The sequence below is a fragment of the Ursus maritimus genome, unplaced genomic scaffold (genome assembly GCF_017311325.1).
Source record: "Ursus maritimus isolate PB19 unplaced genomic scaffold, ASM1731132v1 scaffold_2, whole genome shotgun sequence".
In the NCBI taxonomy this organism is placed as follows: Eukaryota; Metazoa; Chordata; class Mammalia; order Carnivora; family Ursidae; genus Ursus; species Ursus maritimus.
In genome coordinates, this window is record NW_024424452.1 from 55,622,386 (window position 1) to 55,694,474 (window position 72,089).

The following is a 72,089-nucleotide window of genomic DNA, read 5'->3' on the forward strand; positions in this document are numbered from 1 at the left end:
ACCCCCTCCTTTTTTTTTCCTTTTCACCACATGTTCCTATTGTCAGAGGTTGGATTGTCTAAATTTTCTTTTCTAAAGTTCATCTGTTGGTCTTTTTTTTTACTATTTTCAGAGTACATTAACTGACTTTATATTTTCTAAAGTTCATCTGTTGGTCTTTTTTACTATTTTCAGAGTAAATTAACTGACTTTCCATTTCTTTTATGGTTTTGCCATTATTTTTTCTTTAACATATTTAAATTCTAAAAGCTAAGTCTTGTTACTATAATGTATCTTTATATATCATACTGTTCTGGCTTCACAAATATAATATTGCCTCATAATTTGCAGTGATTTCAATGACTATTTGGAAGCTTCTGATGCTTCATCTCTTTTGTTAAATCTCTTTTCTGTTTATGTTGACATAGCCGTTGTTTTATTGTTGATGTTTTTATCTGTCTCTTTCATTTGGGAGGCTTTTTTAGGTTCCATGATTTATTGAGTCTCCACTCCCAGTTAAAATGGAGTCTTTAAAAGCGAATTTAAAACTGAGTTCATAGGTCTCTTATATTGAGGGTCAGCTAATATAAAATTAAGACAAGAGTTGACATACATTTACAGAGAATGACTAGAGAGTTAAATGTCTTTTTTGTTGGGAAATCCCAAATATCATGAACTGTAACTTCTCAGAGTCCAATTTCTCAATCTAAAGGTCTCTAACATATTGGCTGGAGTGTTTGTGGGGTGAGGTGTGGGGAGGAGAGAGCTATGCTTCACTGCCCACATTCTAGTGCTATCACACATACTTTCAACCAGTCCTCCTGCTTTTGACCGCATGGTTCCCCACTATCTACATGGTATCTGCCATTTTTGTGTCTCTCTAGGATTTTGTAGCAGTGAAATTGCTGACTCCTTATTATTTTTCTCTGTAGGGATTAGGCTGGGACTTCTTTTGTTGGTTGAAGTCAGTTGCCATTTCCCCATCTGTTTACTCTTTCTCAAAATATTGTCAACATAATTCACCTCCTATTATCAACTCTTACATTCTTGTTTTGTGGATTTAAACAATTGTTTAATCTATCATTTTACTTACAATTGTTTGGAAAAATTTTGGTGATTTCTCATTTTTATAAAGCCAAGTTTGATAATTTATATTTTCTTCAATTATTTTCAATTATATCATGACTTTAATATGCACTGCCACAGAATGGAACATAGCTTGCACTGAATTTCAGTTTCTTTTGTATTTGTGTTCATGTCCCCTTTTTATTCATAAGTTTGTTTTTCTTTTAATATTTTTATTCAATTCGATAAGGTCTGTTTCAATTTGATTCTTTCTTAACACAATATGCATTTCTAATACTGAGTCTATCAGTGATTGTAATTTTGACTAACGTGTAAGTTATATGTGTTTAATACTGAGTGCACAAGAGACTACTGAGAACATAATGTTCTTTTCTTCTAAAATGTCATAACAGAGGTTCTTTTTTTTCCTTTTCTTTTCTAATGGGTTTGTGTGGTTATTATTGTCCAGCTTATTTTTTTGTTTTTGATATTTCATTTGTAATTCTTTTAGTTCACCTATAATTCAACTTGGAAACATTGTAAAAACAAGTAAAAGTTAATTTAGATTCCATGTTGTACCCCTCATAGTTATTACTTATTTAGCCAAATACAGTAACTATATTATTTAGAGCAATTATATATTCATTCATTTCTTCCCAACTTGATTTGTCAAAGGCTGAGTCATTTTTATAATTTTCTATTCATGTATTTTAATTTCAGAATTTCTTCTAGTTGTAACTTGTTGTTACTCATGCAGAAAGGTACATGATTATTATATTGTAATCATGGATTTAATTTTACAAAAATGTAAATTATATATGTTGCCCTATTTAATGTTTCTTGACTTAGAACATAATGACTTAGCTAATGACTTAATAAATGCCAGTTGTTACTACTATTACAATATTGCAAGTTTTACATTTTATAATATGAGATAATAATGATGCTGACATTATTCATTACATCTGAGAACTGTTGCATGTAAGGTGTTTTAAAAATGCCTGACAAATATTAAGAACTCAAAAATTTTAGCTTTCTTCTTCCTCTGCCAGCTTCTCACCTCCCATCCTCCTGTCTTTTAAATTTTCTTTTCATCTCTTTTATACTCATACAATTATATTTTACTCTTTGAACCAAGTTTAAAGCTTTGCTCTTAATAGAACACAGGAGCTTAGCTGTAAATCAAACTTTATGTTCATGATACCAAGCTCTCTTCTGTCTTCCACTTTTACTCAATAAACCGTATTTCTATTAGTTTTTTCTTTAGTAATTTTCAACAATGCATTTAATTTTTATATTTCAATAGTTGCTATGTTTAAGGAAAATGTTTCTCTAATTATCAAATCAAGATTGAAGCATCTTTTATCCCCATATAACATAAGAAAATCAACTTTTTATTTCTACACATTACTCTTTCATTATCCTGGTTATGTTTAAATGACTAAATTGCAATGTGTTTTTATTATGTGTATTTTATTATCAAGATACTTTTAACCTTAAAGTTTGTTTTGGAATCTATACATGGCACTTACGAAAATAAATTAATTGATGTAAATGTACTTGCGCTTTTCCCTAATCCTGCATTCTATTTTGATTTGTTTCTGGTTGGCTGTGATACAAGCAAATTCTGGTAACTGTTTTCAGAAAGCTATATATTCTGAGTACTTACATACCTTTTATGTCTTAAACATAAGACACCTGGCAACAGCTGATGGCTTGTTTTTTTTTTTTTCCTATCAAAATGCTAAACTTTGTTTCATTTAGTTTTTTTAATTTTTATTTTTTAGGGAGAGTAGAGAGAGGGACAGAGGGAGAGAGAGAATTCCAAGGAGGCTCGCCACCCGGTGCAGAGACCCACACCAACGCAGGGCCAAATGCAGGGCTCAATCTCACGATCCTGGGATCATGATGTGAATCAAAATCAAGTCAGATGCTTAACCAACTGAGCCACGCACGCCCCCGTTTCATTTAGCTTTTGCAGTAAACATACCTGAGAACAGCTTTTTTAAAAATAAAAAATCTTTCCCTATTTTTAATGTGTGTTCCTTTTATTTAGCTATTGTTTTTTTCTTCTCTGGGTATCTGTATCATTATTTCTAAATTCCAAAATTTTTAATTTTCTAATCTGCAGAAACTTGTCATATGAGGACACTTTTCACTTCAATCAAGTTTTGGGACATGGTTTTTATTAACTTGTCCCTGTGTTTTGTTTTATTTTATTTTAAAAGATTTTTTACTTATTCATTTGAGACCGAGAGAGAAAGGGAGAGAGAGCATGAATAGGGGAGAGAGGCCGGGAGAAAGGGAGAAGCAGACTTTCCACTGAGCAAGAAGCCTGAAGACCAAAGGGCTGGATCCCACGACCCGGAGATCATGACCTGAGCTGAAGGCACGTGCTTAACCATTTGAGCACCCAGGCACCCCCTTCCCCGGTGTTTTACTATAGACCTACATCATCGATATAATAGTTCCTTTTTATTTATTATCATAACTCTTATTTTTCACATTATTTTAACTTTTTAAATTTTCTTTCTTTTGAATCATTTTGGAATCCACCTTAGCTTTATTTTTCAAAAAATATTTTATATTTTTCTATAATATTAATTCAACATGGTAATGTGATTTTTAGTCTTATTTTTTAAATTAATGATCACATAATGGTCTTGAGATATCCATAATACATAAATGATTAAAAACAACCCAACTACAATACATCTTTAAGCTCTTAGTTTCTACAGATACATTTTAAGTATACTGTATGTTTTTTGGCATTTTGATGAAGGGGCCTTGTCTTTAGTTTACATCCTTCTAAATTTAATGTCAATTGTACCCATCCAAAGCAACCAAGATATTGGACAGTTTTATTTCTACTTGATCTCACAATCATAGAAATGCATATTTCTTTTATTGTAGTATGCTGTTTTTAATGCTTAAAGATGAAAAAATTACACTTTTTTGATTAATGAGTAATTCTTACTAAATATGAAGAGTGAGAGTAGTAGGTTCTAGGTAACTGTTCCTAGAAAACCTGTATTCAGATTGATTTTGGTAGGCTATAATAATGAACCAAAAGCAATATGATAACTTTCACATGTTTAAATATAAAGATATGCATTAAGATTTTTAAAATTGCTTGAAACTATTTTCTTTCAAAATAATGGTTGTTTCCCCTCACTAGAGGGTCATTATGAGACAAAATGAATTTTTTGACAAAATATGACTGAGTATACTTTTAGTTTTTCTCTGATAAAGATAATAACACTACCACTGTACACTGTATTGATCACACAAAACCTGGAACATTATGTTTATATTAGTCACCATACTAAAGTAGTTCTTTAGAAACAAGAAAATCCAAAAATCAATCTATATGTAAGAATTCTGAAGATCTTGCTGTAGAAAATAATTTAATGAAATGAGTAAGTGACCCAAAATGTTTGAAGGAACGTTAAATGAGAGAAAGGATTTGTCTTGTTTTGTTTCTCCAGAAAGCTAAAACCTGAAGATCCATGTCAGTTCGACATAAAGAATCATCTCAAAATTAGCTTTGTAACAAAAGGTCAAACTTTCCCTAATGCAATGAATTATCTTCCTAGAAAGATTTGCATAAATACAGGGTTGTGGAAGGGGTTTTCCAGTTTCTTTCTCTTCCAACATCAAATCTATACTTGGACTCTAAAATAGGATTTGATTTCAATGATCAAGATATTTTGATAAAATCTGACAAGTTTTTAGTAACCAACATATAAAAATGTCAATGGACTGCATAAAGCTTGCTAAGATATATATTATTTCAAAGACCGATTCATTCATTCATTTAAAAATATCTATCAGATATATATAGCCTGTTCAAAGTGCAGTAATCAGCACTGAGAACACAACAATGAAGGAAGGCAGATATGGGCTTGACTTGTTTGGATCTGTGGTAGGTGGAATGATATCCCCCTCCCCAAGATATCTATGTCTTAATTCCAAGAACTTTGTGAATATATTACTTCACATGACAAAGGGGCATTTGCAGATGTGACTTAGTTAAGGATCTTGAGTTTGAGAGATTGTCTTGGACCCTTCAAGTGGGCCCAATATGATTAAAAAAAAAAAAGTCCACATAAGAGGGATGCAGGGAGGGTCAGAGTCAGAGGATGATGAGATGTTGGAAGCACAGGGAGAAAAGATGATGTGACAATGAAATGAGAGTTGAGAGTGGTGCGGGGCCATGAGTCAAGAAATATGATGAAAAAGATCACTGCTAATTGCAACCAATATATATATAACTTTCTTTCTCTGACACTACATTTGGTTTTATCAATACAGTGGTTTTTTATTTTTTACAAAATTTTCTTTGTATATAATCTATAAATACAAATTAAAGAAGCTAATCTTCCAGAAGTAATTTATAACAGATAATTAATCCATTTGAGATGGCAAAAATCTTCTAAACTTTGTCTTCATGTATAGCATTCTTAACGTATGGTAAATTTTTAAAGTAAGATAAAAATAAAAATAAGACTATTGATCACTTATTACTGCAAGGTAATACATTTTATATACCATGTTATAGTCAGTCAGTTCATGGGCTTAACCTTGTTATTTGGCTTTACCTCTGAAAGACCTGAATGCCCCCAATATCCATTCCTCATAACTAGAAAACTAGAATTTAATTTGTTTCATGTTTTCACCTCCTCCCTGGCCATTTGGATTGTGTCTGTAAGTGACTTTGATTGTATCCATCCACTGCTTCAAGATTCCATGGACTAAACTGGCTTCTAGCTCTTAACTAACTCTTCCTTTGTTCCGTGCACCTTCTGTAATCCAGGTCACATACTCAATTTGTTTTATGAAACCACCAACCTAACTCCCAACTAAAATTCCACAATTTTAGATCAGTTTATTTTCAGATATTGCCTTTTCAGGTTTTGACCTAAAAAGTTAGATGTCAAGCACTCAATTATTTCTTCATATCCACTAAAATCTTTCTGCTATTGTTGAATTCTTCTCTGAAGAACTTTTTTTTTCTTGATACACAACAGTCTTTTACAAGTTTATTTCAGATTATATAATATTTAAAAATAGTATAGATATATAAGAACAAGGAATTTGGCCCTTTACAGTATAATTAATTAACTGATTTACAAAGATATTTCAAAGTAACATATCTATCATTGATCCAACAATAATATAAAATGTATTTTTTTTATTATTAAATGTTATACTGAGAAGTTAAAATAATCTTTGAGAGGTGGTATAATTAACAATTTCTTATTTTCTCTTTGAACTTTTCAAATTTTTCAAATAATTCATTATTTATAAAAACGCATGATAAAAAGTCTCTGAAACAGCTCCAGAAATTAGGCCTAAATAAAGCATTTGGATCAAGGTTTTTTAAAAAGCAGAAGTTGCCAGTAAATTAAAATTAAGTTGCCATGGAATGTCAAAGGCTTCCATCCGTTAAAGATCCTACTTTTTAAATTTTACATATTACCCTAAGTGTGTACATATTTAGATTAATTTTAAGAAAGAAGTAAAGTTTATCACTTTATATAACATCTGCAAATCTATTAACAGCATTTCTGCATTCATATAATTAAGAATTTTTAAATTTCACTATTGTTCCTCAAATTGTGCTTGTAATGTACTTCAAATCACACTTCCTTAATAAAAGCCCATATGATAGCTGCTGATTTGTTTGGATTTTATCAACATTAGATTAAGTTCAAAGAAAGCTCTATACTTCTGTTCTTAGCTTGAACTTGACTTATTCTAAGATTAATGTAATTAATGTTTTTATATGAATAAAAGGATGAGTACTTGTTGCATTTAGCCAGAAGTATCATAATACTTTTTTTTTTAAGATTTTATTTATTTATTTGACAGAGACAGCCAGCGAGAGAAGGAACACAAGCAGGGGGAGTGGGAGAGGAAGAAGCAGGCTCCCAGCAGAGGAGCCCGATGTGGGACTTGATCCCAGAATGCCGGGATCACGCCCTGAGCCGAAGGCAGACGCTTTAACGACTGCACCACCCAGGCGCCCCTCATAATACTTTTTGATTATTTGTGTGTATTACTGATTCTTCGAAATAAACATATTCCTTATTAATAAGCTGTTGGGACTGTTGTTTTATCTGATTTAATCTGGAACAGGATTGCCAAAAGATCTATTTCATAGTAATTGGTTATTGTACTTTAAACACAAATCTTTTATGTAATTATATATTCATATCTGTGGGACCTCAAAACAAAGAATGCATGATTACCAAGATTTTTCCTTCTTTCACTATTGCATCATGGCTTGAAATGAGAAATTTTGGAATTGTTTCCCCATTGAGATGGCTGTGTTAGTGATGACAAAGAATCTTGAAGTCTAGGACGCTTTTTGTTTTCCAGCTTTATTAAAATATAATGGATAATATTGTGTAAGTTTAATGTGTATCATGATGATTTTATATACATAAGGATTGTAAAATGATTACTACAATCAGTTAACACATGATCACCTCACATAGTTACTACTGTGTGTGTGTGTGTGCATGTGTGTGTTTGTGGAGGCGGGAGTGTGGGGAGGTATGGTAGGGTAAGAACAAGATCTACTCTCCTAGCAAATTTCAAGTGTACAATATAGTATTGTTACCTATAGTACCATACTGCACATTACATCCCCAAAACTTTTTCATCTTGTAATAAAAAATATGTCCCTTTGACCAACATCCTCTCATTTGCCCACCCATTGGGCCTTGGAAACCACCAAACTACTCTCTGTTTATGAGTTCAACTTTTTTAGATTTCTAGGATGCTTTGACAAGACAATCTTTTTAATATCCCTCTGAATATCAATACCAACATGGTATTGACCTAGAATAATAAACTTTAATCATTTGTTGACAATTACATACAGTTAGATAAACTAACTTGTTATCTGACAAAGTTTGTATACCAAGACTAGCACTGATGAGGACTCATTTTCTCAAAGAAGTGAGATACCCTAAAGGGAAAATCATTTCTGATGTTTCATGAGTTAGAGCCATATGTACAATTTACCCCTCTAAGGGTTAGATGTGGAAGGTAAAGAACATGTTTTCATGTCTTTATAATTCTTCACTTGATCTAGATAAGAGTTTAGTGCTCAGGGGAAACAAAATATAAACAAAAAAACAAAATAATTAAAAATTGAAAATCAAAACAAATGTTTTTGTAGCTTACCCTAGATTAGTTAAAAGACCATGAGGGCACACAGAATTCAAAGAGAAACTGATTGATAAAGAAGGCTACAATATGATGTCTAGGATTTGCTTCAAAAAATCCAGGAGCAGGAGAGTGAATGATAGGCAAGAAATTACACAAGACTAGCTAGAAGCAGATTATTTTTAATGTCAGATGGTGAATTCATGTGGTGGGGGTTTGGGGGAGAGTGGGGAGCACAAAGGGTAGTGGGGTGGGCAGAAAGGTGGGTCATTATATTATTTGGTCTATTTTTGTATATGTTTGAAAAAAAGAGTTTTAAAAACGAATAAAAAAATATATGCAGTCAAAAAAAAAAAAAGGCTATTATATCATAATAAAGGGGTCTATCCAAAAAGAAGATCCCACAATTGTAAATATTTATGCCCCTAACTTGGGAGCAGTCAAACATATAAATACATTAATAATGAACTTAAAGAATCTCATTGATAATAATACAAAAATAATAGGGGACTTTAACACCCTACTCAAAGCAGTGGACAGATCATCTAAGCAGGAGATCAACAAGGAAACAGGGCTTTGAATGATACTGGACCAAGTGGACTTACAGATAGATCCAGAGCATTTCATCCTAAAGCAGCAGAATACACATTCTTTTCAAGTGCAAACTGAAATTCTCCAGACTAGGTCACATACTGGGTCACAATCAGGCCTCAACCAGTACAAAAAGCCTGAAATCATACCATGCACATTTTCAGCACTATGAAACTTAAAGTCAACCACAAGAAAAATTTGGAAAAAAACACAAATACAGGGAGGTTAAAGAATATCTTACTAAAGAATGAATGGGTTAATCAGGAAATTGAAGAATTAAAATGATACATGGAAGCAAACAAAAATGAAAACATGACAGTCCAAAACCTTTGGAATGCAGCAAAGGCAGTCAAAATAGGGAAGTATATAGCAATACAGGCCTTCCTGAAGAAGCAAGAAAAATCTCAAATACATAACCTAACCTTACAAACTGGAAAAAGAATAGCAAAGAAAGCCTAAATCCAGCAACAGAAGGGAAATAAAGATTAGAGCAGAAATCAATGATATAGAAATAAAAAAAAAAAAAAAACCAAAACAGTAGAACAGATCAATGAAACTAGGAGCTCATTCCTTGAAAAATTAACAAAACTGATAAACCCCTAGCCAGACTTAATAAAAAGAGAAGAGAAAGGACACAAATTAATAAAATCATGAATGCAACAGGGTAGATCACAACCAAAATCCTAGAAATACCAACCGTTATAACAGAATATTAGGAGCAATTATATGCCAAAAAATTAGGCAATCTGGAAGAAATAGATAAATTCTTGAAACATACAAACTACCAAAACTGAATCAGGAAGAAATAGAAAATCTGAACAGACCCATAACCAGCAAAGAAATTGAATCAGTAATCAAAAATGTCCCACCAGACAAGAGTCCAGGGCTGGATGGCTTCCCAGGGGAATTCTACCAAACATTTAAAGAAGAATTAATACCTATTTTTCTGAAACCATTCCCAAAAATAGAAATAGAAGGAAATTTTCAAATTCACTCTATGAGGCCAGCATTACCTTGATTCCAAAACCAGACAAATACCCCACTAAAAAGGGGAATTACAGACCAATATCCCTGATGGACATGGATGCAAAAATTCTCAACAAGGTACTAGCTAATTAAATCCAACAGCACATAAAAAGAATCATTCACCACAACCAGGTGGGATTTATTCCTGGGCTTCAAGTGTGGTTCAATAGCTGCAAATCAATCAACATGATACACCACATTAATACAAGAAAGGATAAGAACCATATGATCCTCTCAATAGATGCAGAAAAAAGCATTTGACAAAATACAGCATCCTTTCTTTAATAAAAAGCCCTCAAGAAAGTAGGGATAAAAGAAACATACTTCAACATCATGAAGTCTACATACAAAAGACCCACAGCTAATATCATCCTCAATGGGGAAAACTGAGAGCTTTTCCCCTCACATCAGGAACATGACAAGGATGTCCACTCTCACCACTCTTGTTCAACATAGTACTGAAAGTCCTAGGTTCAGCAATCAGACAACAAGAATAAATTAAAGTCATCCAAATTGGCAAGGAGGAAGTCAAACTTTCATTCTTCGCAGATGGAATGATACTCTATGTGGAAAATGCAGAAGACTCCACCAAAAAACTGCTAGAACTGATACAGGAATTCAGCAAAGTCGTGGGCTATAAAATCAGTGCAAAGAGTTCTGATGCATTTGTATACACAATAATGAAGCAGCAGAAAGAGAAATCAAGGAATCGATCCCATCTATAATTGCACCCAAAACCATAAGATACCTAGGAATAAACCTAACCAAAGACATAAAAGATCTGTATTCTGAAAACTATAGAACACCTATGAAAGAAACTGAAGAAAACACAAAGAAATGGGGAAAAAAATCCATCCTCATGGATTGGAAGAACAAATATCTTTAAAATATCTATACTACCCAAAGCAATCTACACATTTAAGGCAATCCTTATCAAAATAGCCTTTTTCACCGAGCTAGAATAAACAATCCTCAAATTTGTATAGAACTACAAAAGATCCAGAGTAGCCAAAGCAGTGTTGAAAAAGAAAAGCAAAGCTGAAGACATCACAATTCCAGATTTCAACCTGTATTACAAGGCTGTAATCATCAAGACAGTGTGGTACTGTCATAAAAACAGACACAGATCAATGGAACAAAACAGAGAACCCAGATATAGACCCACAACTATATGGCCAACTAATCATCAACAAAGCAGAAAAGAATATCCAATGGAAAAAGGACAGTTTCTTCAACAAATGGTGTTGGGAAGATTGGACAGAACATGCAGAAGAATAAACTGGACCACTTTCTTACATCATGCACAAAAATAAATTCAAAATGGATGAAAGACTTAAATGTGAAAATTTAGGAATCTATCAAAATCCTAGAGGAGAACAAAATTTAGGAATCTATCAAAATCCTAGAGGTAGCAACCTCTTTGACCTCGGCCATTAGCAACTTCATACTTGACACGTTTCCAGAGGCAAGGAAAACAAAAACAAAAATGAAGTATTGGGACTTCATCAAGATAAAAAGCTTCTGCACAGCAAAGGAAACAAAAACTAAAAGGCAAACAACAGAATGGGAGAAGATATTTGTAAATGACATTTGGATAAAGGGCTAATAACCAAAATCTATAAAGAACTTATCAAACTCAACACCCAAAAAATAAAAAAGCCAGTTAAAAAATGGACAGAAGACATGAACAAACATTTCCCCAAAGAAGACATACAAATGACTAGCAGACACATGAAAAAGTGCTCAACATCACTCATCATCAGGGAAATACAAATTGAAACCACAAGGAGATACCACCTCACACTGGTCAAAATGGCTAAAATTAACAATCCAGGAAACAAGAGATGTTGGTGAGGATTCAAAAAAGGGGAATCCTCTTACATTGTTGGTGGGAATGCCAACTGGTGCAGCCACTTTGGGAAACAGTATGGAGGTTCCTGAAACAGTTAAAAATAGAACCACACTACAACCAAGCAATTGCATTACTAGGTATTTATCCAAATGATACAAAAATACTGATTCGAAGGGGCACATGCACCCGAAGTTTACAGCAACATTATCAACAATAGCCAATTTATGGAAAGAGCCCAAAGGTTCATTGATTGATGAATGGGTAAAGAAGATATATATATATATCTATCACACACACATACACACACAAATACACACACATAATGGAATATCACACATCCACCAAAAAAAAGAAAATTTGCCATTTGCAATAGCACAGTTGGAACTAGAGTGTATTATGCTAAGCGAAATAAGTCAGTCAGAGAAAGACAAATCCATATGATTTCACTCATACATGGAATTTAAGAAACAAAACAAATAAACATAGGGGAAGCAAAGAAAAAATAAAATTAGGTAAAAACTGAGAGGGAGACAAACCATAAGAGACTCTTAACTGTAAGGAACAAACTTAAGGTTGCTGGAAGAGAGGTGGGTGGGGGATGCGGTAAGTGTGTGATGGGCATTAAGGAGGGCACTTGTAATGAGCACTAGGTATTATATGCGAGTGATGAATCATTAAATTTTACCCCTCAAACTAATACCACACTATATGTTAACTAACTTGAATTTAAATAAAGTGTTGAAAACAAAGGAGAAACTGATTTATTCAGAAGCAAAATATTAGATTTCTAGTACACAGAATGATAATGATAGAGATATTGCCAGGTGGCATTGCAATTCACTCAGGATATAAATAACTAAATTATTTAAAATATGTACATTTTTTAAAAATAAGAAAACAATATATTTAGTAATTATTCTTTTCCTCCAAACTCAACTCTAAGTAATGTTTCTTTTTTCAGTTTGTACAATTTTCAAGACTAGAAGGAAAGTTGTTTAAGTTTTAGTGAGTCGATTTGGGAGGAAATTAACACTAATTATAGGGTTTTAAGTAAAACCAAATAAGTATATTTCTTATTAAAAAAAAGAAAGCTAGTCTGAGCTATAGATCACTGGATTTTTGTCCATAATATCAATATTATCGATATTTTTTTAAAACTCATGCTGATTTTTTTATAAATAATTTTTACAATTACTACTAAAACTTTAGAGATAGCGTTTTTACAAATCTGCATTCATAGCATAGAAGTCATTGGACTGCACAAATCACAGTTATTGCTTTTGTTGAGATAAATATGATTTTTCATTCCTAAGATGGTCTCAAGAAAATTACAGATGTATTGTACTTACAGAAGATACAAAATGAGTAGAAAACATCAATTATAAGCATTAGTGCAGTAAATTAGCTTATACACTTAGCTAGTTTTAAACAAAGAAGTTTTTCTCTTTGTATTTCTCATAAAAAGTGAAGGGTAAAATGTAGTGTGTCCCCTTCTCTATTATTCCATAGGTAAGCAATGTCTCCTAGAAGAGTAAAAAAAAAAAGTTTCTAGTTTGATTGGCATGCATTTACTGTTTAACATATTATTATATTTTTAAGATTTCAACAATATAGATCTTTTTACATGGAGGTTTTATTATTCTGTTAATAATTTTTGATATTGTATTTATGAGTTTTTCTGAATTATGTATTTTGGTAGGTGACAATTGCATTGACAAAATAACTTTTGTATAATTTTATGTGTGATAGGGTCAATAGTTTATCTGTGTAACTATTTGGATGGTTTCCAGTTATTAATCAACCATACATGTTTCTTCAAAAACCTTATTTATAACTAATAGACTTTCTCATAATGCAATGAACTTGCCAATATTTCAATGCAAATTGGTGTGACGCTATTAATCTCTATATTCAGGCACCACTAAATTACTCTTGACTCATAATTAAACACTTGTTCTAAGCATGTAAATTCCTTGTCCTCAAAAGAACAACTAACTTGCTGCACATATTTGAACACTGGGAACTGACTTCATAAGTTGAGTCTCCAGGCAAGATATTCCCAGGCTTATCAGAGAACACCTGCACAAAATTCATTGTGATCACTACCCTCTTGAGCCACTTGACCAATATTCTGATTATGAAATGTATTCATACTAAGATATTTGAAAAAACTTTTAGTTATTTGTCATTATGACTGACTCTAGACTAAACTAGTCTAAACTGCATCATATGAAAGAAAGATGGAAGACATTCCCAGCTCAGTCTATGTAACACACTATGCTCTCATTATCACTCATAAGTTCTTAATTAAGAGAAGTAAATCATATAAAAAGTAAAATGTCATATATATATGCAGTCAACAAGCAGTAGAGCTAGAATTAACACCCAGAGATGCCTATACCAGGTGACGAACCCAGCTACAAGTTGCTGCACCCACAGGAAGAGCAGGACACAGATAAATAGAATGTGTAATGGAGGGCTGCAAAGCTGCATATGGGAGTTTAGAAATACTGCTGTGGGCAGTTAGATGCCATTGAAATGTCCAGATAAATAGGACTTGGTTATTCTATTGCTCTGTGGGTTTTTTCTTTTCTTTTTTCTTTCTTTTCTTCTCTTTTCTTCTCTCTATTCTCTTTTTTTCTTCTTTTCTTTCCTTCCCTCATTTTTTTCTTTTCTTTTCTTTTTTTTTTTTAAGGAGTTCAGCTTTTTATTGAAAGTGTTACAAAAGGTTTAGTAAACAACAACAACAACAAAGCCTATGTCATCACTGGATGCCTCCCCTTTCTTCTCCTTGGCCGGGGCCACAGAAGTGGAATTGGCTGGAGCGCCCGCTGGTGCAGCGCCAGCCCCAGCGCTGCAGATGAGGTTCCCAATGTTGACATTGGCCAGGGTCTTTGCAAACTAGCCTGGCCAGAAAAACTCAACATTTATACTGGCTGTTTTAGTGAGAGCATTGATCTTATTCTCTGTGATGGTCACAGCATCATCGTGCTGATGAGGGCAGCAGGTGCCGGGAGCTCAGGGACAGAGGTCACGGTGCCGGAGGCAGCTACAGGTCTGGCGCTAGTCACCTGCTGAACTGAGGGCATTACTCCAGTGCCACGTTAGTTCCTTGAAAGGACTGAGGACCTTAGTGGCAGCTAAGGAAAACTGTTTCTTGGGTTATAATTGCATTAGCCAGCCATGCGTAGATGTATCATTTATCAGTGATTACGTAAATGGTAAAATACAATTTTTGTTAGTCCAGATCATAGGAGAGGTGAGGAATGAATTCAATACCCAATCCTATTCTGAATCTTGTACTGACAGAAAAAGAGGGGGAAAAATGTGTTGCAAAAGACTAGAGTGGGTTGATTGACAAAACTGCAATTAGGGTGGTAGATTAGATAAAAATATTCCTTTAATAAATTTGCTAAACTTCACAGGTATATTATAGTAAAATAAGAGAATCTCCTTATTCTTAGGAAGAATGTCCTGAAATATTAAAGGATGAGGTCTGGGATGTATGCCATTCACTTTGACATGGTTCAGGAAAAATTACAAGTAATAAATCAATCAATGATAAAGCCAATGAGGTTAAATGTTAACTATAGGTAATTCTGTATAAAGCATAACCATTTTTTGTCCTACTCCTAGTCTCACAACTTTTCTTCAAATTTTTAGTTATTTCCAAATAAAATGTTTCCAAAAGAAGAAGAGAGATTTTAATCTTGCTGAAGAGAAATTACCTTTTCAAATGAGAGGATAGTATAAAGCTATAGAAATAAAACAAAGTTCCAAATTATTTTTACAAATAAGGACTGTAGCAGAAGGGGACAACTGGGGATCAAAATGAGGATGAGGAGAGCCAAATCAGGACTTTATCCCACCAGCCTTCCATCACTTGTCTGAGTCACTAATTTCTACCACTTTAATGAATTATGAAAACATAAAAATTTGTTTCAGTATTGCCCTTCTTTTTAAGATCTTGGTCTAAGACAGGAATCAGCAAACTACAGCACTCTGGTCAAATTGCAGCAAAGCCTGTGAGCTAAGAATGGTTTTTACAATTTTTTTCTTTCTTTTTTCCCCCCCTTTTTAAAAGGTTGTAAAGGGTGAGGGGAGCAAAAGAAGGAGGAGGAGAAGGAATGTGACAGAATCCTTATGTGGCTTACAAAGCATAAAATATTTACTATCTGACCCTTTACATACAAAGTTTGTAAAAGTTTGTCTATAAATTTCTTAAGGACCAAAACTGTGTGCTCCAATAAGAGTTACTTATTGAATAAGGAAGAGATCATTCAGATCTAAAAGTACTGAAGACAATTTCACATAGAACATGAGATTTATACTCAACACTCAGAAATATGCATTGGTTATATAAGTAAAAAAACAAAACAAAACAAAAAAAACCCCAAGATGCTGTGGCATTTCTGGGAAGAAGAATAATGCAAAGTCACTAAGGTGCAGAACACACAGCACTTAGAGCGTTTAGAAGGAAGTCCCAGTCATATTTCTGAAAGCTTAGAGACCCATTTTGTAATTGGCATTATATTTTTATGAAATATTTATGTGGTTTTATTTATTTCTTGTCTTCACAAGTAAGGCTCTTTCCTTAGTTAACCCAAAGCTTCCATCTCCCTATGGCAGAAATAGGGGCAAGTATTTTACAATTAATCTAGAAAGAATGAAAATACAAACTGTAAATTAAAATTTAGATTCTGTGAGTAAAAGTATAATTTTGCAGCAAGATAATAGTCTTAAAATAGAAACTACTGAGAAAAAAGTGTATGTTGGATTCCTTTAGTATTATTTAAAATTTTATTGCATTGGGCAAGTAAATAAAAGTCTGCTCTTTTAAGACTGAGGTTTTTTTTTTTTTGTGGGATTTTTTTTGGTGTTTTTTGTTTGTTTGTTTGTTTTGGTAAATCAGGGAAACAGAAAGAGGAAGATGGACAGAGAGGGGGGAATAAAGGCTTAAGAGTGCATTTCCCTGCCCTCTGGTCCCTTAGGTCCTATGCAGGGAGTAGTGATAATAATGCCTACCTAATAAGACTACTGGGAAGATTAAATAAGATGGTCCATGTTGAAGGGCTCTTTGTTATGTCTGACTTATGGAAAGTCCTAAATAAGGGTTAGCTTTCATTCCCTCTTGATAATTAAGCTTTACCTATTGTATCTTCCACACTCATTATTTGATCTACTTCAGGAACAATAGATTATAGAAAAAAATGTACAAATCATGGTTTTCAATCAAAGTCTACTGTTAACTGGATTTGTCAAGTCACTCTTTTCTCAGGCTTTCAGTTTAATTTCTGGCAAAATGGAGTAAGACTAACAACTAATTTTGTCTCCACCAGCACTATAATTTTATGATTTTTTTATTAAGTGCATAAATCTTCACATGATAGTTACCCAAAATGTTGGACATTATAAATCTTAAACATGATTGAAATAAAGCAGTGATTTTTTTCATAGAAAAAAGTTCCCTTTGTTACTTTGATAGCCTCATGATTTCCAGTTTTATTTTTGCTAAAGATACATAAATTTTGTTATTTTCCAAGAAAAAAATCTTTTATGGTTTAAGTACATGAGACATTATGGTTTTTAACATAAAGAAGTAGGTAAATCTATTACATCATATAAGTAAGGGGCAGATTCTGAGACAAAATTAAAATCAGTGTATTCTTTTTTTTTTAGATTTATTTTAGAAAGAGAGAAAGTGCATGCATGTGAGTAGGGGGAGGGACAGAGGGAGAGAATCTTAAGCAGACTCCCCACTGAGCCTGGAGCTCCAGGTGGGTTCAATTTCAAGACCCATGAAACCATGACCTGAACGAAAATCATGAGTAGAAGGCTTAACCAACTAAGCCACCCAGGTGTCCCTAAAATCAGTGTGTATTATTATTTCATCCTCGTATTACAGACACAAAATGTCTTACAAAATCTGTATCTACTGTTATTACTAATATTCTCAATTCCTCTATTACTCACTGAAGATATAGTAAACTACTTATGATAAAAAATGTAATCAGTAAATATATAAACTCAAATTATTTCCTTTCTGATAAAAATTTCCAGTGAATTTCTAACTCTTAGTGTATTTGCTTCTCATGAAATAATTCCTTAAAGTTCTAATGAAGTTATTCAATATTCATTATATACAGAAAAATGAATATATACATATATTTTTTTATTTAAAAATATGATTCCTTTATTCTAAGAGGTTAAGAATACCAACTCCTCCCATATAACTCAGCCATAATGGGTTACATAAAGCGTTCTATTAACTGGACTATAATTTTGTAGAAAAATAAATATATTAATAGAAATATACTGTATATTGAAATAGGCAGTCAGAAAATATGAATTTTGACTATCGAAGTGATTTTCAATACATGTTGCTTACAAACTTCTTTGGAATTAAGAACTGAAATAAGAAATAATTTCTAATATCTTTATTATATCCATTTTCAAAAAACTGTGGGGCCATTTTTTTCTGGTTAGTCCTGTGTTGGAAGGAAGGGCAAAAAATAGGGAAGCTAGTCATCATTGATCAGTTCTGATCTTTCTGTGCCATTTGCTGTAGATGCTGTGGTTTGGTTTCCCAGAGTTGGTTGCTGTAGAGATTGTAAATCAGAGCTCTATTATGCTATACAGCCTGGCCACTGTCCTTTGTATATTCAGTCTCTCAATAAGCTGAAGTAAATCACCTTTACTCAGTGTTTTAATGGGATCTAGCATTTTTGGAAGTTGCATTCATTCTTTAACATATTCAATATTTGTTCAAGAATGACTGACTGCACATGCTTAAATCCTCTAAATCATCGCTTGGAAATATGCAGTGCATTCAGAAAATCTCGTTTACTTAGAAATTACGTGGATTAAAGAACAATCTTACCAAAATATCTACTCTTTTTAAAACTAATACTCCCTATTATGAAAAGCCATGTGAGAATTCATTCAATATATTCAATGTTGAATATATTGAAATATTACGAATAATATTTCATTAGAACTTCATATCTTTGATATTAAAATGAATGAGGTTAATAAGTAGCAGAAAATAATTATTTCAAAACCTTGGACTTCCTAGTTATGTTAACAGAAACATGCTTTAATCCAATGAGTTGTCACTAACAGCCTGCATGTAGGTTTCTTGTTCTATAAATAAAGTTTTATTGTAACACAGCTAACCCATTCCTTTAAGTATTGTCTATGATTGCTTTCTATACAACAGCAAAGTTGAGCAATTGTAGCAGAGACCATGTGGTCCAGAGCCTAAAATATTTGCTCACCTACCCTTTGCAGTAAAAGTTTGCTAACGCCAAGAGGATACGTCAAAATATGTGAAAATATAATATCTGTGTTCATACCAATAAATTGAGGTTGAAGAATAAACCCTCAAGACAGATATAATTTATTAAGCATTACTGAGCAAATTAGGACATTATAAGAAAAGTAAAGTTCTTTATTTTCCCTGTTGCAAACACAGAATTCCATTAGCTCTGCAGAGGAAAGATTCCCTTAGAGTTGGTTTTGTCTTCTACTTATAGGATGCATCTGGATCAATTAAACCTTTGTCATGCATGAATAATTTCAACCCCTTAGGTAATTAGAACATTCATTCTGCCTCACAGTTAACTCTGAGATTAAAAAGGTAACTTGATTTTTTTTAAGCTCACGAATCAAGCTTCAAAGTGTTCACATTTTCATACTGATGAAAAGCTGACTGAATAAGAATGGAAATCATTTATTAAATATATCAATTGGCTAATAAGGTACTTTTCTAAATGTTTGTATGCCTGGTAAAGTACCTTAGAGCCTGAATTTTTATATTTTAGTTTCTCACACATAAACCATTTTTTAAAAAGACAACTAATTGTATGAAACTTAGTTTAAGTTTTCTTTCAATTTATAAGCATTTACTAATGGCTATTCTATATCTACATATTGAGAAAAGATGATTGAGTGTTTTCACACATGTGAGCACACACACTCCTACACACCTTTGCATTTGTTGCACACCACATAAGTAGTTTTACTAGGTAAATGAGTCCTTACTTTGTAAGCTCCCACACTACGTGCTATAAATAAATAATAAAATATGAATAAATTTTTAAAATAAATCAGGTAGATAAAAATCATTCTAGAAAATATTAGGAGGAAGAAAATAAAAATAATTTCTTATTTTCACATGTATTTTAATAACATTTTAAGGGGTTTTCATTATAGTACATACTTCAATGTCCCCATAAAATAAAATTTTGATTTTTGCCCTTCTCATTTTGCTGAGTCATCAAAACCTAACATGATTTATTGTATTGCCTTGTGAATTAGTAATATTTAGGGGGCAAAAAATATATGACTGTGTGGCTTTAAACAAATAGTTCTAAATTGCTGTAACTTTTGGTTCTTTTTATTTATTAGTATTTCTGCTTTTTCTTGCTGGAGATTATCCATTTTTATTGGCAAATATGTTCAATTCCATATTGACCTTGCTTGCTACTTTTGTCTAATTTCAAAACATACAAACATTTTTAAGTCCCTCTGCACCCAAAAGTGGAGTAGCTTCTAGTGATAAAAAAAAAAAATAAAATCACATTTCCTGCTCTCAAAGAAACCAATCTGTTTGAAGTGAAGGGTATATATACAAACGCATTCCTCTGATAAACATTATAATACATTAATGAAAACACAGGGGAGAGAGAGTAATTCTTCCAAAGCATATTAGAAATGTATCATAAAAGAGGTATGCAAAATCATCAAAGTAAATATATATATGTATATATGTATATATTTATGTATATATATATGTATATATATACACTCATATATATATATGCTCATGGATTGGAAGAACAAATATTGTTAAAATGTGTATACTACCTGAAGCAACCTACTCATTTATGCAATCCTTATGTATGTGTGTATATATATACATATATATATATATAATTTGCTATTTTTCAATTGATTTCTTTAAAAAAATAAGTGTCATCATCTGTACTTCCATAAAATAATATATTTTATAAAATAAGTAAAATTAGTATGTCTTAGTGGATCTCTTTGATATTTTATTTTCCCAGAGATAAACCTTCATTACATTCCTGAATTAGATATAAATACTAATACAAATAATAGAAATTATGTACTTATTTAATATCTATCTATATCTATCTATCTATCATCTATCTATCTATCTATCTATCTATCTATCTATCTATCTATGTAGATATACATTATACCCTCATATACAATTTAGAACAGAAGTAACCTTTTCGTTTTTGTTCATAAACATAAAGAGAAATAGCTATATCTACTTTACACCATTAATAACTCCTTCTCCCCCAGAGATCAATCTTCTTACTTTTTACTGTAGATTCTGTTGCTATACTCATGAATTGTATGAATAGAAAGGTGTATTCTACACTGTGACTTATCATCACATTAAGCAATGCCAGCATTGTGTTACTGTTTTATAGAAATACACATGAAAATGTGTAATGTATTTCAATGGTTGAAGAGTAACCAAAAAAAAAAAAAATACAATTGAAGATGACACAAAGAAATGGGAAAACATTTCATGCTCATGGATTGGAAGAACAAATATTGTTAAAATGTCTATACTACCTGAAGCAACCTACTCATTTATGCAATCCTTATCAAAATACCACCAGCCTTTTTCACAGAGCTAGAATAAATAATCCTCAAATTTGTATGGAACCACAAAAGACCCAGAATAGCTTAAGTAATGTTGAAAAAGAAGAGCAGAGCTGGAGACATCACCATTCCAGACTTCTAGCTGTATTACAAAGCTATAATCATCAAGACAGTATGGTACTGGCACAAAAACAGACACAGATCAGTGGGACAGAATAAAGAACCCAGATATAAATCCACAACTCTATGGTCAACTAATCTTTGACAAAGCAGGGAAGAATATCCAATGGAAAAAAGTCAGTTGCTTCAACAAATGGTGCTGAGAAAACTGGACAGCAGTGTGCAAAGGAATGAAACTGGACCCCTTTCTTACACCATACACAAAAATAAATTCAAAATGGATGAAAGACCTAAATGTGAGGCAGGAAATCATCAAAATCTTAGCTGAGAAGACAGGCAGGATAGCACATTCTTACTAGATCTGTCTTCAGAGGCATGGAAAACAAAAGCAAAACAAACAAACAAAAACAACAAAAACAAATCAAACAAACAAAAAACAACCAACCAAACAAAAAACCCTATTAGGACTTTGTCAAGATAAAAAGCTTCTGCACAATGAAGGAAAAAATCAACAGAACTAAAAGGCAACCAAACGAATGGGAGAAGATATTTGCAAATGACATATCTGATAAAGGGTCAGTATACAAAATCTATGAAGTATTTATCAAACTCAACACCCAAAAAACCAAATAATCCAGTTAAGAAATGTGCAGAGGACACGAATAGACATTTTTCCAAAGGAAACAGTCAGTTGGCTAACAGACACGTGAAAAGATGCTCAACATCACTCATCATCAGGGAAATACAAATCAGAACTACTATGAGATATCACCTCATACCTGTGAGAACGGCTAAATTTAACAACACAGGAAACAACAGATGTTGGAGAGGGTGCGGAGACAGGGGAATCCTCTTACACTGTTGGTGGAAATGCAAGCTGGTACAACCACTCTGGAAAAAATTGTGGAGGCTCCTTAAAAAGTTAAAAATAGAACAACCCTACGATCCAGCACTCGCCCTACTAGGTATTTACCCAAAGGATACGAAAATACTGATTTGAAGGGGCACCCCAATGTTTATAGCAATCTTATCAACAATAGCCAAATTATGGGAAAAGCCCAAATGTCCATCGACTTGATGAATGTATAAAGAAGAGGGTTGCATATGTGTGTGTGAGTGTGTGTGTGTGTGTGTGTGTGTACAAAATGGAATATTACTCAGCCATAAAAAGAGAATGAAATCTTGCCATTTACAACAACATGGATGGAGCTAGAGTGTATTACATGAAGCGAAATCAGTCAGAAAAAGACAAACACCATATCATTTCATTCATATATGGAACTTAAGAAACAAAACAGATAAATGTAGGGGGGAAAAAGAGAGGCAAACCATAAAACAGGCTCTCAACTGTAGGGAACAAGCTGAGGGTTGCTAGAGGGAAGATGGGTGGGGGAAGGAGTTAAATGGGTGACAGGGATTAAGGAGGGCACTTGTTGTGATGACCACTGTGTGTTATATTTAAGTGATGAATCACTAAATTCTATTCCTGAAGTTAATATTACACTATAAGTTAACTAACTGTAATTTAAATAAGAACTTGAAACAAACAAGCAAAAATACAATCATTTATTTGGAATTTTATTCCCGTGACCATCAAGAAATTGCAAAATGACTAACAATTCAGTTTGCATAATTACTGTAATAACCTCTACTTGCATAGTGTTATTTATAGTTCTTCAAGGAATTTTTATTTATAATCAGCATCTTTGTCCCTGAAACAACCTTTGAGATATACCAGACTGGTGATTATTATCATTTTTTAAAGAAGAGGAAGCAGAAGTTCAGAGTTTAAATGATGTTCCCATGGACACAGAATGCTCTTAAAAAGAAGGGCCACAGTAGATGTATATTTTTTTATAGAGAGGATTCAAGGGCAGCAATATGTTTAGAATTTAATCTGATCTATAAACTGAATGTTAGTATTTTGTTCTAATGTGTGTTTATGTGAAAAAACTCGAGAGTAAAAATAAGAAAGTGTGTGTATTGTTCTCTTGAAAATGAATATTATGTAAAATAATTAATCAAAACTACAGTACTATTTTCTTAATTTACTCAATGTTTCTCACTTGTGATCATTTTAAAGGTCTTTCAGTTTATAGTCTATTTGTCAAATATCTTACTTTGTGTTAGAAATTATGATAGGTATAATATTAGACTTAACACATAGATGAATGTGTACTTATATATTAGTTTTCTTTAAAAATACACATATATAAATCTTTCAACAATAAAAGTGAATTCTGTAGCTGATCCCAAAGATACAAAATTAAAAATAGGAAAAAAAAAAGGAAATAAAAGTAAAGTTATATTTAGTATACTAGTAAATTTCTTAAGGTACTTTTTAAAAGTAATGATGTCATATTAAAGATAAACATTCAATTCTTAAATGTGTTAGCTAACATTTTAGAATCCTTTTGATCACCTTATATGTGATCATGTAAACACATTTTATAGGGAGCCATTTAAACAGATATAATTCCCACATTCAAGATGTTTTAAAATATTCTGACATATCTAGAAGTATTACAGAAATCCTAATAACTAAATAAATTAGTGAAGAAAGATGATAAATTTGATACAGATATAGCCAACTTTTTATTATCTTGGGAGAAAATAGAAAATGAAATCTATAGTTAATCCTCAAATCTGATTTCTGCAGTTACATTCGATCTGCTGCCTTGCTAAAACCTTCAGCAGGGCTGTCATGCAGTCAGTCACATCAGCTGAAGAGAGTAACCTTGTTTCCCCTTTCCTTTAGACTAGCTTAAGAAGGAGGGCAAATGGAGGTAGGATGACAGCAAAGAAAGCAAGGTGTCTCTCTGCATCATTCACAAGACATATTTAAACCTGCCATTCTGAATGACTACCTCTTATGTTGTTAGGCACATATGGGTAGTTCAAGCCACCAAGTTCACTTTGAGATTCTAAACTTAAAACAAGATTTGGATGGCCCCTGAAGTGTTGCTACAATTTACACTTGACTGTGTTTCATAGTTGGAGAAGCAGTCAAATGTGTGGAACAAGTCAGACAGAATTCTGTTTGCGTTCTAGCTTTGCCATTTGTAGCCATAACTTAGGGACAAGTACCTTAACTCCTGTAAACCTCAGTTTCCTCAGTACTTAAAATGAGTTTCTAAAGTCTACGTCAGTAAGTTTGTTGTTTGGATTAGAGCCTGTGTACCTTTCCTGACATGGTGACTCAGACACAGAAGCGGAGCAATGAAAGTGTCAAATAGCGTAAGAGTGATCAAGTGAAGATGAATTTAGTCTGGGGCACCTCGATGGCGCAGTCCTTTAAGCCACCGACTCTTGTTTTCTGCTCAGGTTGTGACCTCAGGGTTGAGAGCAAGCCCCCGCGGGGCTCCTTGCTCAGCGCAGGGTCTGCTTCGGATTCTCTTTCCCTCTCCCTCTGCACCCCCGCACCAAATAAATAAATAAATCTTTTTAAAAAAAAGATGAACTGGGATGCCTGGGTGGCTCAGTAGGTTGAGCGTCTGCCTTTACCTCAGGTCATGATCCCAGGGTCCTGGGATCAAGTCCTGCATTGGGCTCCCTGCTCAGCTGGCAACCTGCTTCTCCTTCTCCCTGCAGCTTCCCCTGCTCGTGCTCTCTCTTGCAAAAAAATAAATGAAATCTTAAAAAAAAAAAAAAGATGAACTTGGTCTTCCTTTAACAATAAGAGGCTATTTCCTTAATTATAAAAGAGGGGAGGAAAGTATTTCCCAGTTCTAAAACATGTGCACTAATGACTTCTTTCCAAAATCCTGTTAAAAATGTATTTGTAAGCCTTTTTAAAAAGATGTATTTATTTATTTGAGAGAGAGAGAAAGCATACACACAAGTGGAGGGATGGGCAGAGGGAGAGAATCTCAAGCAGACTCCCTGCTGAGCCTGGAGCTTGATGCCTGCCTCTCACAACCCTGAGATCATGACCTGAGCTGAAACCAAGAGTCAGACGCTTAACCAACTGAGCCACCCAGGCGCTCCTATTTGTAAGCCTTTCTGTGATCTGTGCTTTCTTTTTTCTTTTTTTTTTTTTAATGATTTTTTATTATATTGTGTTAGTCACCATACAGTACATCCCCGGTTTCCGATGTAAGGCTTGATGATTCATTAGTTGTGTATAACACCCAGTGTGATCTGTGCTTTCTTACTGGAAATAGTTAACACATCTGTGTGCTTCAATAGATGTAGCACTACAAAACAAATCTGTTGGATGAAAAGGAATTTAGGCTGAGATTATGTTCTAAGTGCAAGAGTCCAGGACTATTCTATTTAGTTAAGTGATGCTTGTAGGACTTAAACCTTCGTCCTGTGAAGGATGGGGCAGTATCTGGAGCAAGAATGCCAATGCCCTATCATGAATTATCTGAAGACCTTGACTTATAACTCACTCCTCCCTTATAGGTAAATGTAAGACTAACAGAATGATCAACGGCCAAGATCGTCTTCTTTTAGAGAAAGCATTTGTGGAATTGAGAAGGAGGGCAAGAGAAGGAAAAACAAAGGCATGTGAGAGAAAAGAGGCAGAAAAAGAGGAAGGAGTAAGAGAAGGAAAAGCATGAACTGAGGGAGCAAGTGAGCATAAAGAGAACCATGATTTGACCAACTCATTTAATATCTTAAGTCTCTGCTCTACAAATGCAATTTGTTTGTTGCTTTGATTTTACTAGGATTCTGATTTTATGGTCCTTCCAGCAAAAGTAACTTCAAGGGAGTGGATCATAGTACTGATTTTAATAGACTACAATAAGGAAACAAAAACACAAACAAAACTGATCTTCTCTTTTGCCCTACCAAAATTTTACTTAAAATAAGTTTCAGTGCCAATTCAAAATAGGGAAAGGGGAGAAGGTGCAGTGCATGCAGGGGGTAAATTTCTAATTGCCAGTGATGCCCTGCTCTCTCAGCACTTCCAATACATACAGAAGGAGTGAGAGGCTGATTTCCCCCAAAAGCATCCCGGTTACCAGAGCACCGGATATGAGTTGAAAGTTATGAGATACTGTACCCTTTAAGCACAAAATCAATCTCTCCAATAACTCACCATCCCCATGGGCCCAGCACCAGGCCTACCATTCCTGTTTCAGAAACTCCTTTGAGTTATGACGTGACCTTCAGAAAAATCTTTGTTAAATCAAAGTATATGACTTGGGAGGTTGAACAACCCAGTGTCTTATCAGTTTGAATTAGATAATTAGCTGTCATAAAGAGCCCCTTGAGAGAGAAACAGGTTAAGTACATTTAATTGAGCAGAAGAATGAATAGACATGGAAGGATTTTCACATATCGCAGCCACGCTGCCATCTGTAATAGTAGCATGCAGAAAGCAGGGACCTCAGAAGGATTTAGAGTATTTACTGAAGAGAAACCTGCAGAAAGAAAAGATAACAGCAAAGGCCAGTGTCATCCCAGAGTAAAAACAAAAACATGATTGTCAACTCTCTGATTTTGCTTGGGCTGCCCCAGGCCTGAATGTGACCTGTTCATTTTTACCTGGTTCTAATGGGAAAATATGAAAAGTGGCATGTTGGAGAGAGCACCGAGTCACGTGTCACAGCAGTGATGCAACTTCTGGAGCAACCTCCTGTGTTGTTCTGAAGATAATTAGATAGCAGACTCTCTGCAGGCAGAAAAGCAAGCAAAAACTGTACAGTGGAGTTCTCAGTTTTCTTGATAATTTTCTTCTCATTTGTCCTTGCAGATTTACAGAGAAAAGAACAGATGTATTTCTTCGACAGTGTCATTCCAATTTCTAGATGTGTTTTCCTCTCCCTCTAGCTAATTACAATGAAACCTTATAAACAGCATACATAACACAAATGTGAAAGGTCTGCGGGAGATGGAGAGAAGAAGGCACAGTGGCAAGGAACCTCAACACCCGAGGACTGATACGGTGTGAAGTTCCCTAGGTTCTCTTTTCTCCTCATCTGTCCAGGTGAAGAATTAAAGCTGGAGACCCAGAAATGCTAACAGGTGCAGACAAAAAAAAAAAAAAGACCCACAAAAGCCTGACCTCTCTGGCCAAAAATCCAGCAAAGAAAGAGCTTAGCAACACAGAAAACTTTGAGACAATAACCACTCTACTCCAAACAAATGCACAAAACAAACAAACACAAAGAAACAAAATCTGTAACCCTCTCTCAGCCCTGCCAGCAAAGACTGGGTGGAGAGTCTAGATGTCCACCCTTCCAGTTTGTTGAAGTGCCCCAACACTCCTGTCAGAGAAGGTAGAGTGGCAGCTACTACCTCTAGGGGCTGAGCTAGAGCTCATGGCAATGGAGCCAAGACAGTCACCACCTCCAGACAGGAACAAGTGATGTCCCTATCTCTTGCTCCAATGCTCTACCACTGTCACTGGAGACCACAGAGGAGCCTACGTCCATGCCCACCTGGCAGTAACCAGCTGGCATCCATCTTCACCCAGAAGAGTAATAAGAAGTAATAGAAGTAATAAAAAGTAATAGAAGAGGAGACCTGCTGAATCATGAGATTCAAACGTGATCCTGAATCTTATACCACAACACTCAACACATTCAGGTTTCAATGGAAAAACAATTGTTATACTAAGAAACAGATCTCGAATAGAATTTTTTTCCCCAAATTTTGGCATTATTCATCCATATGTCATTATTTCCTGTTTTGAATTTTTATTCTTTTATGTGAAACCTACATAATTTCATACAAATCCAGAAGTGTGTATATATATATATATACACACACACACACTCACACACACACATATATACATACATATATATAAAATATGTATATATAATATCCAAATTATATCCAGAAATTACATATATACATATGTACATATAATTTCTAAGAAACTCCCTTTTCGACTTGCGCTTCTAGCCATCATGTAGTAATATGGACCAGACTTCTTTTCTTGTTATAAACAACTAGAAAACTAGACAAAATATATAAAATGATTATTATTAAACATTAATAAGCAAACAAAATCCTAAAAATTCTAACTAATCCAAAAGAAGGCACAAAAAGAGGAAAACATGAAACAAAAAAACACATGGAGAAGAGAGAAAACAAAGAGCAAGATGATAGACAAATCCACCCATATTAACACATTACACTAAAAATAAATGGTCAAACACCTCACGTAAAATACACAGATGGTTAAACTTCGTTTAAAAAAAGAATGAATGAATAATATACCATATGCTATGAGAATATTACTTTAAATAAATGAAACATATAGATTAAAAATAAAAGGAGGAAAAATGGTACTCATTATGTATTAATCTAGGACCCAGTGAGGAAATAGACACCATAGAATAATTTGAACAGAAAAATTTTAGTATAAGGAATGATTACAACAGGGAATTGGAGTAAGGAGGGATTGGCTAGTTAAGAAATACAGAAAACTCTAGGGAATGCAGGAATCACAGATATAAAGTGTAGCTACTGCCCCTGGAGACTGAGCTAGAGCTCATGAGGAGGAAACCCTTCCAGCCAGAGGTTAGATCCAAGACCTTGGAGAGAGCACAGCCATCAAAATTTGTTGGAAACGTGACCAATGAATCTTGCTGGAAATTTTTCTATATCGGCTATAAAGTAAATATTTTAGGCTTTGTGGGCCACACAGACTCTGCCACAATTAGTCAGTTCTGCAGTTGTAGTACGTAAGACCCTAGTACAACCAGGAATAGAGATGGCTAGCTCCCAATGAAACTTTATTTACAGAAACACCTGGTGGGCTCAATTTGGTACATAGGCTATAGTCTTCCAACAACTACTCAAGGATATCAGGGAATTCAGTTCAAAAGATGATGTCTCACTCGAGATGTTCAGCCACAAAACAACCTATGGGGAAGAGTGGATGGATGCTGGGGAAGCTTCCGGCTGCTGAGTGTTGCCCAGAGCCTGGTGCCAGAGAAGCCCATCTGGCTGTAGGAACCGGGTACTGGGGAAGCTGTGCACGAAGCAGGAATCACTCATTTTTCCAGTGGTTTTTGCCAAATAAATTTTAAAAATCCCATTCAGATCCTAATATAATTTAGGCATTTACAGTATTTTTATTCCCCTATTTTTTTGTCTCTCATAGCTTATGTGTATCAATAAATTTTTATGTATTTCTTCATATTGGTATTGTTTATTTCCTGATAAATTTATTTTTAAGTATATTATTTTTTTGTTGCCGTTCTTAATATGATCCCTTTTAAAATATAGTTTTAACTGCTTATTGTGAAATGATGCACAATAGGTACTAGATGCAAATGACTGTTTTGCTTTGTTCATTCAATTTTACTTCATAATTTTATCTTATTTTTTGAAATTGCTAGAGCTTCAAATTGTAGGATTGTCATACCTTTCATTGTGATTAAGATGTAGAATGTAATTTGAAAATAGATATCTTAGGTACAGAAAATATTCTAATCTGAATTTACTAAGGTTGAAAATCAATAATGAATATTGACTTTTAGAAAATGTCCTTTTGCATCAATTAAGATGCTTAACTTTTTTCTCCTTCAAACTGTATATAAAATTTTAAGGAAAAGGCATTACCATTAAGTGATATCTTATAAAATGTTGTTTAAATTGTAGAATCGGTTTCACTTATACATTGATATATAGACAATATGGAATATATATTAACATAGTTTATTATTTAAAAGTTAAATAATTTTGGAATAATCCTGAAAATTATGTCTGAATAAAAATTAGTATTGTAAGTAAATATACAATTTGGATATTTAAAATTCAGCTGCATTTCTTTCAATCTTATTTTTAATATTTTTTTTGTTCACAAGGTATACTTTAGATATCAATGAAGAGAAAATTAAAATGATTAATTATTCTATCAGAGTCAAACAAAAGTCACAATGTCTACATTCAGCATCTATCATGTTTTCTATTAGTCTTTCAGAGCTAGTTTCTTTAAGATTTATATTCTACTTCTATGCAATCATAATCATCAAAGAGAGTGTAATGAGACATCGTCAATTTAATTTAAATTTTCAAAAGTGCCAAGTTGATTGATCTTTTAAAGTGCCACAGGGATCTTGAAGGTAAACATCCTTTTCAGTATTATTAGTTTAAATTCGGTGATACAGTGGATCCTATGAGAATATTATGAACACTGAATCCTACATAAAATTTTATATGTTACTGCACTAAATTATAACATATGCTTGAAAGACTAACAGTTAATTAACACAATCCATGCAGGAAAATCAAGAAGTCAATATGATCTCACAAGAGGTCTTTAAGCTGTTTTAAATATATGACTAAAAACATCAGATCTGCTCACAAATCATGAAAAAAATCCATATTGCAAAGGTCCTAAATAAATAACATGCAATTTAAAAGTATAGGATAGTATATTGGTAGCATATTGTATGGATTCAATTATGTGATAAATAATTACTCAAATTTCTTTCTGATAATCAAGACATTGGTGAATCATATTGGCTCCAAACTTGAACTTGTTCCTCTGACTGTTTCTGGGTCTATAACCTTCCTCCTTGACAAAAGCTTCGTGTGGCAACAGTTTACCTTGCTGGCAAGTATATTCTCTAGAAATAATTGATGTTTATTTATTCAATACTAAACGTCTACCACATCTTTGAATCATTTTTTAGGTTTAAGATATCCTATGTAATTTTAATTTTCTAGGAATAGATAACAGAAAAAAAAAAAAACTAGTGCAGGAAGAATATTCTTGAAACCAAACCAAACTTTAAAACTGAACTCTCTTTGATCAGTTAAAGGGGTGGAGAGGGAAAACAACCCCAGTTATTTTAACTGACATAAAGAATCCTTCACCAGCTATAGAACAATTAAAAAGGCAAAAATGGAACACGGACATACCAACATGTAAAAATGGTGGGAAGCAGCTACCACAAGGAAGTATTAGAATTATTGATGTTTATAGGCTGAGAGAGGAGCCCCCTGGAGTTGGGAGCCAGAGTTCACATAGCCTCCAGGGGGCTGGTGCTATCATCTCTGAGAGAATGCACGAAGCTGGTTCAACAATTGTTGGCAAACTGAAAACTGGAATAAACTACTGCTGCGAGTGTGGGGAAGAAGAAAAAAATTAACAGCAAAAAAATATCCTCCAAGAGGGAAGCTGACAAGAACAGGAAGAGGACAGAGGAAAAGAAGCAAACAAGAAGGCTGTGTGTTCCTTCTTCCTTCTCCAGCTGCTAGTCTGCGGATGTGCTCTGTTGTTAGAGCCAAGGAGTCCGTTGTCAAAGGAAAAATATGGTTTGCAAAGACACTGTCCCTTTATCACAAAACCAGTAATATAGAAAAGTGGGTTTGAAACCTGGCTAATGTTTAACAACTGGCAAAATAGTGTAAGAAAATTCAATATTCTTAAAGTCAAGCCAAAACTTGAAAACATCATTCTATAAAAGCATTTCTTGTAAAAGATTGCTGTATTTCTTTTTTCTAACTCAGTGTGAGACTGCGTCTCGGAAATTCTAGTTGAGTGGATTCTTTTAGTTTTCATTGCAATGTTTTCATTCACCTACAGGTGAAAGATTTTTCTCACTTCATGTGTTGGCAATTATCTGATATGATTGAAGCAATTCTCTTATTTTCTTTTAAATTATTTTATAATTTTAATATCCACATTTCCACTTATTTAATTTACCTGGAATTTATTTTCAGTTTGGTGTGAGGCATGATTTTATGTATCACTACTCTCATCCCACATGGGTGGGCAATTACCTCAAACAATAGAGTGAATAACCAAGATTTCCTCCCAGCTCCAAAATGCCACTTCTGACATATATCAAAAATCCAAATAGCTGTAGGTATGTTAGAAGCAATTTATTATTTGCTCGGTCAACCTCTACTCTTAGTTTTTATTTTCCCATATGAATTTTAGAATAAATTCTATCAGTTTTTTGAAGAAAATGCAATTGCAATTTTGCATGTAGCTGAAATTAATTTGAGAAATATCTATTTTTATAATATGTAGTCTTCATATACATATCCTTCTAAGTTCTTATTTTATTTCCTTCCTTTTCTTCAATAGTCTTAGTAAAATACCAACATGTGTTTATTAGCTTTGCTCTTTGGTGAATCGTATCTTTTGATATTACTGTAAATGGCATTTTAAAATAAAATTTTATGTTATAATGGTTGTAGATGTACAGAAGAGTGGACAAGCTAATAGAGTTCTCATATACCCCAAATCCAGTTAATATATTACTTTATTATAGTACATTTGTCACAATTAATGAACAAATATTTAATGAATCAATATTTATTTTATTTTTTTAAAGATTTTATTTATTTATTTATTTGACAGAGATAGAGACAGCCAGCGAGAGAGGGAACACAAGCAGGGGGAGGGGGAGAGGAAGAAGCAGGCTCATAGCGGAGGAGTCTGATGTGGGGCTCGATCCCAGAACGCCGGGAGCACGCCCTGAGCTGAAGGCAGACGCTTAAGGACTGCGCCACCCAGGCACCCCTAATGAATCAATATTTAACACGTTGTTATTAACTAAGTTCCATACATTATTTGGATTTCATTAGTTTCCCCTAATGTAATTTTTCTGTTCTGGGATCACATCCAGGATACCCTATAGCATTTAGTCCTAATGACTCCGTAGCCATCTCTGGCTAGTTTCTCAGACTTTCCTTGTTTTTTGATCATCTTAAATATTTTGAGGAGTACTAGTCAGGTATTTTTAGAATATATTTCAAGTGAAATTTGTCTGATGTTTTTCTAATGACTACACTGGAGTTATGGGTTTGGGGGAGGAAGATCACAGAGATACTGTGCCATTTCATCACATCTTATCAAGGACACCTACTATCAATATGACTATCATTATTGACATTAACCATGATCACTTGGCTCGAGGTAGTGTTTGTCACATTTCTCCACTGCAAATGTTCTTTTTTTTTTTCTTTTTCCTTTTTTCTTTTTTTACCCTTTCCATAACATGCTCTTTAGAAAGAAGTACTATGCTCAGCATACACTGCAGGGGTAAAGAGCTATACATGTACATAAAATTGCATTTTATATTTTTCTGTGGTAGATAGGAATATTTTAATTTCTATATATTGATGTTTGCACTCACTGTTTTTAATTTTTTTCTAATTCCATTAGTTTGTAGATTCTTATTTTCTATACAGACAATTATGTCCTCCAAAATTTATCCAGATTGATTTCTTCCTATTTCCAATCTTTGTACTTTTATTTTTCCTCTTATATCCTAATTTGCTAGCTTGGCCCATTAGTAAAATGGGATTTTTTTTTCATTTTCTTTACTTTAGAATAATTCTACAGTTTCACAATGAGGTATAATGTTTTCTGCATATTTTAACATTTTTATCAGCATGTGGGAGATTTCATTTTCTCCTTATTTTCTGAAAGGAATTTTTATCCCTTTTTAAAGAATTAAAGACTTATTTTCTGGAGGTTATGCAAATCTTTCTAGTATTTTGGTAAATTTAAATTAAAAATATAACTTGGACGTACATAAAAATGAATTATTCTGATAATTTTAATAAATGGTTTTTTGCTGTTATTGAAATAACATGTTTTCTCTTTTAATCTGTTAATATGATATAAAGAGGAAGTTTCCTCAATATTTCACCATAACGTGTTCTCCAGATACATATTTTTTATATCGTTCACGCAATGTGTACATACATCTGTGTGTGTGTGTGTGTGTGTGTGTGTGTGTGTTCTGGCTTCAATTAATAATATTTTCTTTAGAATCATTGCATCTATTTCAACACTGAAATTGGATTCATAATTTTGATTTCTCAACTTCTTGGGTTTTTAAAACTCTACATCACCCTAAAACTGTCCTGATACTTTTTTTTTTTGTAGCTATATTTTAAAGTTTGGATCAATTTCTTAAATGGTTTCAATCTGTTACGAGTTTTCATTTTTCTTAAATTTGTTACGTTAGTCTACATTTTAGGGAAATCATCTCATCCATATACTCAAATTGTCATGGGGTTTTCATTCTATTCTGATATTATCTTGTATATTTCTTAAATATACTCATTTATTGTTTTCTTCCCTCTTATTTCCTGTGTTGTAAGATCCTGACTATAGGAATTTTGTCTTGTTCCCTGACATATCTCTGGGCCTGGAAGTGCCTGACATATTTGGTAAATTTTCCATCTATAGTTGTTGAATGAATGAGTAAACTGTGTTATAGTGTAAAAGTTAAAAATATGGGCTCTACAATATAAGTTCTTGGTTTAAAGGAGGTCCTCCATTTTCTAGTTGTGTAATATGGGCAAGTTGCTTTATCTCTTTAAAACCACAGATATGTATCTGTATGAGAATTAAGCATAATTACTTGGTAGGGTTTTCTTTAAGAATTCACTTAGATGATAGAAATGTGAGATGGAACACAATACGTGTTTAATAGGCTTAAAAAAATCTAACTTTAATTATTATTATTGGTATTGGTATTATTGTTGTTGTTATTAGTATTTAACTCCTAAACAAACAATGATGAATAAGGGATGATCCCCACTCGGAAAACTGATAATCTCCCCTAAGAAATTGAGGATTAGCATCTAATTAAATCCAAAATGATGAGTGCTACAATGGTATATATAGACATAATGCATACACTTGGGTTTTTGTTAGTTGTTATAATAAGTAATATTTTGAAAAGTTTTAATTATTTTTGCCATTTATAATGCTGTCTGAGGAGCTTTGAAATATGGTTTTGGCTTTATGGTGTTCTATTTAACACGAGATGGAGTGTATTGCTTTGGGTTTTTATAGGTATGGTCAATCTTAGAGCCAGTTTTAGCATTTCTGCCATAGGTGTTTTCAGAATAAGTGCATGGCAACTATTTCCCCTAAAAAGAGTATGTAAAATACTATCAGATATAAAACTTTTTATAAAAATTCAATATACTGCAAGATTTTAATTTTATCTTAGATTCCCCATTCTCTAAACTTCAATTTTACTCTTCACACTTGGTATATAGGTAAACTGAGGCTTGGAAATGGTGAAGGTCAGATTAAGTTCAAGTAAAAAAAGTTCCATTTTAATACAATTTTAGATTTGAAAAAATAGTGTGGATTTTGATCAGAAGAGATACATTTTTGCTATATGGACCAGAGACAAGCGCAATCCAAACGTGGCCTCCACAAAGAAAAATGTGTAAACTGACTGCATGAAAAAAAAAAAAAGCAATTGAAATCTTGAGCATTTGGATATTCATTTTCAATAAGAATTTTTATTAAATCAACATAAGAAGGTTAAAAATATAATTGTATATTTATGCTCACTATATTCTTAATAGCCTATTTCTAACCCCCAAAATACAGATAAGACATTTTTTTTTAAATAGAAAAGAACAATTTGCAATTTGATTCTAAGGATTTCTTGGTCATAGCGATTATTTTCTAATCTATATTATTAGAGAACTTAGGGCATTTCTGAACCTTTCATCTCAGAAATTTTGGACTCATAAAAGATATAGCTAGACTTTCATAATTACATTTAGAAATAAATTTATAAATGTTTGATAACTACTATATGGTTTTGTAAGAGGCTCATATTGTGTTTTTTACATTCACCAATTCAAGGTTACTTTTGAAATGTGAATAGGAAATTTCCAAACTGGGAGGATGGGAAGAGCATTCCAGGCTGAGGGAATAGTGTATGTGTATTCTATGAGACAGAATGCAGTTTTGGGGCACGTGGGTGGCACAGTTGGTTAAGCCTCCAACTCTTGGTTTCTGCTCAGGTCATGATCTCAGGGTTGTGAGATCAAGCACCCCCTCAGGCTCTGTGCTCAGCACGGAGTCTGCGTGAGTTTCTCTCTCCCTCTCTCTCTGCCCACCCTCCCATTTTGCACTTGCATGTGCATGCACTTTCTCTCTCTGGAATAAATAAACAAATCTTAAAAAAAAAAAAAAAGAACGCAGTTCTAAGGAAAAAGCAGTTTTATATATCTGGAATATAGAGCTTATTAGGGTAACTGCAGATGAAGCTAAAAAGGCAATCATAGCCAAATTATAAAAAGATATTCTGCCAAAACAAACTATCTTACATACGTCAATGTCACTTTCAGTAATTTTGTAATTATGCATAACAACTAAGATTTGCATTATATTTGACCCATGGACAATAAAAACACTCATAAATTAAGGTCACAGTTATACTTCTATTGCCAAAAATTATTAGTAGTTTGAAGCCCTGTATGCTGCCTCACTATAGCAATTTAATACATATTGGTGAATGATAAGTCTTTGATTTCCATGATTATATTTGGATTTAGGGCATCGGGTATATATTCATTCATTTATTTACATATATATGCAGGCATTCAACAAATGTTTCGGTTCTCTTGTATGTTAGGCATTGTGCTAAAGCTTGCAGTGTAAAGATGAATCAATTTCATTGACTCCCTAAAGTGGCAAACTCTACAGAGGTAGATAAAGTTAAATGCATATCATTAGTCAGGTTATACGTTTTTTAACAGAAGTATATGCAAGGAGTTGTGGAAGAAACAGAAAGAAAGCACAAACCTGGCTGAACAGCAAAGAATCTACAGAGGAGGATTTAAGCCAGGATCCTAGTTGGATCAATACTTAAAAATTCTTTTACAAAAAAAGAAGAGAGCTGCATTTTGTTTAACCTAAACTGCTTATTGTTCACAAAAGATACATATCATATACTCTTTTTAAAATATATACTTTTTTACTTTAATATATTTTAAACTTACAGAAAAATTACAGGGATCCTATAAAGAGTTCCCATATTTCCACACATCCAATTTCTGCTATTAACAACTTACAGTAGGATGGTACCTTTACTATAATTAATGGACCAGTATTAATATATTTTTATTAACTGAAGTCCATACTTAATTCAGGTTTTCTTAATTTTACCTAATGTTCTTTTTCTGTTCCCAACTGGGATGCCACATTAAATTTCATTGACTGTCTCCTTGGGCTACTCTTGGCTGACAGTTTATCAGAATTTTCTTATTTTTGACACCTGTGAAATGTTTTAGAAGGAGATGTCAGGTGTTTCTTAAAATATCCCTCAATGAAAATTTGTGTATGTTTTTCTCAAGATCAGACTGGGATGATGAGTTTTGAGGAAGAAAACCACATAGGTAAAGTGCGGTTCTCATTATATCATATCAAGGGTACATAGTACCCATAAGACTTTTCACTGTTAATACTGATCCCCTGGCTGAGGTAGCATCTGTCAGGTTTCTCCACCGTAAAGCTACCTTTCCTTTCTCCTTTTCATTCTGCATTCTTTGGAAGGAAGTCACTATGCACGGTCCACAGTTAAGGAGTGGGAAGTGTGTATATATATTATTTGAAATTTTTCTGCATGAGAGACTTGTCACTTCTTACTGATTTACTTATTTATTCAATCATGTTTATATCAGTATGGATTCATGGATAATTATTTTATATTTTGGGTTATAACTCAGTAATACTTAATTTAGTTTATTGCTCAAATTTTTCCAGCTTTGGACATTGGGAGCTTATAATTGTCACATTGATGTATCTTTGAAATTTTTGTTTGCTTATTTTTTAATACTTCCTTGCTTTCTGGCACTGCCTGTGAGATGGTCCAAACTCATTTTGTACATTTCCCTGGGCCCTGAATCAGCCATTTCTCTGAGGAGCCCAGGTTCTTTTTAATGGAGAATGGTATTCTATATCCAAGACCTGGGCACTAAGTGTGCTCACTGTTACTGGGGTGTCATTGCTTCTAGACCCTCTCAGCTGACAAAGTAAGGAAATATATATGTACTTCTACAACATGGTTTTACAGGCATATTTCAATTATTCCCTATTATACTAATTGTTCAGTTGTTGTGTCTCTACTATACTGTAGCTGAAGCGAACGTTAATTATCTTAAGAAAAACCTTAGGAATATCTGTTTGTTCAACGAACATTTTAATAATATCTTTACCTTTCTCTATTCCTTGAAATGAAACTTATCAGAAAGTATGAGAAATTAGAAAATAAACAATGTAAATATGCCTAAAAGGATAGTCTTGCTGCCACTTAAAAAGAATTGAGCCAAGGTTGTGTTATCTCTAAAATATAGTTTTAGAATTACTGAACATAGATGATTAAAATATACTAAATTACAGCTATGAAAGATATTCATTTTGTTAGGGCTGTATATGACCATATGCTTCCCCAAGTTTCTGTCCATGGACAATGACACAATTATCTGTACTCAGAAAAGCACACACGGTGCTTACGATTTTCTTAGTCTGTGGAAGCTGCTTATATTTGAAGTTAATGTCAGCAATGTCAACTAAATTAAAGTTTTCAATAAGATGATCTTCCAGGATAACATGAGTATAAGCTTCAGCACGTGGAGAGCTCACGATAGAACCCTAGATTCATTTACTGAAGATAATTGATTTATGTAAAACGTAAACTGATTAGACAATTAGTAGGTGTTCACACTGCTTTTTATGGGGTGAGGAACTACCATCATGCTGGCCTGCTTTGTTTGGTATGCGGAAACAATTATGTTTTGTGTTTAAAGATAATGGCTAAAGATTATAATTCCCCTTAAGAAAGAGAATGGAGCTAAAGTTTGCATTTTTGCACCATTTCTCTAAGAAAATCCTCAAACTTAAAATAGTATTACTTGGATTTGAGGGATGTAAATAGTAGAGAAATATTCAAAAAACAAAAAAGAAATAAGGCTGTTCTTACTACGGATATTTGGAGTTTTTACTACAAATGTTCATGTAAGAGGCCATGTTGATGCCCATTCTTTAAAAAAAAAAAAGTTATAAGCCTTTTTGAATCATTCCTTTTCCAAAATTCTCCTTTTAATCCATTTAATAATTATGATAATTGATCACACATCAAACTTTATTGAAAAAGCCAGATTTTCCATTTTTGGATTTGTGGTTAACAGAGAAAGCATTTTAGTTTTGATGGGCTAATGTTTGTGGGTACCAAAAAAATCACTTTAATAGATTTTCATGGCAAAATATATATTTTTGATTTTCCCATGAGAGGTTAGTTGGTTACGTTTTAGAAATTTAGATTGAAATAGTTGTTAAATATCATGCAGATATGGTAGTTATTTTGAAAGACAAAGCCTTAATCCTCTGAGCCATACTAGAAACTATAAAAGAGTATTATTTACAATGCATATGGTGACCCTGGAAGCCTACTGCTTGTTTCACTGGACGTTCTGCCTTTCAGACATAGCCTTCTCTTCTTAATCAAATACTCTACAGGATTCTCAATTGGATAATAAACTCAAAAACTGCAAATCCTCCCTTACTTTCTTGAGACCTTCTGGTCAAGGTTTTGTAATATGTCTGAACCATAAAAATGAATCTCTTTTTTCAATTTTCTATGCTCTCTGCTTTTGCAAATCTTGTTGGTATAGTCACAGACTTCAGGAAGGATAACTGTCAAAAATATTGGTTGACTTGAAATATGTTATTGAACTGCACATCTAAGATAATATCCAGTGGCACTTGCTGAAAACTCTAAAATATTCTGTGGTCACTGATTTACTTGTGTGTGTTCAGTAGATCAGAATTTGGTCTAACTTGCGCAATGATTGAGTTTTCAATGACTAAAAGTTGCTCTTTTTTTTCTTATTCAGTATGAATTTTATTTTGAGGTAAAATGAGATGCTCAACATAACTCACTTATGCATGTTTAGGATGTAGTAAATGTTCAATAAATATTAATTATTATTATATTATTTAATACAACCACCCAAAATGTTAATATTGAACAGCTATTTATTTAATAGATTAGATCATTGAAGCTCAGAACATTTTCTACTTTTCCACATCCATTAAGTAACTGAACTTTTTCTTTAAGCACCAGTATTCTCTGACTTCCCAGTCCTCTGAAATGTGCAAGCTGTACTGGCCCACACACACAGGTGCACACGCACACAGGTGCACATGCACATTTTCTTTGTCTAAGTAAGTTGAACTTCTTAGTCTAATTTTCTAATTATTAAGATGGAACTGAAACACATTTTTACTTTATTTTTTTCTAAATGAATGGACTTTCCACAGAGAACACAATCTACATGGGATGTCATTCATGCTGACCATAGCTCTAAAGTGGGGGCATGGAAAGGTGGCAGAGAAAATTATAGTCAAGGAGGGGAAAAAGTTTCCAGTTTCTTACGACCTCCATCAGAATATGGTTCATGATTTTGGTGATAGAGCAAGGGAGATGGAACTATTCTGCAATCTGTGCGTTCTTGAAAATCCAGGTCTGCCCTATGTAGGCAGAGCAGGAAAGGTCCCAGGATTGGCATGGAATGGCTTCCCCAAGAAAGAGCCACTAAGGGGGACTTCTTTCTATTAGGCTAACTGGATGTTGTAGACATTTAAAAAAGCTACTTGTCCATGCAAAAATAAGCCATTCATACATAATATATAGTCAAAAGCTGTTCATACTTCTTCACTTCATATATATAGCATTTACTCCTAAATGCAAATCAGATGTTATTTACTTAGTTATAAAATAAAAGGCCTACTGGTTTCACCTAATTTAAGACATAGTGTGGTGGCTGGGAGAAGAAAAGTATCTCTGCTATAAGGAAGACTCACGATCCAAAAGGCAATTTCCCCAGAAAATTTTACCAATGGACACATGCACACACAAACATTATAATTTCAAGTAATTATGTTAAGGCATGCCAGCATTGACAAAATTCATTTGAAAACTTCATTTTCAGAGTAATTACACAGCATTGTTGAGGGTGAGCTGTCTTTCAAATTTGATTAATGATTTTGTAAGCTCACACAATTGTTCCCTTCCTCCATTATCATTTCATCTACATTCAAGGAACTGTAACCTTATTCAAGATGGTGGGACCTCTTCTTTGGTATGCCTGCTAGGTCTTCAAGCAATACACCACTCAATTTGAATGTTTTGAGGACAATTAACACAATAGGTAAGTTCAGAGTAATGATTATAGAATTTTTTAACTAATCTGTTAATTTACTGAGTTAGATAAAATTTATCTATTTGATTTTCCATTGCAAGATATAATATATATTTAGATAAGAGACTGTAAATGTAATTCATAAATTTCATAAGTTTTTTAAAAATTTTGTTTATTTGAGAGAGAGAAAGGGAGCTCATGCACAAGCTGGGGAGGGGCAGAGGGAGAGAGAGAATCTCAATCCAACTCCATGCTGAGCCTGTGGAGCCCAACATGGGGCTTGATCTCACACACTGAGATCATGACCTGCTGAAATCAAGAGTCAGACACTTAACTGACTGAGTCACCCAGGCACCCCCCCACAAGTTCTTTTAATACCATGCCAGTAGTAAAATTAAGGCTCTAGGGATCTTATTTAAGGCAAGTTGGAGGTTGTGAGCTCTATTTTTTGTGTCCAGTAGACAAGTCATATATTAAAAAAAAAAAAAAGGATAGTTACTTTATAGTGCTACTTGAGTATATTTTTGAAATTCTTCCCCTCTCCATTATGACATTTCTTTTAACTCTGGCAAATTTAGAGAAAAAATTGCAACATTTTACATAAAAATCCAGGCAAGGGAAAACCTGGTAAATTAAAATTCAGAAATATCACAACCTTAATAATTTCAGATCATCATAAATAGTCTGAAAGCAAATTTGAAGTATGGTACAAATTAAGTAGTCTTACCAAGAAAAAAAAAATAGGGTGATTTAACTAAACAGTATAAAAAGTAACTTTAAAGGAAATTCCAGTGCTCTATCTTATGATGGAACAAAATGCATGTTACTTTTAGACCAAAAATGTTCCCTGGAAAAAATAACATCACTTCTTCAAAGCCTTATAATCTACTTGGATAAGGTAATATGACTCACTGAAGGTCAATGTGCAGTAACAGCTCCACTGCCAAAAACTTAAATGACAGCTGTTGACACAGAATGTAGTTAAGGAGCAAAGATTGAAGAAACTTATTTTGAATAAAACACTGAACTATCCTTGAACTAAATAAATAGGAGTACTGCTAACTCTTAGTCTTGTGAAAGATAAAATTATGTCAAAATTTATTTTTCAATTGACTTCATTTTTTCCAAAGAGAGCTTGCTACATCCAGGGGTTTGTCGAAGTCTACGCACTGTAACTCAAATGTACCCAACATGCTACTTCCTTTGCTTTCTAGAACTGATTGCAGCTGCCGCTGGAGCCCTATTCTCACTGATGGGGTTGGAGATTGGAGAGGCACTTCAATATGTTCCTTCAAGGTAATTCAGCTCTTGTCTCTGTTGAAACAATCTGTGTGTGTGTGTGTGTGTGTGTGTGTGTGTGTGAGAGAGAGAGAGAGAGAGAGAGAATTTAGCCTCATTTTTGTACCTCTTGGTTTTGTAACCACTCTGTCCTTCAGGATTTTTTTTCTCAACACATTCTCCTTAACCCTCAGGTGCTTGGCTTTTTGGTACAACCTTTGCTAGCTCCTGCTGATGTCTTGCTGCCTCTTTAATGGCAGGCCTTTATTCTTTTGTTTCTTCTACCCAAGTAACCCACAAACTGTTCTCTTAGCACAGGCAATGCTCCTTGGTTGCTCCCAGAGAAGTTCAACAGTCCTCCTCTGCTGACCAGGACCCCCTTCTGAAATGTTACTGAGCTTCTCACCCACAGAAAATCAGCCATAAGTGCTTTGTGGATGTTCACCCTGCTCCTTCTGCTCCACACTGCTTGCCTCTCACCAGTTCACACCTCTGAAAAGCAGACTGACTCTGAGCAATAGGATGCTTTACATCTGTCCCGGAGGGACAGGTGGAAATTTCACCTCTTACATTACCCACATCAGCCGCTGGATTAGGAATAAGGGATTTTCTGTCCCAGGTCACATTGTTGCCCAATGATGTGATTCACCGTTTATAATTTACTGTAGCCATTCTTTTCTGTCTTGGCAAAAGATTCTCTAATGGTCTTGTTTTTGTTGTTGTTTCTTGGTTTTGTTTGTTTGTTTGTTTTTGGGTTTTTTTTTTTTTTTGTAAGCGAGAGGAACAAGAAACCCCATTCTATTTCTAGTTCTGAAAAACTCTCAAAATCTTTCCCTCCCTATATTCTCTAGCACCCAGTCCAGAGTTTGAACCAGATATATAGGGAGGGTAACCAGGAAATTCATTGATCACTTGTCCTTCCATTTTCATCTCCCTGTGATTATACATATTATATACATAACAAATATAATACATATAATACATAAGCATACACAACATATGAGACAAATGAAAACATGTATATGTATTTATATAATTTTATGTATATGTAATCACCAGGGGTTAGACCTGCTTCTTCTCACTGCAAAGTGACCTACTAGTATTATCATTATTTAGTGTTTCAAATCCCAGTTTACGTGTATCAACTGCTGTTATTTCGTGAAATTATTCATTGCAATTTCTTTGCAGTTATTTGAATTTGGTTCACTAGACAACAAATAAGTCAAAATGTTACATGTCCTGATCCTTTGGGATTACTTATGAATAGCTGAATCTGTGATAGTCATTATCCTTTGTACTTATGTTTCCAAATTGTGTTTCCCTTTTCTAACATCCTATAACCAGTACTGTATTATTTTAAGAATGCCTCCATTTGCACACTTGTGTAGTATTATATCTCTGTTCTGATTCTTCCTAATTGGAAAGCTTTTTGCTCTGGCTTAGTATGAGAACAGGAGACGGACTTGAATCCAAGTAACCATCAAACTCACTTGATACTAGCACTATGTCCAAGCTGAAAACATTTTTTGGTAACTAAATATAGAGCAATTATAATCGATGTATAACACCATTACATGTACTCTGGCCTTATGTTTTGCCAATCAATTTAACCTTTAACTTTCTAAATAGATTTATTGATATTAAGACATCTCTTTGTCATACAATCATTCTACCTATTTCACCAACTGTTTAAGTAAAATATAAAGCATTATATCTAACAGAAAGAATGTTTTATAATGAAAGAATGATAGAGGAAAAAGCCATCTAAATAAAAATACATAACAATATAGTAATTGTAAATTTAAATTTCTAAAAGCTATCAAGAATCTAGATTTCTTTCACATCACTCAAGATTTCATTTGACTCCACATTTATGTGAACTTATAAAATGGTACTATCAGTCTATATGTAATATCAACCTCTTATATTGCTTTTTTTATTACTATTGTTTTTACAAAGCATTTTACTTGTGCTTTTAAGGTAATTTTTTTCTCTAAAATATATAGTCAGCAAAGACACATGTTTTCTAAAATGAGTGTCAGATTATTACCTTTCTTACTTGATGATAAATTGATCTTAATTTTTCAAAGGATGGCTTATTTTTAAAATTATGTTTCTGTGACTTCCAGCAATAATTTTTAGATATGTTTCCCATGAGACACATCACAAGGAAACTTGATTTTATATATTAAAATGAAAATAAGTTTTACTGAAATGCTTTGAAATTATTTTAATGAAACGTTAAATGGAAAAATCCCAGAAACTCAAGAATAACATATTTCTGAGCACATACTTCGTGGAGAATTGGAATCAATATACTCTACAAAGTTTTAAGATATTATCTGTGACACTCTAAGAGATCAGAGTGTCTAGATCAGAGATGCTAGATGTGGGGAAAGATACAAGTGGTAGCAGAGAGGGGCTCTTCACTGTGTTTTATACACTCTGACCAGAACAAAGAAGAAAACCCAAGTGGGTTTTTACAAATCCTATCTTTTTATAATAGCTTCAGTTTTGTTCAAGTGCCAAAATTTTCTTCAGACGGAAAGTCATATTCGATTTTGTAATAAGTTCAAGATATCCAATTTAAAATGCCTGAGAAAAAGTTAACAAATATTATCCTCTATTGAAAAAAAGAAAGGAAAGAGGGAGGGAGAGAGGAAGAAGAAGGCTGATTGAAAGGCTTCTATTCTCCTACAAAATAAAATCCTTGTCTTAACCTTGAGACTTCCATGAACTTGGCCATACATAGATGGTATGTCTTCTACTTCCCTTTTTTGGTCCATGTTTTTGCTAAATTAAATGAGATGTGTTCTTGTTCCTAATTTATATTTTCTCAGGGCTCAAAAGCATTGTCCATCCCCCAGTCTTCCTTTCCTAGTAAATGGAAATCCTGCTCTGTGGTTTCTCAGGGTAAAACCTGGGAGACATTGACTTCTCTTTTACATTCCAGATCCTATCTGTCCAAAAGTGCCATCAGATCTACCAACAAAATATATTTAAACTTCAACATTTTTTTCTTTTTTGTATCCTGACTGGTACCACTCTGGTCCAATCCATTGTCCTTTCTCCCAGATCATTGTAGTAGTTTCTCAATAGGCCTTCCTCTTTTGATCCTTGAGATCGTACTCTCAGAGAGCAGTCAGTGTGATCTATTTAAAATACAGGTTGGATCACATCACACTCTGCCAAAACCCCTCTACTGTTTTCCCATATCAATAACAGTAAAAGCCAAATCCTTACAATGATCTATAGATCTTTGCATGTGCTGTCCACTCTGAACACCCTCCTCCCAGAAATCAGCAAGCCTTCCTTTATGATCTTTTTTAGATTTCCACTCAAATATCATCTAATCATAGAGGTCTTCCCTGTCCATCCTCTACTAGATATTCACAAACTCCCCAGTAGTCACCTTAAACTCTTTAAATCCCTCACCCCCAGTTCTTATATCTATATGATAAATGGTATTAATAAGCATAGCAGGTATTTCTCTGACATTATGTTCCATATGTTATTTCAGGAACTCATAACAATACTAAGAGCCAGTTTTATTATTTCCATTTTACACATGGGAAACTCAAGGCATCGTGATGTTAAGAATTAGCTGTAGACTACAGAGCTATAAAGTGGTGAAGCTGAGATTCAAACCCTTGCAGTTCGTGTCCAGTTTCTGTGCTTTTTTTCAATATGTGATAGTGACTCATATTATAGACAATCTTACAGATAACTCTATTGATTGTTTATTGTTTGTGTTCTCCTGCAGGAGGGAAAACCTTGAAGGCAGAGATTTATTATCTTATTAACTACCATATCCCAGTTCTTAGACCACTCCTGGCTCACAAGAGATTATCAATAAATATGTACTGGTGGATAATTCTGTGTCATCAGTCACACTACTCCAACTAAATGGATGGTTTTTCCTACACCCCTGGTTAATTCTAGCTTGAATTTTAGTTGTATCCTCTACTATCAGGTCAGTTCTTTGAAACTGAAGACATTCCTGATGTTCTATGTTGGTTATCACAACTCTTTGCACATGCTAATATGATAAATTGGTCTTGTTCTGGACATGAATGAATAAATTTATCTGGAAGAAGGTATTACTCAGGATAAAGAAATCTCAAAGAGTAGTTCCCAGAGAAGGGAACATGTTTGTAAGGATGTATCCTAACTATATTTAGAATTGGCTCTATGTTCTCTACCTCCCAAAGAAAAGGTGATATTAAACATAAAATAATCAAGGTCTTGATTCTGGGCATATAGTTTTATTATATTTTACTCAAGTAGAACATTAAAAGAAACTTTTCTGGCCATATTCAATTGAATTGGTTCTTTTGTCATTATTTTGTTTTTACTATATAAAAAATATGTTTTAAATTACCAAAGGAAATCTGAAGGCTTCATTATTTTTTAAGAATGCTTATATTTAATTTAAATTGTATATACATGCAGTATGTACAGTCAACATTTTAATGCATGGCACGTTTTGAATATACTAATGAAAAATTATTGGAATATGCAATTTAGTAACTGTAATTGTAAAGAATAATAACCTAAGAATCTAACCAGATTAAAAATCAATTTAGTAAGACTTTGTTACATTCCCTTCATTTCCTAATGGTTTTTAGGTGTACACTTTAGTTAATGGATAGGTATGCTAGGTAATAATTTCTCATGCACAGTTATTTTGTTGACAATATGAAAATGCTTTCATATCGCCTGTGGAACAACTCCATGATGAAGCCATACTAACTTTTATGAGTTATGCAGACAAAATGAACTTCTGTGACAGATGACTTTATAAATGCTTGCTTTTTAAATTACTTTTACAAATTGTTCAGCAAACCTTGATAACAGAGAGATCGAGATGTATTTCATGGATATGATATTAGTAAAAATGAACTAACATTTATTATCTGAAGTTAAATATGTTCCCTTTGTTGAGAATAGAATAATCTTTCAAAACCTTGAATGCCCCTTTTGTTAAGTTTAAAATCTGGAGGGTATTATGTTTTTTGCCCCCTCCATGTGCTGGGCATACATAGTGCTGGAATTTACACACATTGTCATATTTGTTCCTCACAACCTATATACGAGATACTTATCATTTTGCAAATTAAGAAGGCATGTCTCAGAGACATTAAGCAACTTACATAAGACAATACATGGGGTATCTAGGATTCAAACTTTTTCCTCAGACTCCAGAATGACTAATCCAGCTTAACTAACAGTGACAGCTAAATTTTGTAATGTTCATAAATGAATATTCTAACACATATTTTAAGCCTGATTAAAAATGAATTGTTCAGCTTACAATCTCTGGGGGTCGGGAGAGCTCTCCCTTCAAGAGGGTAACTGCACATGGGTCCCAGCTGCTACCCTCTATTACCCTTTGTGCTGAGGAAGATTACTCTGAGGCTGACATTGGCCATAGATTGCAGAGCGATCTTCCTCTCCTCCATCAGTCAGGGTGGGACTTGCCCTCCCTGACTTCTCCAGACCCCTCCATATTTTCTTTCACATTTGTTGTCCCTAATAAAATCCTTACACACTTAATTCTGTCTTGGTAAGTGCTGCTGGAAGTGCCCAGACTAACATACAAACCATTCATCTAATAAATGTAATAATTCCTGGCCTCTAGTCTATTCTCACTTTGTATCCTTCCTTCAAACTTCAGTATTAGATTGAAAGAGAATCCATATTAGTCTCCTTCAGTCAAAAGTTATGTTACTTTCCTCTATGTGTGCCATTCTAGTGGCACTTTTGTTCTAGAGAAATGTGAGGATATGGCTTGTCATTTCTATTAATTCATAAAAATACACCTTTTAACATTATATAATTCATTGTGCCTGGTACAATGCCTTATATAGTTAACGTTCAGGAATTCTTTGTATTTATTCATAGGTTGGGAAACCATAGCCCACGGCCAAATTCAGTAGGCTGCCTGCTTTTATGAATGAAGTTGTATTGAAACACAGCCACACCAATTTGTTTAAGGATTGTCTGTGGCTGCTTTCCCATCACAACACCAGAGTTTTTGTCTGATACCACAAACCCCAAACTAACGAATACTGAACCATTTCCTCTAGAAGATATACAGAGTTAGTTTCCTGCAAGCCTCTGGTCACACATTCCCATTAACCAACTAATATATAACCTTGTTCTATATGTGTTTCTGTTAAAAATTCCACATTTAACATGTATTGTTGATTCATTAACATTGAGCTCTTGGCCAACAGCACTATAACTCAAGCCTGAAAGAAGCTTATCTAATACACGTATTTTTTCCCTGACACATCACAGTCCTCTTCTGCTTAGGTATACCAGACAGTAACCCGGCAATAGGGGCCAATTTAAACAACTCACCAACAAAAGTCACAAAAATGCAAAAACCATTGCAGTAAATATATCACAAAAAGGACACTTGACATGTAATTGACAACATGAGAGTTGAAACCAGAAGGCAGAGAACTACCTTGTCAACCTCAGTCAGGAATGTGTGAGTTGGGTGACAAAGCCATTGCCACTCTCTATGTTGTCTGAAAAATGGGCAAATATTGATCTGAGGGTTACAAGTAAATTTGAGTAAGTGGGCGAATTCGTGAATACAGAATCAGCAAATAAGGAAGATTGACTGTAGTTGCATCTGAGAAACTTATGGCCTGCAAAGCCTAAAATATTGATGTTCTGGCCCTTTACCGAAAAAAAAGTTTGCCTACTCTTGAACTAACTGAAAAAAGAAAAAGGATTGGAAAAATGGTGGAGGGAGTTTTAGGTTGCTTAAGGAAGCTATGCTAGATGAATTTAAAAATCACTATAGTCTTTAATAATAATATGTTAAAAGTTTATGTTCCTTGGAGCCCCTGGGTGGCTCAGTAGTTTAAGGATACAACTCTTATTTTGGCTCAGGTCATGATCTGAGCGTCGTGAGGTGAGCACCGCTTTGGGCTCTGCGATCTGTGCAGTCTGCTTGGGATTCTCTCTTTCCCTCTCCCTTTGCCCCCCCCTTCTCTCTCTCTCTTTCAAAATAAATAAATAAATCTTTTTAAAAAGTGTATTCTCCTTGTATATATATAATACAAATATAGAAGTATGGTACATACATATAAAGAGGTATGGTCATTAGTTACCAATTGAAATAATTGAAGAGTAGCTTCTCTGTTTGCAATAGTATAATCTTACACTCTACTTAGGCAAGCTATCCATTTATAATGATTGACCTAGAAGTCCAAGCAAGTATAGTAATAAAGGTGCTTACTGTACTTAATCAGGAAATTATAAAAACTGTCTTGGTGTTCAATACTCTGCATAAGTGATGTGACATAATTTATAGTCTGTATTCTGATTCTAGGAAATGGAAACATCCTTAACTCTACTGTAGATGATATAATTTTTTTTATGTACTAGAAAGTATGCATTTAGGTTTAAAATTATTTGTATCATATAGTCCTCATTAGGAGGTCTTCTGTGTCCTGAGAGAATAGATGCCAAATAGTTCCTCACTCTCACCAACTAAATCACATTAAATAATATTGCAAAGATCTGGTCATATTTGATCCTTGCTCCAGGTATTCTTTTAATTCCCCATGTAATTGAAATTCTGACACATTTATGAAAATTTGGAAACATTTTTAAATGATTAGGATAAATTTTCATTCATTATAAGTAGAGTGTGCATTCTTAGTCTTTAAAATAGTTCTTATAAGAACATTATTAAAATTAATAATGAACACAAATAATTAACATTAATGTTCTTATAAAGAACATTAATATTATTCATGTTCATAATTAATATTATTAATATCTTAACATTATTTAAGGTCTTATTTTGAAAGTGTTTTTAACTGATTTTTAATCTTTTTCTTGGCATATGCTCAGCTTTCAAAATGCATTGTAACTTACTCAATTTTTTTGTATTTTTCAAATACACTAAATCAAAATTTTTGAAGATTTGTTTATTTATTTGAGAGAGAGAGAAAAAGCGTGTGCATGAGAGAAAGTGGGGGGAGGGGCTGAGGGAGAGAATCTTGAGGCTGACTCCTCACTGAGCACAAAGGTCACCACCCATGAGATCACGTCCTGAGCCGAAACAAAGAGTAAGACACTGAACCAACTGAGCCATCCAGGCACCACTAGACTAAATCAAATTAAAAAAAAAAAATTCAAATCTCTTGGTTAGTGATAATCCAAGATAAGTATAAATTGAAACATGGTAGAAAAACGTATCAGGGTGCCTGGGTGGCTCAGTCAGTTAAACATCTGCCTTCGGCTCAGGTCATGATCTTAGGGTTCTGGGATTGAGCCCCGAGTAGGGCTCCTTGCTCAGCAGGGAGCCTGATTCTCCCTCTCTGCTTGTGCTCTCTCTCTCAAATAAATAAATAAAATCTTAAAAAAAAAAAAAAAGAAAAACAAACATATTGATTAGGAAAATATAAAGCATTATTCATTATTTTAAGGTCTTCTGTGTCCTGAGAGAATAGATGCCAAATAGTTCCTCACTCTCACTATAGGTTTTCATGGCTGTTCTCTTTAGAACAGCAGCTGTATCTGAATGCTTGCTTGCATGTAGTATTTTAGGTGTTCAGCAATGCTTGTTGCCCAGCTTTTCCATCATCTAAACACTGTTTATCTGAATGTTTCAGCTGTTTTCCAAGACCTTCAATAAGACAGGTTGCATCACACTGCAATTACAAGCTGCTATTTAGATGTGCTCTCCACCGTTCATTCACAGTATTGTTCCTCACCATTTTGTGTTTTTGAGGATACAATGGCAATCAGATCCCCTCTTCTAATCTAGATATAGAATTCACTACATCTTTTATCCAATCATTTTATATGTAAAACAACTTACTTTTGCTGTTTAAACTATAGCAATTACTCATGCACCTTCTTTTATATAACAGAGCTGCTTTACCTGCCATCTGTGTATATGCATAATTACATCTGGAAGGTAATTAAAAGCATTTGGCCCAGTATAAATTTTGACTTATTGTTTCTGGTTCTGTTGCGGGTATAAAGTTCACTTGAGCATTTCTTCAGAATTGCTCTGAATGATTTTCAAATATTTTATTCCCCTAAATCCAAAATTGCTGAAATGCTATTTAACTCAGAAAGAGAATAATTGCAAAACATTTGTATGGATTCAAGACTTTTACTTCTGTTAAACTAATATGAAAGACTAGAAATTAAGAAAAAAAACAATTGAGTTGAGGGCTGTATTCAGAGAGTACATACAGAGAAAAAACAAAGAAAAACACTTTTTTGTTCAAATTCAATTAATTAATGTATAATGTATTATTTGTTTCAGAGGTAGAGGTCAGTGATTCATCAGTCTTATATAATACCCAGTGCTCATTACATTATGTGCCCTCCTTAATGTCCATCATCCCCCCATCCCCCTCCCCTCCAGCAATCCTCAGTTTGTTTCCTATGATTAAGTTTCTTACGGTTTGTCTCCCTCTTTGATTTTGTCTTGTTTTATTTTTTCCTCTCGTCCCCTATGTTCATCTGTTTTGTTTCTTAATTCCACATGAGTGAGATCATATGATAGTTGTCTTTCTCTGATAGATTTATTTCATTTGGCATCATACCCTCTAGTTCCATTCACATCATTGCAAAATGGCAAGATTTCTTTTTTTCTTTCTTTTTTTTTTTTTTTGATGGCTGAGTAGTATTTTATAGTATATATGCCATATCTTCTTTATCCGTTCATCTGTCGATGGACATTTGGGCTCTTTCCATACTTTGGCTGTTGTGCACATTGCTGCTATATAAACATTGGGGTGCAGGTGCCCTTCAAATCACTACATTGTATCTTTGGGGTAGATACCTAGTAGTGCAATTGCTGGGTCATAGGATAGCTCTATGTTCAACTTTTTGAGGAACCTCCATACTGTATTCTAGGGTGGTTGTGCCAGCTTGCATTCCTACCAACAGTGAAAGACAGTTCCCCCTTCTCTGCATCCTCACCAACATCTGTTGTTTCCTGACTTGTAAATTTTAGCCACTCTGACTGGTGTGTGAGGTGGTATCTCATTGTGGTTTTGATTTGTATTTCCCTGATGCTGAGTGCTGGAGTGATGTTGAGCATTTTTTCCTGTGTCTCTTGGCCATTTGTATGTCTTTGGAGAAATGTCTGTTCATATCTTCTGCCCATTTCTTAATTGGATTATTTGTTCTTTGGGTGTTGAGTTTGATAAGTTCTTTCTAGATCTTGGATACTAGCCCTTTATCTAATAAGACATTTGCAAATATCTTCTCCCACTCTCTCTGTGTCTTTTGGTTTTGTCGACTATTTCCTTTGCTATGCAAGGTTTTTTTTTTTTTTTATCTTGATGAAGTCCCAATGTTCATTTTTGCCTTTGTTTCTCTTGCCTTTGGAGATGTATCTAGCGAGAATTTACTGCAGCTGAGGTCACAGAGGTTGCTGCCTGAGTTCTCCTCTAGGATTTTGATAGATTCCTGTCTCACATTTAGGTCTTTCATCCATTTTGTCTATTTTTGTGTATGGTGCACAAATATGGTCCAGTTCCATTTTTCTGCATGTGGCTGTCCAATTTTCCCAACACCACTCTTTGTTGAAGAGACTGTCTTTTTTCCATTGGATTTTCTCTAGAAACATGGATTTTTCTCTTCTCATGTATACTATATATATAGTACTGAGAAATACACCACTGTGCAGCATTAGGAAATTATATTGGCTCATTTCCAAGGTTTTTTTTTTAATTCATAAATTTCATGATTCCATGGCTTTCTATACAATATACACAATCTTTAGAAATACTGTTTTCTTTCTGGAAACGTATCTCAAATTTCCTATTGCAGTGATCTTATTCCACGTGCATTTCACTTACTACTTTACTGATAATATATCCTTGGGATATATAATATTGGGTACTTGAGGTGCTTCATCTACATACCCATTTCATATATACCTGACAGACAAACTTATTCATTTATTCCGCACTTAATGAGGACAATGCTAGGCTTTTAGGATATAATAATGAATGAACCAAAAGTGATTCCTGAGTAGAATTTATATTGTGGAATATATAGGCAAGTAAACAGTTAATGCCAATTAAACTGGTTTACACTACAAGAGGCTTGTCAGAGTTCAGAGCCTGGCAAGAATGGTGAGTCAGAATCAGATTAAATAGCTTTCACTTTGTTTTACTGCCTAGCATGAAAACAAAATTGCGAAGGACTTGTGATATAAGAAGTCAATTAAAAGTAAGCAAACAGCTCCCAGTATTTCTCTAGTTACTTTAGTTAATCTACTCAATCAAGATTGAATGAGCAAAGAAAGCCATGGACTCGTACCTTTTATATCATTAGACCATAGGAAGTGACACATAAATAATCAAGTATCTATAAATACCATATAAATAAATTCCTTGTGGTGCTATAGGCATATATGTCAATGGACATTTTCTGCAAAAGCCTTAGACATACAGCAGACCTAGACATGACTCACCATAATTCACTTTTTTGTTTCTGGCACCATTACTTATTCCCAGTAAATATGCAACGATTATGGACAATGTGAGCAGATGTAAACTTTTTAACCTTGTACATAGTCACCATGATAAACAGGTGATACAAATCACTATGTACACTTCCACCTTGAATTGTCTACAAATTATACGAACCTTCAGGTGACTCTGAGGTTTTTAGGACATCTGATTCTCCTTACCATACATTGCTGTCAGTTGTTTTTGGTCTTCATTCAGTGGGAGACTTATCGTGCACCTCAGTGTGGTGATAAATTGTAGACAGTAAGAGAAAGTTCCAGCCCTGTCTTAGTCCATTTAGGCTGCTATCACAAAACACTGTAGACTGGGGGGCTTAAACAACAAACCATTATTTCTCACAGTTCTGGAGGCTGGAAAGTCCAAGATCAAAGTGCCAGCAGATCCAGTGTCTCCTGAGGGCCTGCTTCCTGGATCATAAATGGCTCTCTTTCTTTTCTTCATGTTTTCACATGGCAGAAGGGGAAAGGGATCTTTCTGGGGTGTCTTTTATAAGGGCAATAATCTTATTCATGAGAGCTACATGCTCATGGCTTTGTCACCTCCCAACAAATCCCCTCCAAATACTATCAATTGGGATTTCAACATATGGATTTTGGGGATACACAAACCTTCAGTCTGTAACCAGCTCAGAACGGTCAGTGCCATCCTTCAATCTGCAATGTATTTTAGTCCAGAGCAATATATGGAAGAGGTTAGTGAAGAATGAAATTCTTGCAGCCAGGTCATAGAGAGGAACTCATTCACATTGACCTCACCTTGTCTCTCTGTCTCTTTATATTAATCCTGATGTGTTACAATCACTTTCTGAGCCAAAGGCAGACACACTTAACCAACTGAGCCACCCGGGAGTCCCGAGAGAGGATTTTCTACAAGGATTCAGGAAGGTGAATTCTAATTGAATGGAAAGGTTTTCTGTCTCTCCACAGTCCTTCATTTGCTTAGGTTGGACATTAAATTTCATTCCTGCATATCGAATAGGGGAAGTGACCAGAATGGAAGAAAAGTGGTAATTTTAAAAGTGTAATTGCAGCTGAAATGCATTCCCACGTTCACTTGTTCATTTTAGTGGCAGCCATTTCTAGTATTTCTACTAGTAGACATGAATACTTTAAGTTTATTTTTCTTTACCTGGTCCTGTGGCTGCATTATGTTTACTTCCAAAAGTCAGCACTTTAGGATCCTGACTTTAGAGTTCTCAGAACAAGATGCAACAGAGGAGATTCTGGGAGAAGGAGGTGAATGTCCATATAAAAACAGATGGAAAAATTACATTCACAATAAAGCTAGGTGATGTGGTGTCCTCATGAACCCCCAAATACCAACAGGTGGAGCTAAAATACCAGTATAATAGTTTGTGAGACACTGATGTGGGAAGAAGCAGAAGGAAGCAATAGGAACTCTGGTAGTTGCGAGAATCAGAAAAACTCAAAATGGCTATCAAGTATTCATTAGATAGGACAGAAGGTCAATTTGAGACCATTATCTGAACTGTGAGGATTTTGTTTCCAGTCCAACACTAAGTGAGTGCAAGGCCAGTAAGGCCAGGAAGACTAAAGCAGAAATCCCTGAAACCTCTTGAAATGACATTCCCATTTCCCTTGGCCCCTGATTAAGAGGTAACTTTTAGGGGCACCTGGCTGGCTCATTGGGTTAACCGTCTGCCTTATGCTCAGGTCATGATCCCAGGGTCCTGGGATTGAGCCCCACGTTGGGCTCCCTGCTCAGTGGTGAGCCTGCTTCTCTCTCTCCAGCTCTGTTGCTCCCCCTGCTCATGTTCACTCTCTCACTCTCTCTGGCAAATAAATAAACATTTTTTAAAGAAAGAGGCGGACAACTTTTGGGAGTGGTTTAAAATTGAACAGGATAGGACTAATGGAGAAGAAGGAAAGAGAAGATTTCCGGTATGCTTTGAAGAGAAACAGAGTCAGGGTAGGTCAGAAAGTCACCATATTTTAAACACTACCCCAAGATAACACGAGGTGGCATTAGAAAGTTAGAAAACTCTTGAACCACAAGTTTCTTCTAAAAGCCAAGGAAAACTAATATTTCAAAAAATAGGCAACCAAAAATGATCAAGGTTATATCCCATACAAAATTGTTACAAGGATAAAAAAGAGAGAATAAAAAGAATAGCATCACACAAATAATGCTAGGTCTCCAGATAGAATGCTCAGAAAACAGATCAAAATAAAATCTACTACTTCACACTGAACCAATGGATATTAGGAAATTTATATAATAAATGAAATCATAGCATAAATCAGACACAAGTTGTCATAATTCAGAAAAGAATCGAAAATACAAGAAATGCAATTAGAGGAATTCTAAAAGTAAATAAACACAACAGATGCTGCCTTGAGACAAACAGACGAAAGGGATGCCAATCCAAAAACTGGAAAAAAAAAAAAAGAAAGAAAAAAGAAAGAAAATCTTAAAAAGATTCAAGTGAAATTTTCAAAGGTTAATAAAATCCAACATATAGATGATAGGAGTCCCTAAGAAGAACACCAAATCAAGGAAACAGAACTAATATTAAAGACTTCATTGAAAAAGATTTTTCTGAAATTAAAAAAATATATACTTGAAACTATGGATTGAAGAGCACTTTATGTATCTGAGATCACTGACCCAGAATAACCATTTTAGAGCATATTCTAATACAATTACCGGCCTTTAAATAAAAAGAATTATTTGAGTATCTAGGAAATAAATCAAGTGACATAAGAGAAATAAATTTATATTAACATCGGATTTTAACAGCTCTTTTTGACAGCAGAAATGAACATATTTAATATATTCCAGAAAATAATATTTGAGACAAGTACTTTCCACTTCAAAAGGTACAAAATAACTTTCAATTTACAAAGGACAAAAACAAACTATTATCAACATGCAAAAATATAATAACTCAATTGGATAATAATATTTACAGAACTAACACGACTAGAAAGATATTGACATAAAGATGGATAGTAAATAGTAAGTATATGGTTACTTATAGAACTAAGTATAAATGACAATGGAGATATGGTACAATTATTAAAAATGTGAAGAGAATAGGAAAACAAAAAATGAGTTTTAGTAATCAAATTAAGATTAGTAATGCTATAGTGTTATTTTGAGACTTCTGTGTTTATAATGTCGTATAACATAAATTAATTCTTATGAGATATTCTGAATTATCACCTCCTGGGTCTTTGAGAACTAAGATTCTTAGTGTGGAAAAAAAGGAGATACATATGCAACAGAGAAAAAAATTAAACAACAAAACCCTATAGACCTGCTTCTAATAGGAAATATCAGTAGGAATATATGAAACATTTTATCTTAAAAAATTCTAGATGGAGATTTTCCACCTCTTTTGAACCAAACAGCTTAATCCAGTTGCAAAGAGAATCCTTGTTATACATACTATCCTTGTAATATAATTTGTTTCTAACAAAAAAACCTTTCTTGAATAAATGGATGATTCCAGGTCTGGGCCAGGCATCAGAGGAGCCTAGAACATCTTTCATATATGAAGAAAGCAATAAAAGTAAATGTTATCATAAAAAGACTTAGGCTATTTGTAGAGTTACTATGGGCTAAGATGGGATAATTTAATTTTGAGGAAGGACAATAATTACATTGAATTAAATACAAGAAATATGTTTATATCTATGAGTTTATAATGATGTTAAAAGTAATTATTTTTGGAAAGTTACAGTAAATCTATTCATTATAATAAAACTAGTAAATAAAAGAATGAATCACTCATTTATTTTGCATTTCCTTTATGAACTCTATAACCAGGAAGCCCAGTTGTAGATGGAGGGGAGTCTCTTTATAAAAAGTATTCCAACTAAAAAAACAGAGTATCATAACTTTGCCATTCCCTGTGAATTAATGAATCTAAGTCCCGAACAACAATGACTTCTAAAATGATGCATATAAAGGAGAAATCTAGATGTCATGGGTCTCCTGAGAGGAGAAAATAACACCATCTAGAGTCCTGATAAAGAGACCAAACCTGGGTCTGATGGAGCCTCTGGATCCAGCCGCCATATTGCAGGAGATAGAGGATACAGGGACATGTTGAGCTGCACTGAGAATGTACAATCAATCAGCTGAGTGACAGGACACAGGTTGTACACCGCAAGTTGTTCAATAGAAAAGTAAGGAAAAGAGGTAGAAGGAAAGCCTATGGACTGAAGAGATTTAATATATGTAAAAATTTTTAAAAAATGATCAGGTTGAATCCATATTGTGTAGGGACACACACTCAGGTGATATCACAAAAGAAACACAAGAAAAAGGTTATTATGAAATGGGAATGGTGGTCCTTCTGGAGAAAGAAGGGGACTTATGATTGGAATGGGGCACATGGTGGGCTAGGCAAAGTTCTGTTTTTTGACATGAGCTGTGGTAATAAAAGCCTAGACTTTATAGTAATTCATTAAGCTTTCATTTTAGTTTTATTGATTTCTATAGATGTATTTTATTTTATATATTTTTTAAATGAAGCTGCTCAGATGAGGACAGTTGCAGTCACTCATTTCACTATGTAGCCAGGCCAGTGGTCACTTCATGGGACATGACTGGGCTCCTCACTGGTTCAGTTGCTTTCCATCGCAATTAGCCCTGAGAACAGGATGACCAGGAAGCCAGAATGGTAGGCTGAGGAAGAAAGCCATTTAGCCAGCCTCAGCCTGAGTCAAATAGAGGTAAGGCCAGACCCTGCCTTTAGGGCACTTTGTTACCCGCACCAGCAGCCTCTTTCCCAGCCTGCCACACATTCTGCCCCAATCTGAAATGGTACCATAGTTTGTGTGTTCGGGGGAAGGGAGACAACAACGGTGAATCACTCATCTAACACCTTCGTGCCCACCACCTTTTGGGGTCATGCAGCAGATGCAATTCAGGCAGATATTTTTTTTTCCCTGATGGGGTGCCAAAATATGTCCTTCACTCAACCTAGGAGACAGAAAATGATTCTGCACTCTTTCAGTGTTTTAAAGCGCTTGGTTTTTCTGACTTAGTTTATGTGACACGTGTGTGTGTGTGTGTGTGTGTGTGTGTGTGTGTGTGTGTAAAACAAGAGTCTTTCCTTGCCTTTTGCTGATATGATAATAATTAGTTAGACCTGGGGTGCCTGGGGTGCTCAGTCAATCATCTGACTCTTGGTTTCAGCTTAGGTCATGTCCTCAGGGTTGTGAAATTGAGCCCTGTGTAGGACTCCTCACTAGGCATGGAGCTTACTGAAGATTCTCCCTCTCCCTCTCCCTCTGTCCGTTCCCACCCACCCCCTCTCTCTCCCTCCCTCTTTAATAAACAAACAAACAAAAACAAAAACCACTAACTAGACCAGAACAAAAAGGTCTGGTTTAAAGATTCTTTAAAAATCTCTAAAATTACTCCTGAAACGAATATTACACTATATGTTAACTAATTTGGAATTTAAACAAAAACTTGAAACAAACAAAAAGATTCTTAAAAAAATGGTGACTCAAACATAGTTCAAATTGCCTTCTTCTGGGTTTTCTAACACATCAACAACACAAGCAATGCAAAAATTTATTAATAAAGATGCAAATGAAAGAGCACAGAATCCTTCCAGTGCTTCCCTAGTTCCTCACCAAGGCTCTCCTTGTGTTCTTTGTTAATTGAAATGCACAGAAAGACAAATTCACCCAGATAGGGGCAGGTAAAGAACCATGGGCTCATTGATTTCTACACCATTAAGCTGAATGAGGGGCCACATTAGCACTCAAAGATGCAACTATTACCATAAGTCAATTTCCTGGGGAGGCCAAGGTGTATATTTTTGTGCTCTCTGTCTTTCCGAATCATTGCCCCATGGTACAAACACCATTTGATACTGCTACATAGTGTTATTATGTACCTGCCATTATAATGAAACAGGTTTAATTACTTCTTCAGATAGTACAGTTTTTCAATGGATGGGATAGAAGGCACACCCAGTTCTATGCTGACTTCAAAGTCCTTGAACTTTTTCTGCTCCCTCTTTTCAAAATGACTTCACTTTCCATTCCACCTACTTAGATTTCCCTCATTCTTTAAATCCTAGTTCAACTCTTTTCCAATTCTTGCAATACACTCAACTCTCTTCTTTCTCTGACACCTATTGTACTTTTCAAAAACTCCATGCTGTTTGTCACTCATTGCTTTTAAGTGTGTTATGGCTGAATTCTCAATACTTACCTGCTTCCTTAAGGGCAGGCAGTATTCTTGATGACAGAACCATGTTCCTTCCTATTTTCTAAAGAGTCTAGCACTGGGTTTCACACCATTGAAATTTTAAATATTGTCGAATGAGTACTTTTTACTGCTTTTGTGTCCACTGTAGAACCTAAACAAGTAGATGCCTAAATTATTAAAGCCATCGTTAATCTATTGATCCAACCAATTGATTGATTCAACCTATTAGTCTCCCTCCTCTAACTCCCATTACTGCCACTTATTTAGTGTTTATAATGTGCAATTTACAACTCTCAACACTTTGCATATGTTATCTCAACTAATATTCAAAACAACTCTGAAGAATAGGTATCATTATCCTTATTTTCAGAGAAAGAAACTGATGTCCAGAGAAAGTAACTAGAGAGTAAGAGAGGAAGAAGTAAGAGTAAATAAATAAGAGAGTAAGTAGGCCTGAGACCACAGATAAAAAAGGACAGAGCTGCGAGATTATCAATTTACATGTGATGAGTAGGACTTTGCACACAAATCCTCATTGTGATCACATTCAAATGTTGGTGAGCTGTCCAAATTCATTCATTGATGTTATTTATTTGACGACATGAATGGAAAAAGTATTGGCAGATTTTAACCTGTTTTACAAAAATTAAATCACATCTAAAATACAACTTTCTTGTATCTCATCCCTTTGGTGATAGCCACACTAGCAGTAAATACCTGTATTTACTGTACCGACACTCTCCTGTCAAATTTAAGACTGCTTTTAATGTAAGTCAAGATATTGATCTGTTTTGAATGAAAAAATGGTAACAGTCTTTTATAAACTTGAAAATATTCTTAATAAATGAAGGTTGATTTCATTTACTTATAGTAGTATTCTAATATGTAAATTTAAAAATTATGTTATATTTTTATTTGGGAAAAAAATACTCAGTGTTAACACGATTTTTTGAGTGCCATAAAGACTATATCTTCTAAAGAACATTGTTTTTAAATATTTTTCAGTTTTATTGAGGTATAATAGACAAAATTGTAAGATATCTAAATTGTACATGATGGTTTGAAATACATATGCATTGCAAAAGATTCCCAACATCAAGTTAATTAACTCATTCATCACCTCATATACTTAGCTTTTTTTTTTTTCCCCTCCAGATTCCATATGTAAGTGTTATCATACAGTATTTGTCTTTCTTTGTCTGGCTTATTTCATTTAGCATAATGCCCTTCAGTTTCATTCATGTTGCCACAAATGGCAGGAATTCCTTCTTTTGTAAGGCTAAATAATATATATATATAATATATATATATATATATATATATATATATATATGATAATTTTTTTATCCATTTTATGTCAACAGACTTTAGGTTGTTTCCATACCTTGGCTATGGCTTATGCTGCAATGAACATGAAAGTACAGATACTTCTTTGGGATAGTGATTTCATTTCCTTTGAACATATACCCAGAAGTGGTATTATTGGATCATGCGGTAGTTTTATTTTTAGTTTTCTTTGGAAACTCAATATTGTTTTCCATTGTGGCTACACTGATTTACATTACCACCAACAGTGCACAGGGTTTCCTTCTCTTCAATCCTCACCAGGATTTGTTATCTATTATCTTTCGATAATAGACATCCTAATTGGTGTGCGGTGATAGCTCACTGTGAATTTAATTTGCATTTCTCCTAAGATTAGTGATGTCAAGCACCATTCCATGTACTTTTTGGCCATTCGTAAGTCTTTGGAAAAATATCTATTCTGTCTTTTGCCTGTTTTTAAGTCAGATTGTTTGTTTTTTGCTATTGAGTTGTGTGTTATTTATATATTTTGGATATTAGCTCCTTATCAGTTATGTGATTTGCAAATATTTTCTACCATTCCATAGGTTGCCTTTGGTTTTGTTGATGGGTTTTATTTTGCTGTGCAGAAGCTTTTGAGTTTAATGTGGTGACACTTTTTCATTTTTGCTTTAGTATAAAATCTAAAATCAAATATTGGTTTTGTTTGTTTGTTTGTTTGTTGTTGCTGTTGTTGTTGTTATAAGTAGGTTCCGTGCCCAGCATGGAATCCAATGTGGGCCATAAACTCACAACCCTGAGATCACAACCTGAGCTAAGATCAAGTCAGACACTTAACCAACTGAGCCACACAGGCATACCACAAAAGTTTTTTTTTAATCCATTCAGCAATTCTGTATATTTTGATTGATGATCTTAAGTCATTCATATTTAAAGTAATTATTGGTGGGTATGGACATACTTACTATTGCAATGTTGTGAGTTGTTTTTTGGCTATTTTGTTCTTTGTTTCATTCTTCATCTCTGGTTTTCTGTCTTTATGTTTTGGTGATTTTCCTATAGCAGTATCCTTTGATTCCTTTCTCTTTATCTTTTGTATATCTATTATAGGTTTTTGTTTTGTGATTACCATGAGGCTCACACAAACTATCATATATTTATATGACTTTTTTAAGCTGAAAACAACTTATACAAAAGTTCTACATTTTATTCTCCTTCTCCCTACATTTAATAATTTTGATTTCATGATTTACACCCTCTTATATTATATATATCCATTATATTATATATTATATTATATATATCCATTAATATTATTATATTATATATATCCATTATTATATTTCTTTCAGAGAAATTATATCAGATTATATTATATATATCCATTAATAAATTACTGTAGTTATAGTTATTTCTTCTTCTTTTGTCCCTTAATCTTCTACTAAATTATGACTGATTTATTCACCATCGTTACTATATTCCAGTATTCTGAATTTATCTATATACTTATCTTTACTAGTGAGTTTTATGCTTTGATATGTTTTCATGTTACTAATTAATATCCTTTCATTTCAGCTCAAAGTACTCCCTTTCTTATTTCTTATAAGGCCACTCTAGTGATGACCTCTCTCAGCTTTTGATTGTCTTGAAAACTCTTTCTCTTCTTCAAATCTGAAGGATGACTTTGCCAGGTTGAGTATTCTTGGTAGGAAGTTTCTATCTCTCAGCATTTTTTTTTTCCTTTCTCTCAGCATTTTGAATATATCATCCTACTTTATTCTGGCCTACAGAATTATAGGTTTTTCTTGTATGTAACAAGTTGCTTTTCTCTTGCTGCTTTTAAGCTTCTCTTCATGTCTCTAACTTTTGAGAGTTAATTCTATTATGTCTCAGTGTGGGTCTTTTTGCATTCATCTTATTTGATACCCCCTGGCTTTCATGGATCTGGATGTCTATTTCTTTTCCCAGGTTAGGGAAGTTTTCAGCCATTATTTCTTTAAATGGTCTTTCTGCCCCCTTTCTCTTGTCTCCTTTTTGAACATCTATCATACATATGTGGGTCTGTTTGATGTTGTACATAATCACCTTAAGCTATCATTCCCCTTTCCATTAGCATGTGTTTTTGCTCCTCCAATTAGATGAACTCCACTGTCCTATGTTCAAGTTCACTGATCCATTCTTCTGATTGATCTAGTTTGTTGTTCATCCCCTCATTGGTATTATTTTATTCTTCAACTCTATGATTTCTGTTTGTTACTTTTATTATATTTTTGATCTCTTCTTTGGATTCTCTTAGTTCATGCGTTGCTGTCCTGACTTTAGTGAGCATCTTTATGATAGTTATTTTGAATTCTTTATCCAGTAAATCACCTATTTTTATTTCATTAAGACCAGTTACTTATTCATCTTTGTCTTTCATTTGGAACATAATCCCCCGTTTCTTTATTTTCCTTAATGCTTTGTGTTGTTTTTTTACACACTAGATAGAACAGCTATGTCTTCAGGTTTTGACAGACTGGTAGTGGGTAGGAGATGAACCTCTTTAATCAGCCTGGCCAAAACTCTTGATTGTCTATATTCTCATCAAGAATGATCCTAATTCTTCAACTATTTGCTGAATAACCATACATTTTGATAATTTAATGTTGCTCCCATAAATAATTTTAATTTAAAACAATATAAAATATGGTAAGAGAAATAAGATGTATTTGTGAAGTTAAAAATATGCATTATAGGCAAAATATATTCATATTTTGGTAATCTAAAGCATTAGTTTCAGAAATAACTGCTAAGTACAAGAAATCTTCAAATTTACAGGATTCCCAGTCTTCCATATAAAAACGTAATAAGAAAAAATTGAAATGTGATACATGAAAGTAGAAGGATTCTGGTTCTAAATGTTAATGAAGTATTTTAAAGCTTAGTGCCATTATTTAAAATATTTAAGAAATGTTAAAAAATTTGAGAACATATTTAAATTTCAAGTGTACCTGATGATTTTAGAGAGAGGCATCAAAGTTGGCACCTTAAAGTGATTTTTCAAAATGCACATTTGAGTCACTTTCCTCCCAGCACTTAATACATATTGCTAGAAAATGGCTTTCAGAAATTACATTTAGGTATCATTTTCTTAATGTACCTTTGCCAGAATTGTGTTTCTATAAAAAAGTCTGGTACAGATACTATGCCCACAACATACTGACAGAAAATTTTAATAATCAAGTTTTCTTATGAACCTAAAAGCAATCTCGCAGTTTTTTTTGAAGAGGGAAATGGTCATTATTATAATTGTTTGGCCTATGGACATCTACCAGAAAAAAAATATATAAATTCATAAAGGATGTTTAGAAAATTCTGTGTCTATGAAAGTTATCCTCATTATTATTTACATAAAAATACAGAGATCTGAAATTTCAAATAAAGAGGTGTAGTTAGTAAAAAAACTGCACAGCTTTCACAGGTCATATTTTAAAACGACAAGGTGTATTTTTTCTTTGATAGAAGAAAAATATCTAATATTTTATTTACCACATTATTTCTGTAAATATAAGAAAATATTTACCAAATAAAATTAATATTAATATGGGATTAGCTATAGTAGCAGCCAGCAAGGAAGTATAGATGATCCTTCACTTATAACAGTTTGACTTACAATTTTCAACTCTATGATAGTGTAGAAGCAATATGCATTCAGTGTAAACTATACCTCCAATTTGGAATTTTGATCTTCTCCTGGGCTCCTGCCATGTGGTACAATGCTCTCTCATGATGCTGGGCAGCAGCAGTAAACCACGGCTCCCAGTCAGGCCTGTGACCATGAGTGCAAACAACCAACTACACGTACAACCATACTGTATCCAGACAACGTTCTGTTTTTCACATTCACTTTTTATAATATTCAATAAATTACATGAAATAGTTGACACTTTATTATAAAATAGGATTTATGCTATATGATTTTGCCCAACTATAAGCAAATGTAATTGTTTTGAGCATGTTTAAGGTAGGCTAGGTGAAGTTACAATGTTTAGGAGATTAGGTATATGAAGGCATTTTCAACTTATATTATTTTCAACTTACAGTGGGTTTACCAGGACATAACCCCGTTGTAAGTTGAGGAAGATTTGTATAGCTTTTGTTTTCTCAATGAAAACTTTGTTTCATTTTCCATATACCTCTATGGGCCTCAGTAGCTTATTAAACCTGATTATGTCATTCTGTCAAAAATTCTGACAATATACCCTAGAATATTTTTCAAAAGCTTTTCAGTACTGAAATTTTAATAGAGCTTATTTAAGAACTCCTTATTAGATTTTCTTCTTCCTTTGGGAAAGAAATGGAATGAACTAACATTTCATTCATCTCCCTTAATGATTTCAAGATCACTAAGAATAGAAAGCAAGCTGAGAAAAGTTTCTAAAGAATTTTTGGATAGTTCTGTAGCTGGACCTATTGAATACTGAACAGCAAAGAAGCTACTGAAATGCTCAAATACACAGTGACCACATTATCTAACTTGAACCTGGAGAAGTAAAATGCATACGCAATTCAGTCATATTGCCTCTGTTACTACTTGTCACAGTTACACTGAAATCTAATGGTAGTGATCTTAATACTTTTAATACCTTTTATATTTTGCATAGCATGGAGAATAATAAAACCATTTAAAATAATAATTAAGACACGATTAGAGGAAATGTATCAGAGGAAATATATATCACTTAATATAAGCAAGAAATAAATATTCAATAGAGACATTTTTTTTTGAAAATTAAAACTAGAAAATGGATCAAGAAAGAGCAGAATGTGGAATAAGAATAAAGAACACAAGTGATGGAAATATATTTAGAAATTATACATGATAAATATACCAGCGAGGTAAAATTATGTTATAGCCAGCATGAGACTTATGAATTGGTTGGAGGAGTTGTGGTTTCAATGATACTAAGCAAGGATAAGACACCAACATAAAAATTAATGCACCAGTCTTTCTAAGTGATATATGGAAACCAAATGGAAAGGCATCTTTTGTTCTGTGCAAGATAGCTCTACAGTGCACTTATCATATTATGAATTCATTTTCCCCACTGATCTGTAAGCTACCTGAATGATGACAGAGCCAATATCTTAATTACATTTTCTAATGCCTATTACAGAATTAGGCACCTAGTAGGGATTCAGTTCATTTTTATTGAAATCAATGGGAAAAACCTTAAAAGCAATGTTATACTATGTTTCTTTGTGATATTCGATTTTTTAGTATTCCTACTATCCAAAGGTATTTTTCATATAATGGGAAACAGCAGAAGATTTTATAATTTGTATATTTGGTAACTGTTCTTGTGGTGCTTTTATTATCTATCCTGGTTAGCTAGAAGTAAAAGAAACTTAATTGGGCCTCAGAGAACTTAGGATACAGTGCCATCTTTCCTCCTTATGCTTCCTACAAACCACAAGAAGATCATTAACTTTTTCATTTTTCTTTTTACTTCCAAAATTCTGTTTCTGCAAAAGATAAAAATCATCTTCAGGGCAAATGTTGAGTTTCATATTTCCTGTAATTATTAGCCTCACTTTTACAGTTGAAACCAGTTAATAAATTCAAACTCCAGTAATACTTGGTGAAGAAAGGCAATAGATAGGTCATTCACACATGTATAATAATAAGTCACTGGTAATACATACCAATCACCATACCTATGCTTACGGGAGTAGCCCTGGATTTTGTAATTAACAAAAAATCCCATGCCTGATGCCAGTACAAATTATAAGGCTTGAAGAGCCATAGGTGACCAAGGAAAGAGCCACATATAGCAAACAATTCAGTTTGACTATCCATGCATCAATAATTGTCATTTATCTGAAAAATGAGAACAATGCTTATAAGTCCCCAAGAAAAGCTCAAGATTCTCACATTATTCCCACCACCTTGTTTTTTTACCATCAGTGTGGGAATTGGAGATTATGTTGGGTCAACATCAAGCCTATCAGGTCATAGTAGTAAAGGTCTGAGTGTCATGAGAAAGAATTATAACATTCAACCTAAGTTTGGGTAATGCCTCCTATTGTTTCTGTCTCTTATTTCAAAGCTTGCTGGTGGTTGGTCTTGACAAGGGTTTGTCAGTAAGCTATGGCTGGGGAACTAAAATTTATCAGGTGAATTTCTTTCTAGAAATAGCTGATGAATTATATTGATACTCTAGCACCTTTACAATTCACAAGTTTCTACATGGAATTATCAGGATCCTATATTACTGAGAACAACTTCACTAATGGAAATGAGGAAGGTTCATACAAGGCCGTGAAACTATATAAGAACCATAGTGTTTCATTTTAATCTCTTTGTCATTTTTTAATATATTGTTTTAGCTATTTTCATGGTGGTTGTTCTGAAGATTAAAATTACCAGCTTGATTTATAGCAATCTAGTGTGGATCAATACCAATTTAATTTCAATTGTATATAAAACTTTGCTAGTATACAGCTAGCTCGATTCCATTCTTCATCCTTTGTTCTGTTGTTATGCAGATTATATCTTTATCCATTGTGTGCCTATCAACAGAGATTTTTAATTTTTAGGGTTATCTATTTTCTTTTAAATCTGATAGGAGATAAAGGAATTATAATAGAAAAAGGATATTTATATTGTCTTTTATCTGTACCTATGTTTTACCTTTACTGGCACTATTTGTTTCTTGATACGTATTTTTTGGGAAATGTTTTCCATGATGGGTGACATTGAATTAGGTGCTCAGGACTGTCTTTCAAGTGAGAGTCCTTCAGGAAACCACTGGACAAGTCAGAATATGAAGTTCTCTGGGAACTAAGCTATGAAGGAGTTCCATCCCTGTTCTACCCCCTCTGGTGGCTGTTAGGCTGTTGGTGTTCACTGTAATTACAGGGTGCTGATTTTCAAGACTACCACATAGCTGGAAGGGGGAATAGGTAAGAGACATATCAAAACACCACAAAGCTTGCAGCTGTTACCAAGATTGAGCCATTTTTATTGAATAAATCCTTGCTGGGTCCTTACTTGTAAACCTTTGGTTAATTACCAGAGCAGTGAAAAAGTTGATTCTGACATTTTTGGCCAAATTATCATTATCGCTTTTATGAAGAAAAGTATTTCTGGAGGTCCTTACTCTGCCATTTTTGCTGACATAATGTTTAGTGTTTTAAATGATTATTTTTAGAGTAGAAGAAAGTCTGGTGCATTTTGTATTATTGGTATTTATTTATTCATTCTTCATTTATTAGATGTTACTCTGTGTCAGTAAACTTGAGTGAGCAACAAAGTAGAGTAAGCAAAATTTGAAATATAAAACAAATAGTGAGAACAATTTTGGCTTTGAATTTAGCATAACTTTTGGGTAAATGTAGTTGAGTTTTTTACTATTTCGGAGCTTTGGGGGGATGACAGCCAACATTTATTCTTATAGACATTGGGAGATTTAACTCCTTATCTCATTTGTTTTAGATAGTTGTATAGCACTGGTACAGATTGTGAAGTGGCCCCATGGAGGGGTGAGTAGAAATTTATCTGACTGATATTTTTCTGATCTTCTTCAAGGAAGGTAACGGTTCTGCTGATTTGTGTGAGTCAAGCCCATTGTGTCCTCAGTGATTATCAACTTTCCCTCACAGGGTAACTGTTAAAAAAACAATGCCCAGATCCCAGCCACTGAGATTGTAATTCATTTAGTCTCCAGTAGAGCATTGACAATGTTATTTTTAAAATTCTTACAAGCAGCTAATATTGAGAGAAATTGTGTTAAAGACATGAGAAGCTCCCTCCAAGGACCTCTCACATCCACCCCCAAAAACAAATAGTTAAAGGAGTGTTGATAATCATAGATCAGTATCTAGACTGTTTCTTAGGCTCTGGTATTGAGCATAAATTATCAGAGTCTTTTTATTTTATTTATTTGTTGTTTGCTTGTTTTAGAGAGGAAGAGAGATGGGGCGGGGCAGAGGAAGAGGGAGTGAAAGATTCTTAGGTTCTACACCCAGCGTGGAGCCCAGCGCAGGGCTGGATCTCAGGACCCTGACAGCATGACCTGAGCCGAAATCAAGAGTTGGATGCTTAAGAGACTGAATCACCCAGGCGCCCCTCAGTGTCCTTTTAAAGGCTTAGGATGAATAAATTGGACCATATTATCGTAGATTTTAAAGGAAACCCTCCCCCTCTCTCTTTTGTGTACCCTTGTTCTTTTCCTTGAAGTTCAAATAGTAAAATACAAAAATAAATAAATAAATAAATAAATAAATAAATAAATAAAAAGTAGATTTTATTTTAGGAGGAGATACAGAAATGGAAGCTACGTGATATGTTTTATTTCTAGTCCTTAGATCTACCTATGCCTTGGCAAGACAAATTTTTGTAGTTTTACGTGGTCCAACCAACATCATCAGGCCTATATATTTTCAACCATATCAGCAAGTAACTGCTAGGTATGTCTTTGCTCAACACACACTTTGCACATCTGTCCATTTATATTCCTCAGTGACCTGGTGACTAACAAGGTATGGCAGCATTTTGTTGCTCAGAATCCTGACACTCCTTTAGTCTAAGTTGGATTTACTTTACTATTTTTTTAGTCAAGGTTTGGGTTTACTTGCTACACCCAAGGAGAACACACAAGGAAAGACTGGGCATCTCAGAAAGATGGTGATATCATGGATTCAGTAATAGATTTGAATTTGTATTATCTGATTTTGAGAAGAATACAAGGAAGTGAGGTTTCTTTGCTCTGAAATGGGTACAATTGAAAAATGGTGTTAATTATATCTTTGGTTACCTTGATGTCTTCTATTTAGGATGTGCACAGAATACAGCAAGTATGCTGTTAGTATGCAGCTGTAACTGGTGAAAATTCAGCAACCACCCTTGTTTGCTGTGAGAGAGATATGGCGGTCCTTTTGTTGTTGCACAGTATTCTTGTTTTGTCTGTGCTCAGACATGATTGCAGAATGGTCTTGTTTTGGTCTTTCTCAATTACAGTCATTTTGTATCGATGTTCTGTGAAATTGTTTATGTTCATCAGGGACATATATGGCCAGCTCCCAGCAGTTGGCTAAAAGGAATGCATTTCTCTTTCCTGCCTCTATTAAAATATCTGGTGTGGGTTTTCTTTTGCTGATTAGACTCTAAAACAGCAGGTTTAATCAATACTTATCTTTATAAAAAAATTAAATGACTTCATAATATCTACTTTCTGTTAGCCTTAATCTATTCTTTTTTACCCATGTCATTGCATTAGGATGATGAAAATTATAAAACTGAGTGGAAGGTAGACTAAAATGTCATATTTCAGCTAATTAGAAATCTGCAAGATATTACATTAGGTTAAAAGTAGAGGATATGACAAATTTTGGGTGATAATTTAATCTTCCAAAATATATATGTAGGTGAGAAACAATAGGAAACTATTTTTAGGCACAAAATCTAATTAGCAAGAAAGAATGAGTAAAATGAAAGTGATGAGATATTTTGAGAGGTTCTTGCTGTCCTGGGGTTTATGATGTCAGGGAGAGATGTCTTCATAATCATGCTCCTTTCTACCTTCTTTCTTCCTTATCAAGGTGTGAAATGTCACTTTTCCTGTGTATTGCTACTTGCTCCATCTTGGCCCTAGATACAAGGCCTTCCTGTATTCTCTAGGTCCTCCATTTGTAAGATACGTACTTTTTCTTATATGTAATTATATTATCACTCTCTAAATCTCATTTTCCTATTATTTTCTTTCATTTTTGTTTATTATCATGAATTAATAAACACATTTGATAAATCTAGGAATTATCCTTAATTCTTTTTTTCCTCCTATCACACCCTGTACTCAAAAACATATCATCTGTAATGTCAAAGCCTCACATTTTCCCACAATTTTATCAGAGTAAACCAAAATAAAACATTACACATACACACCTGAGCCCTGCTGAATACCTTTCCTCATTCTCATTCCTTCCTTCCCTCTCTCCTTTCACTGGTATCCCTCAGGCAGACCTCTGGATGCTAACTGGACATGTAGGCTCTAGTCCTATTTACCTCCTATAATTTATTCACAAAAATTGCAGACTGAAATATCACAAACATAATCCAATTAAGTCAAATATCCAGATTTAAAACTCTTCAATGGTTCCTTGACTCCTATAGTATGAGTCCTTTGCCATGAACTTTATCAGATTTGTGACATCTCCCTTTGCTAATGCATTCATGCTCTAGCACTACCAAAATGCATGGCATAAACATCAAAACATATGTTTAGTAAAATGCTGTGTAACAGTAATCAATGAGCAGTAGACTAGAAATTGTAGCCACCGAGATTAACCATAGAGTTGTCATTACAAGCCATGTCACACTGGGCTGATCATTTAACTTCTCTGTGCCTCAGTGTCTTATCTGTAAAATATGACAATGAAACACTAGCTGT